Genomic DNA, 72,089 nt, shown 5'->3' on the forward strand with positions numbered 1-72,089 from the left:
TCCTTTTGGTACAGAGCTCTATATGGTAACGTTTGCAAATTTGGTGACACAGTTTACACTCACACATTTCGTTTGATTCATGATACGACGTGTTGTTGGAAATAAGGTGGTGGAAACCATAGACTGCCAATCTGGTGATCATGCGTCTCAATTCAAAGTTTTCCTTTGTCCATGTTCGGGCGATCATGGCACCTGTGCTGTAAAATTCTGGAGGTATGTCTTCCCTTTTTTCCTTCAATGTTTTAAGTAGTCTTTCCAAGCCCCTGCTATTGGGTAGCGTCAGGGTTGTCCGTAGGTCTTCAATGAGGAAGGGTTCCCTCGCTAGCAGGTATACAAGTTTAGATCGTGTTGTTTTGGACACTCCTATTGCTTTCTTTATATAGGTCGCCTTCACTCTTTGTAGTGTTGTTAGGTTGTTCACTGTAAGATGTGGTCCAATAATTTCTATGCCGTACGTCAGTATTGGGAAGATTCTGGCTCTCAATAGTGCCATTGCTGTCTCTAGGCTAAGGGATCTGATGTATTGAATTTCATGTATTGCCATTATAGCTTGCTTTGCTTTCTCTGTTACATATTTTGTGAAACATTTTGCAGTTGTTTGTATCGTGACCCCTAGGTACTTGTAGTCCGGTACAGTCTTCAGTTTTCTCTCTCGTATGAAGATCTCAGCTGATGCAGGTTTTCTTCCTCCATTTATTTTGTTAATAAGGTATTGCACAAACCCAATGGATGTACTATAAGAAGTCTTTGTAGCAAACTCCGTGATATTCCAAACTTTTGTTCAAGTGTTTAAATTTCCATAACTTCCTACTTCTAGGAATTTTTTTCACAAATATTTAATTAAATAAGAAATACTATAGCACGTATTTCGTCTCTGGATTAAAAACCGGGACTATTATGAGTCCCGAATGATTTTCTTGGGACACCTGGACATTTATGTGAAAACCGGGGCTATCCCCGCAAAACGGGACGTTTGGTCAGCCTGTTGTTGTTGTTGTGGTCTTCAGTCCTGAAACTGGTTTGATGCAGCTCTCCATGCTACTCTATCCTGTGCAAGCTTCTTCATCTCCCAGTACCTACTGCAGCCTACATCCTTCTGAATATGCTTAGTGTATTTATCTCATGGTCTCCCTCTACGCTTTTTACCCTCCACGCTGCCCTCCAATACTAAATTGGTGATCCGTTGATGCCTCAGAACATGTCCTACCAACCGATCCCTTCTTCTAGTCAAGTTGTGCCACAAACTCCTCTACTCCCCAATTCTATTCAATACTGCTCAAATCGCTCTGAGCACTATGGGACTCAACTGCTGTGGTTATCAGTCCCCTAGAACTTAGAACTACTTAAACCTAACTAACCTAAGGACATCACACACACCCATGCCCGAGGCAGGATTCGAACCTGCGACCGTAACAGCAGCGCGGCTCCGGACTGGAGCGCCTAGAACCGCACGGCCACCGCGGCCGGCTTCAATACTGCCTCATTAGTTATGTGATCTACCCATCTAATCTTCAGCATTCTTCTGTAGCACCACATTTCGAAAGCTTCTATTCTCTTCTTGTCTAAACTATTTATCGACCATGTTTCACTTCCATACATGGCTACGCTCCATACAAATACTTTCTATAACGACTTCCTGACACTGACATCAGTACTCGATGTTAACAAATTTCTCTTCTTCAGGAACGCTTTCCTTGCCATTGCCAGTCTACATTTTATGTCCTCTGTACTTCGACCATCGTCAGTTATTTTGCTCCCCAAATAGCAAAACTCCTTTACTACTTTAAGTGTCTCATTTCTAGGTTTCTTCAAAACGCTAGCTAGCTCTCATTGCGTTGTGGCGAGCACCTGGGGATGGTTCACGTAGGTCTCCCGCTTAGCAGCAACACGAGCGCTTCAGACATTGAGGGGAAGTGCGACAGCACAGCTGGTGAGGCTGGAGTGGGGAGCAGGAGGGGCCGGAGGGGTGGACCGGTGACAGGCCGTGAGGAGGGGGGGAAGGGGAGGGGAGGGGAAGTCGGCGCAGGCGTGGGAGGACGTGCCGCGGGGGGTGGGGGCGGGGAGGGGGGGGGGAGGGAGAGCAGAGTTTGGTCGCAGTGGCGGCCCGCCGGCGGGGGCGGCGGTTGCAAAATACGGCGGCTGCCGCCGGCCAGACGTCGGAAACCGTTGTCCGGGAAATGACGCGCCGTGTCGAAACGTAGCGGCGGACGGAGGCGCGACTCGCTCCCGCAAAAAGGGGGGCAGCGCCGCCTGCTGTTAACAGTACGGCGGGTCCGGCACAGGCGCAACAGCCCGGCCTTCTCTCTGTCTCTCTTCCCTCCTCCTACGTCCCGAGAGCTACGGGTCCACTCAGCAAGTAGCGGCGGCCGAGCGCGTGGCGAAAAGCGGGACTCGCGACGGCCGGTGGCAAGGGCGGCGCGGTGTGGTAGGTGGGCGGGAGGAGAGGGAGGGGGGGGGTGTAGAGAGGAAGAAGGAGGGTAGGAGAAAAGGAGTAAAAAGGCAGAGAGAGACGCGGAAAGAAACGGACGGTCGACGGCCCGAGTGGCGCGCCTGGAAGAAACTGCGGAAGGTAACGAGCCGGCTGTTGGGGTCACGCCGTCTGGGTGCGGCGAAATGGGCCGGCAGACGTCGGCGTGCGTTGCGTGGCCTGGGGTCCGCGCCGCACTGAGCGCCGCCCGCTCTGGTCCCGTCTGGGCCTAATTAGAGGGCCGGGGGCGCGGCCCGCCAAGTGGGACTCGCAGGGCCTCGCCTCGGATCCAGGGCGCCGGCGCCGGCGCCACCCAGCGGCCGCTCGCCACATCGCCTTTAAGTGGCGGCCGCGCAGCCCGACTCATCACTGGCGACTACCTGCTCGCGAGTCGCGCCACTTGCGTTGTACACTGACAGAACAGCCTCTGCAGAACAATAAAAAAATGGTTCAAATGGCTCTGAGCACTATGGGACAACTGCTGTGGTCATCAGTCCACTAGAACTTTTAACTACTTAAACCTAACTAACCTAAGGACAACACACACACCCATGCCCGAGGCAGGATTCGAATCTGCGACCGTAGCGGTCGCGCGGCTCCAGACTGTAGCGCCTAGAACCGCTCGGTCACTCTGGCCGGCGAACAATAAAAGATAGCCCGGTGTATATGTACCTTCGGGCGTATGCTAGCGAAGAGTTACTGGTCGGACTGTCCACACTAAACCTCCCTGATTTCCATATGCAATGAAAAAATTGTCTTGTGAGACACACATACTTCCGGTTGAGGCATCATGTAAAGAAACTCAAAATTATTTGTACAAAACATTAGTATACAGGGTGGTCCACTGCTCGTGAGCGGGCCAAATATCTTACGAAATAAGCATGAAACGAAAAAACTACAAAGAACGAAACTCGTCTAGCTTGAAGGGGGAAACCAGATGGCGCTATGGTTGGCCCACTAGATGGTGCTCCAATACGTCAAACGGATATAAACTGTGTTTTTTTTTAATAGGAACCCCCATTTTTATTACATATTCGTGTAGTACGTAAAGAAATATGAATGTTTTAGTTTGACCACTTTTTTCGCTTTGTGATAGATGGCGCCGTAATAGTCACAAACGTATGAGTACGTGGTACCACGTAACATTCATCCTAGTGTCCGCACCGTTTGCCGGATAGTTACGTTATTTAAGGAAACATGAAGTGTCCAGCCACATGTGAAACGTCAACCACGACCTGCAACAAATGATGATGCCCAAGTAGGTGTTTTAGCTGCTGTCGCGGCTAATCCGTATATCAGTAGCAGACAAATTGCGCGAAAATTGGGAATCTCAAAAACGTCGGTGTTGAGATTGCTACATCAACATCGACTGCACCCGTACCATATTTATATCCACCAGGAATTGCATAGCGACGACTTTGAACGTCGTGTACAGTTCTGCCGCTGGGCACAAGAGAAATTACGGGATGATGACAGATTTTTTGCACGCGTTCTATTTAGCAACGAAGCGTCATTCACCATAGCGGCAACGTAAACCGGCATAATGTGCACTATTGGGCAACGGAAAATCCACGATGGCTGCGACAACTACAACATCATCGACCTTGGCGGGTTAATGTGTGGTGCGGTTTAATGGGAGGAAGGATAATTGGCCTCCATTTTATCGATGGCAATCTAAATGGTGCAATGTATGCTGATTTCCTACGTAATGTTCTACCGATGATACTACAAGATGTTTCACTGCATGACATTATGGCGATGTACTTCCAACATGATGGATGTCCGGCAAATAGCTCGCGTACGGTTGAATCTGTATTGAATAGCATATTTCATGACAGGTGGATTGGTCGTCGAAGCAACATACCATGGCCCGCACGTTCACTGGATCTGACGTCTCTGGATTTCTTTCTGTGGGGAAAGTTGAAGGATATTTCCTATCGTGATCCACCGACAACGCCTGACAACATGCGTCAGCGCATTGTCAATGCATTTGCGAACATTACGGAAGGCGAACTACTCGCTGTTGAGAGGAATGTCGTTCACGTATTGCCAAATGCATTGAGGTTGACGGACATCATTTTCAGCATTTATTGCATTGATGTGGTACTGAAACGTCCCCTTAGAAAAACTAGAGAATTATTGTGCTGGTAAACCCATTACGTTATTTGATTTTCAAACAGCTGAGCAAACCAATTTTCTCTCTTTACTTATTCTGATCGTCACTAAACTGACACACAATATTTTTAGCGCAACGCAATCTGACTTTCAATAATCCCTACAAAAGAATGGCCCTGACTAACAATAACCTATACCTTTCATGAATCACTTACCTCACAAAAATCTTCGTTACTCGAACTACTACAATACAGCGAGCGCCAATACTGCCAGCTAAATAAAGGATTCTAACTACTGAAGGCACTGACTACTGATAGGCATAGTTAGCAAATGAGAGATTTTGATAGAGAACAAGCAATGTACTTACCTTAATAGTCTTCAAAAGTCATAATATATATAATCAGTTCATGACATCCAATCTTACAAATTTACTCTCTCTGATGGACACACGTCCAGATTATCCGCTCTCAGAACTCCGTCATCCTCTCCCCTCATCCACCACTGCTGGCGGCTCACCTCCAACTGCGCAACGCTACGCTCTGTTAACATCCAACTACCCAACACTACAATAACAAATTCCAACAATGCAAACCAGCCACAGACTACACACAGCACAGTGAGTGATTTTCTTACAGAGCGCTACATGACGTTACCAACATAAAAACCTAAACAGCCTACTTATAGTACTTACAGGTAATCACACTGTAACAGCATGCGTTCTCAGAAATGAGAAGTTCACAAAGGTACATGTATCATATTGGAACAACCGAAATAAAATGTAGAAACGTACCTACGTTCTGTATTTTAATTTAAAAAACCTACCTGTTACCAACTGTTCGTCTAAAATTGTGATCCATATGTTTGTGACTATTACAGCTCCATTCAACACAAAGCGAAAAACGTGGTCCAACTAAAACATTCATATTTCTTTACGTACTACACGAATATGTAATAAGAAATTGGGGTTCCTATTTTAAAAAAACGCACTTGATATCCGTTTGACGTATGGCAGCGCCATCTAGCGGGCCATTCATAGCGCCATCTGTTTTTCCCCTTCAAGCTAAACAAGTTTCGTTCTTTGTAGTTTTTTCGTTTGACGCTTATTTCGTGAGATATTTGGCCCGGTCACGATCAATGGAGTATCCTGTATTTCTACATGGGCCGCTTACACTGAGGTGACAAAATGCCATGCGCTAGCGACATGCACATATAAGACGGCAGTAGTATCGCATACACAAGGTATGAAGGCAGTGCATTGGCGTGGCCGTCATTGGCACAGAGGTGACCCACGTGAAAAGGTTTCCGACGTGATTACGACCGCCTGACGGAAATTAACAGACCTTGAGCGTGGAATGGTCGTTGGAGCTACACTCACGGAGCATTCCATTTCGGAAATTGTTAGGGAATGCAATATTCCGAGATCCACAGTGTCAATAGAATGCCGAGAATATTACATTTCAGGTGCTACTTCTCACCAGAAACAACGCAGTGGCCGGCGGCGTCTGCGTAGAGTTATTGTGGTGTCACCGCCAGACACCACACTTGCTAGGTGGTAGCTTTAAATCGGCCGCGGTCCATTAGTACATGTCGGATCCGCGTGTCGCCACTGTCAAGATCGCAGACCGAGCGCCACCACACGGCAGGTCTCGAGAGACGTAGTAGCACTCGCCCCAGTTGTACGACGACGTTGCTAGCGACTACACTGACGAAGCCTTTCTCTCATTTGCCGAGAGACAGAATAGCCTTCAGCTAAGTCAATGGCTACGACCTAGCAAGGCGCCATTAACCATTTCAAGAGAGAGTCTCACTTGTATCATCAAGAATGCTGTATACAAATGATGGAATAAAGTTAAGTATTCTAGCAGCTACGTACTTTTCTTTATAGCATTCATTACGAATCCTGTTTCAGACCTAAACAAGCCTGCATGAGTTGACCCGTGCCCTTTCGGCTTCCTCGCCTTGTGTCTCGACTGTCTTGTCTAGACACAACATATTTGGCGACGAGGATGGGATCAGGATCTTGTTCTTTCTACTTGCTTTGCCCCAATTTACTTGTGTCATGGCTTCACCACATTCTCCAGATGTACTGTCCGAATTTTATCGCTTGCAGAATCAGCAGACGCAGGCGTTATTGGATGCCCTTGGACAGCTCGTCCAGGGTCAACGTGCACAGCAAAACGATGCGGCCGCCGCCGCTTCACCGCTACCGCACCCACAACACGCAGTTGCACCACCATTCCGTAATTTTCAGCCAGACCTGGAAACATGGACGGAGTGGTCACGACAATTTGGATTCCATCTCGCCGCCTACAGAATTCAAGGTAATGAGCGGCAGCCGTTTTTGCTTTCGTGTGTAGGTGTGTCCACCTACCGTGTGATAGTGAAATTGTTTCCCCGACGCGACGTAGCAACTCTGTCCTACGACGAAATTTTGTCTGCATTGGATGCCTATTTCAAGGAAACAGTCAATGTAGTTGCAAAAAGGTATACGTTCTTTCGTACAAAACGTACGGCCGGTCTGACTAATAGGGAGTGGGTTACAACAGTTATCAGGGCCAACAGACAAGCAACACTGCGTGAAATAACCGCAGAAATCGATGTGGACTGTACGATTAACGTATTCGTTAGGACAGATCGTCAAAATCAGGCGTTAATGGGCCACGGCAGCAGACGACAGACGCGAGTGTCTTTGCTAACAGCACGACATCGCCTGCAGCGCCTCTCCTGGGGTCCTGACCATGTCGGTTGGACCGCAGACGACTGGAAAACCGTGGCCTGATCAAATGAGTCCAGGTTTCAGTTGCTAAGATCTAACGGTAGAGTTCGACTGTGGCACAGGCTCGTGAAGCCATGAACCCCAGTTGTCAACAAGACACTGTGCAAGCTGTTGGTGCCCCATAACGGTGTGGGCTGTCTTTACATGGAATAGGCTGGCTCCGATCCAACTGAACCTATCGTTGACAGGAAATGGTTATACTCGGCTACTTGAAGACCATTTGCAGCCTTTCATGGACTTCATTTCCTCAAACAACGATGGAATTTTTATGAAAGACATGCGCTATGTCACCGGGGCACAATTGTTTTCGATTGGTTTGAAGAACATTCGAGAATTATGGACGGCTATAGAGGCTCCAAGATTCTACTCCAGGCGGGTGTAAAATGAATGTGCGCAACGAAAAACAATGAAGGCTAAAATGAAGACTTGGCTCTATCTGACTACATCCATGAAGCAGATCGATCTCTTAATTCTGTAAATTACAATCTAAACATAAATGGATGATGAAGGCAACTAATACTACTAAATGATAAACGTTGTTCCTGCTTATGTATTTATTGTAGATTAAAAAACCATTACAAAGTTTACATTTCTTAAGTGAAATTACTAATCAATTGCCCAACTCTGCCCCTTATTATGACTGCGCAGTCCAATATCAATAAGGCGAAGTGACTGGCATCATCTACGTACCAGTCGCTAGAAGACATTACTTCCAAAGGTGATCTACGGTGGTGTGGAACATCAGTGGAAATAAACTAACGTGATCACAGCTGTTTAGTTTTGATAGCCTTAATAAGCCGAAGTAATTTGCCATATCACCATAAGTACAGCGTCCGGTACGTCGAAGTGATGGTTCTGGTACTCATCTGCAACGATGGAAGAACTCCAGCCTGAAATCTTTCAAACAATAGGCCGCAGAGGGCAGCCCTCTGACTAATATACTCTAATACTCCTACAGACGGGAAACGAGAACTCCCAGCCACAAGGGCGGAGTTCAGATAACGTCTCAAAGTTAGGCAGAGGAAGTGCTCTCAATTACTGAACACTGCGTACTCAACGACGACTTCCAACCCGGAGGTGAAGTCCAGAATCGTATAGGTTCGCAACAGTACAGTGCGTAACTGTTCTAACTATAAACTCTCCTGAGAGCAAAGACAGCAAGTGCGTCTGTACTAACAAAGCTGATATCGAGCCACCGTCACACAAGGGCGCTCACAACGAAAGATCTCTTCTCTCCCCCGCTGGCCTCCCAGCAAGGCTCTGCTCCCCACCATCGTAATTCAGAAAACGAATCATATTCCCGAAACCACAGAATATTCTCCCTCTCTGCAGATTCTTCCGAACGCCGACAAACCATATACCTATACTCGTACAATGGTACGCTTCTGAGTAAAAATCCTTGGAAGTAAACCAGCCTGCGTGGTTCTCGCGGTGCCTATTCTTCGTTTCTCTCACCTGCGTCCAAGGTTTTCGTAGTTTCCGAAGTATAATTCTTACGGTTCGGCTACAATATAGGCCGGTCGTGACTCTATTGTGCTCCAGCGCTTATGTGCAACGGCGTCCGTCTTGCTATTCCCTGTGTTTAAGCAGGACCAACACACCTGTGTGGGCCTTCCACTTGAGTTCCGTCTGCCGTTTCATTTCCACTGTCGTTCCAACTTCTACTAGTATGATAATAAAGACACTCCATCACCTTTCATGCTATAGGCGTTAACGTTTATTTACAAGGCGTACGTGACAGTCTCCTTTAAATATTCATATATACGATGTACTACCTATCAAATAATACCTAATGTGGTTGTAGATCGCGGCAAAGTATGTGGATGAGTGCGTGTAAGGTGCGAAATTATAGCCACCTTACATAGCAGCTTGGCTCGTTATTTCTGCACGGTACTTCCAACGACTTGCCGAATTACCACTCTATGCCGGTCAAACGAAGATCCGACACCATATTAGGAGGTATCCCATGACTTTTGTCAGCTCTGTACATATAACACATAAAATGTCTAGACGGTATTCTATCTCGACACAACGTGCGCACAATCTTGTCTGAGGTGTTAAGGCTGCTGCATCCATACTTCTTCTGCGGGATCCGCCAAAGTCATATACAGTCAAGGCATACACAATTTCTTTCACATAACCCGATACGAAGAAATCCGGAGGGGCTATGTCCGGCGATTGTGGTGACAAATTACTCCTATCGATTGCAGTGGAAATGTTCGATGCAAGACGTCTCGAAGTTATAATATGCTGGGTGAACAATACGGCGATTGTCCCTTGCTGTGATCAAACGTGTTATACCAGAACCTTGATGATGAGTATGCTTACCCTCAGGGTCTCATGCAGTCCAGCGCCGAGCAAGACTCAAATGGCCCACAGAGTTGAATATTGCACGATTCGACCAGTTGACCATATGGAAACCAACAGCCAGATAACTTTGAAACTCTGACTTGTTCTGAGAACGCTGTGCCACGTGAGTACGCGGCATCTCTACATAGTTCACAGTTATTACTCAACGTCTGACTCTGTTCACACCCCTTAGATACCCTACCAAACCTGGCAACAATACGAACACCAGCAACTCTTAATGCACTAAGGTGGCGGTTCTACCTGTCATAGAGATGTGCAACTCTAATAATGTAAACAGTTTTTGATGCTGCTGAGCAACAGTCATACAATACTTTTTAAATGAACACACCGCCATTTGACTCTATTGTTATTTATTTAATGCCCAGGTTTCAGCCTTTTATGCCTGAAACGCCCTGTTAAAACACTCAGGACAGGACTGTGAGAAGGGACCGAAATAAGCGGCTGTCAGTTACACTCCAACACATATAACTTTATTGTTTGACCAAACATTATAGCACAAGTTTTGAACTTAGTTATCGGCTAACAGGCCACAGTATCGTATGCCTTTAGGGCACAACCGCTTACATTTAAAAACGGCTAAAAGCCGTTAACTTAAGATTCAGGCCCAAAACAGAATATTTAGAAGGCAGAAAGCCTCACGTAAGTAAGTTCTATAACTTGGCTGAAGGCCCAACAAATCTAACACTTGAAAAGCAAACAAGTTTAATTTAAAGACGGCTGAATGCCTATGATTTAAGACTCAAGGTAAAATTAAATTTAAAAGAAAAACACAGCAGAAAGCCTTATTTTCAATTAGGCTGAAGGCCCAAACAGTCTGTGGCTCTAAAGACAAGAAGTTGAATTTTGCCCGCATCTCGTGGTCGTGCGGTAGCGTTCTCGCTTCCCACGCCCGGGTTCCCGGGTTCGATTCCCGGCGGGGTCAGGGATTTTCTCTGCCTCGTGATGGCTGGGTGTTGTGTGCTGTCCTTAGGTTAGTTAGGTTTAAGTAGTTCTAAGTTCTAGGGGACTTATGACCACAGCAGTTGAGTCCCATAGTGCTCAGAGCCAGTTGAATTTAAAAACGGCTGAAAGCCCCATGACTTAAATCTCAAAGTAAAATAAATTTAAACAACAAAGCCTTATCTTAAATTAAGCTGAGGGCCCCAAACAATCTATCACTTCACAAACAAGGAACTTTAATTTTAAAGCGGCTGAAGGCTCATGACTTAAAACACTACTAAAAACAATTCAACTTTAATTCAAAAGCGTCAGCTATGAGCCATACAAATACACTCAACAGAAAATAAGAAAAGGCAGTGCAGCTAACGGCGCTCAGAAGTTTGGGGGTCGGCCAGCACTTGAAATACTAACGATCGCTTAGGTGAGACAGGCAGTCGGCCCAATCATTCTAGATCCGACGACAACCCAACCAACAGACAGTCAACGGACCCACCGACAAGGCTACTCGAGCTCGACTCAACCAGCACACAACCAGGAGTTGAACGCAAAACGTAAAAGGCATGGACGCCCACAACCAAGCATACATTAAGCTGTCAAACTACACACCGTGCTGGACAGCGACAACACGGCGAGGAAAGGACACTGCCTGAATTTACGTCAACGGCCAGGGCCGGTACCGGAATGTTAACGGCCACAAGGCAGAAAATTCCGCTGGTGCACTTCAATTGCAAATAACCAAATATAGTTAGACTCCACCGGGCAGTGGGTAAACCTTCGCCAACTCGAACACACACGTTGTTGCTCGCAGGAATGTCCCAACAGCCAACAATGAGAACCAGACGGCACAATGTGAACAGTCTTGACTTGTTCATAAATTAAATCCATACTCAACTTTCATGTCCAGGGTCGGTGAGCCATGGACCTCGTAGCAATGGGAACAGCCCCACAATCTCCGAGACTGCGTAGAGACTGCCAGAGGGCCCGGTCAAACTACGCCCCGTGGAAATTTCCTCGCTGCGCCACGCCAGGACATCAAGCTTGATGGAACATTGGGAAAAATTAATTGATGTCCTGCAATATATGTTCATGACGTAAATTCAGTCACTTGAAAATGGCATAAAGGCCGAAACCTGGGTAGTAATTAAATAAACAACAATACAGTCAAATGGTGGTGTGTTCATCTAGTCATTTAGATAGGCGTCGATGGTGCGTAAGTGTATAATGTTACATTGAGAGGCGACCATGTCCTCCAGGTGCTTTACTCTTTCCGTCGGGCGGCTTATTATGCTCGGCTCTGTTCGATAATATTTTTGAGAGAATAGCAGAAAAGCCCCAAACGAGTCGAAACATTCCTGATAAACTGGTTATAGAACTGCAACGCGTTTAAGGTAATTTAGTGAGCGGTGCTAGAGGTAACGCACTTATCACAGTGTTTTGTTGTTTACCTCTCATTTGGGAGCGCAGTTCCGCTATCCTCGACTGAGAAGTCAAGCGATGCTTTCGTTCCGGACAGCCTCGTTTTGAAGCTTAGCACAATAGCGGGGGCCGCTAAGCAGCGGATTCGAACTGATCTAGAACTGAGAGTAAGCCCTTCTGATGACGATGGCTGAAGCCGTTTTCATGAACGCTGTATGGCCGTCAGAGCGGACGAGTCGGCAGCGCAAAGCTGCCAGTCGCCATATTATGTGCCGATACTTCGGTTTAAATCGCCACGCCTGCCGCCGTAACGTTTTACGAGTGCCTGGCACAATACGCCGACAACGATGCTTTGTTGGAGAATGAAATATTCCACTCGGCAGCGAAATGTCACCAGAAAAGAACTTATGCGGAATATTAAAACAGTATGCCACGGTGATATTCGATTTCGGATCTCTTCTTTCGACGACGACTGCTATGGTGCGGAATTACCCATAATGCTCCAGATCACGAAATGATCTCCTCAAACCACTAACTGCAAAAAAAAAAAAAAAAAAAAAAAAAAATCAAGTCATGTATTAAAGTACCCCTAGTCGTTAATTTGATCGCTATTTTTATATTTTCAATAACCGGTTTCAGGCAAGCTGCCCATCTTCAGATCTGTTGGATAAAGTTAAAAATATAATTAACAATAGAGATTATATAGTTAGTGATAGAACTATCTTAGTTTAAAAAATTTTTTGGAATGAATTAAAATGCAAACAGACCATATATGTAACTACAGAGTAACCTGTCAGTACAGAACTATTGGTTTGCTGTCATAACTTAAGTAATTTTTTACCTGTTAAAACCTTATGTCACAGTTCGGAGGAACCTGACTGCTAAAAGTAATAAGCGCCCTCTATCTGTAAAAATTGTGCATATGTACTAAGATGTTATTTTATCACCATACATATTAATGGCGAATATAATTTTTAATAATAAGACAATTTTTAAAGAAATAACATTTACATTATCTTTTTTGACTGGACCATGAACTGAAATAATTTGCAATAATTAAAATTTTTTAAAGAAAGTTAAAAATATAATTAAAGCATATGTATAATCTTTCGAAAACGTGCATTTGCTCTTCTTTGTATTGTTTGGTGGTGGAGAAGATTTCCCTACGTCAGAACGTATACAGCGCCGCGCCAAGTCCTCTTCCGCCGCGCCCAATTCACCTCGCCGCCAGTACGCTGAGGGCCGTTCCGCTGCAGCTGGCTCCTACTCGAGTGAGCTGTTGCATTCAAGAGTAAGCCTAAAACATGTCTTTAAAAATCTCATAGTAACTCCTGTGCATAAAATCACTTTGCTCATTAAATAGTAGGTCCGTGTTTTTCATTTGGTGAGTGTATATTTCAATCTCTTCAAGCACGTTGAGATACAGACTTTTTGGAGCTTTATGCAGCACCTCTATTTTTTCATTTATATTGCTCTCTTTTGTTAACAATTGGTATCAGCGTTTACCGATCCGCATTATTCCAACTACAGAGAAGAATAATAATCGAAAGCAGTGATCGCGTTCATTGTAAAAATCTTTTTAAAGAGACGGGGATCCTAACTGCTCTGTCTTCCAGTCCGTTATGTAAATGAATCATTATTTCATGAACTCTTTTGTTCATGGTGGAAAAAGAACCACACATGATTTACACGTACAGTGAAAAATCGCACAATGAACTCAAAAAACAGTATTTGTACGAGTGAATAAAACTGTGCAACAAATTGCCGAAGACAATGAAACTAATAACTAAAAGCAAAATGTTTAAAACAATAATTAATTATACCTCTTAAAATTACACAATATGCAGAAAAGAACTTCTTAAGTAACGCGATGCAGGAAAAAGAGACAGTCAGAGCGATACTCAACAAATGCAAGAGAGAAATAGTAGCGCAACATCAACACAAGGAAGACTGAGTCGAAAAAAAGAAAAAAAAATGGATTTTAAGACAAGAAAATACTGAAAAATAATACCGAAAGTAGGCAGCAATTGTATCCGACCATCCAGTGACTGGATGGCGCTTCTTACGTATGCTTGCCTCTCAGAGCATCCTTTCTTCCGACCATGGTCCTCTCTCACAGCCAGTGGATGCTTGGTGGCAATCAGCATTCACCTCCAGTAGAGATGTGAAACAGCACTCTACTCATGTAGACTTATTTAACCGCAAATGCTGGCCGTAGTGGCCGTGCGGTTCTAGGCGCTGCAGTCTGGAACCGAGCGACCGTTGCGGTCGCAGGTTCGAATCCTGCCTCGGGCATGGATGTGTGTGCTGTCCTTAGGTTAGTTAGGTTTAATTAGTTCTAAGTTCTAGGCGACTGATGACCTCCGAAGTTAAGTCGCATAGTGCTCAGAGCCATTTGAACCATTTTTTTAACCGCTAATGAGATGAGTAGACAAAGTGGTACGTCGTCTCAAATAACTTTGAGTGGTATTGAAACTCATTTCAGCTAGTAAAATATAACCCAGATTTATATTTCTCTTAAATCTGTGTGATTTTTATGCATAGTGTAATACTTCACCACCAGATATTCATGACAAGAAGGAACTCTGAAACCACTTTCTGCACATGTGAGACTTTCCTAAAAGCCAGACAGGTACAGATTAACTGAAGTGTTTCGTTTGCTCTGAAAGGGCTGTTCTGTTTAAATCTCGTCCGCTCACGGTAGCTGAGTGGTCAGCGCGACAGAATGTTAATGCTAAGGGCCTGGGTTGATTCCCGGCTGGGTCGGAGATTTTTCTCTGCTGAGGGACTGGGTGCTGTGTTGTTTTAATCATCATCATTTTATCACCATCAACGCACAAGTCACCGAAGTGGCGTCAACTCGAAAGACTTGCACCCGACGAACGGTCTACCCGACCGGAGGCCCTGGTCACACGACATTTCCATTTTTTGTTTAAATCTAACAGGGAGCAAGTGGGACACTTGAGTGTAGCATATGCATTTCCTTTACAAACATGTGGGTGTGCCGTTACATCTCTGCGTTAATGAGAACTCAGGAATGCAGACAAACACTTGAAGCAAATCCTAGCGGTGTACAACTTCCTAGGGCTCTGAGCACTATGGGACTTAACATCTGTGGTCATCAGTCCCCTAGAACTTAGAACTACTTAAACCTAACTAACCTAAGGACATCACACACAGCCATGCCCGAGGCAGGATTCGAACCTGCGACCGTAGCAGTCACGCGGTTCCGGACTGAGCGCCTAGAACCGCGAGACCACCGCGGCCGGCCAACTTCCTAGGGACTCAGCAGCCAGCGATGAGGAGTTTCATAATGCAGAACATCTGAGAACTCTGTTGGAGGTCCCAGGATAGACGCCAACTGTCGCAAGATTAGAAATTTTCGGACCCTGCAGTAAGTAAGCTGTCCAGATACATTAATGTAATCACCTGTCAAACGCCTGAATATCAATGTTAATGCAATTGTATTTTCAGCCAGTTCCCTCTCGTTGAGTGTTGGCTGTTGTTTATAGGAGTCATCGCAGATATGAAAATATGAACCGTAACCAGTACTTTGAACATTTTTGGAATGCACAGACAGTGTGATGTAGAAGCAAAGGTGTCGTCGTGGTCCTCACAGTAGCCGAAAGGATGCGTGTGTACTATGTGAAGTGACTGCAATATCTGCAGTGACTTGTGATGGAATAGTGTAACATCAGTTTTAGAATTAACTAGAGCTGTAAATACGAATTACTGTGTATTTTCCTGTTTGTTAACTTTGAACTAAACTTTATTTTTGCATTAACAAGGGGAGGCCGGCAATTGTGAAATTCAGATTCGATTCATACTGCGCATAATAAAAGCTCATGGCCAGAGGTGTAATGTGGCAAAGCACCAAGATGCACTTCTCAGCCGTTGTCGAGAAAATCGACGGTTAAAAGAAACCGCTGCGGTGAAACACTCTCTACGATTTATAATTTTTTACAGCGTCGTGGCGCAGCGGTAAGCGCTCGAGTTCGTAATCCGAAGGTCGCCGGATCGAATCTCGCGCCATGCAACCTTTTTTTTAGTATTTGTTTTTTGTAATTCAAATGTGTGTATACACACACACACACACACACACACACACACACACACACACATATATATATATATATATATATATATATATATATACTTACTTATCGCGAATGGACCCAGAAGGATCACGCAAAGCTTTCTGACGTCGTTTCTTCCATACTTCTTTCATTCGTTCTCCATGTTTTCTTTTTCTTTTTTCTGTCCATTTTGTTCCTGGTCTCTTTAGTGCTTCCTTCTCCGACAATACATTCCACTTTTCCACCTTATTTCTAAAAGTTTTTCTATCTTTGACATCTTTAAGTTCAATATTTGCTTTTTGTAAACCTAATTTTACTTGGCTAATCCATGGTGTTGTTGATTTGACTTTTTCTATGTAAGTGAGAATTCTGTTGGTGAGTCGTGTGGGGGGAAGTCTAGTGACATGTCCATAAAATTTTAATCTTCGCCTTCTTATGTCTGCTGCCAGGTCTGATATAGTTTCTGTGGTTCTTCTTGATTGTATCCGGTATCCTTCTTCTGTTAATTTTGGACCTAAAATCTTTCTCATAATTTTTCGTTCTTCTTTTAGTATTTTTTCTAAATCACATTTTGTGTGGAGTGTGAGCGTTTCACTAGCATATAGTGCTGCTGGCTTAATTACTGCGCAGTAGTGTCTGATTTTTGTGTTCGAGGAGATGCATTTTTTATTGTATATTTCATGTGTCATACCATATGCTCTCTTCATTTTCTGTTGTCTGATCTTCTGGAAAGACAAATAACATCATAGGCTTTTCCGGAGTTGACGTACACAAATTTGGATTCATTCAGTTGGAGTCAGTCCACGTGCATCCATTGTTGGTTCTGAAACTTGCCCTCTGGCCCTGAACGATGACACCTTGTTTCATCTTCCGCGAAATACGGGGCAAGAAACGATATTCCTTTTCATAATACCGTTCCAGGTGCTGGAAGGATGACATTCTGTTAAACTTCTGCTTCATCACGCTGTGGGGAACCCACTGCTCACAGATTTTCCGGAACTTGAGATGCTCTGGTCATGATCGTATGAGTGGTAGCGTAACTGATACTCAACATGACCCGAATGTCTTACACGGTCCACCGTCGGTGATTTCTGACAGCCGCAGAGATAACACAAGGAGTAATCACGATACAGTACTGGCCAATTGTAGTCTTTCAATGACCCCCGACCATCTCGAAATCGTTTATTGCAAGCATGCGCCATAATGTAACGGCCTTGCCGCAGTGGATACACCGGTTCCCGTGAGATCACCGAGGTGGTCGGCACTTGGGTGGGTGACCGCCATGCGCTGTTGCCATTTTTCGGGGTGCACTCAGCCTCGTGATGCCAGTTGAGGAGCTACTCGACTGAATAGTAGCGGCTTCGGTCAAGAATACCATCATAACGACTGGGAGAGCGGTGTGCTGACCCCACGCCCCTCCTATCCGCATCCTCCACTGAGGATGACACGGTGGTCGGCTGGTCCCGGCAGGTCACTCGTGGCCTGAGGACGGAGTGCTTATGCGCCATAATGTGGTCTCTATATAAAGCAGACATTCGAGGATGAGTTACACTGCCTGACACGCCTTCCACAGTCAAAAAGCGCACAGCATCTCGCTCTTCTTCTTTGGTGGCTTCCATGGTGAAGTCGGGCGAACACACGACTCGTTGACCCAGACCGGGCACGTCTAGCAGACGAACGGCACAGCGGGAAATGCTCGCGCTGTTCCTTCCTGATTCCCACTTCTGAACACACGTCTACCTGCCTTACCAACGTAGGGGCCATGCTAGTTAAATGTGATCCATTTTCGTGTGACTGCTTCTTATTCGTCAGGAAGCGTCATCCAACGTCGCTACAGACCCTCGAATTTGAAGAGCCAGCGCCTGCTGCTAGGCCACCACCTCAGCCGGAAACGTGAGTACTCAAACGGAACTCCTCCCAAAGGGCCCGACGCCTGACAGAATTCAGAACGCTTCCATTCCTGTCACAACACAGTGAACCGTACAAACTCACGTGTGCTGTTGAAAGCGTCAGGTTGTTGTAGACATTTGCTCCGAGGATTTAGACGCTGTGTAGCGTCGCTGGATGATGTTTTCTGGGATGAATTCATAGCCTAAAGTTATTACGCAAGGTACCTTCTACAAAATCTCGAAGTCTTGTGAGCTCCTCTGCGGTGTAGACTTGTGTGAGGTGTTGCGTCGTCATGTAGAAGGAGCAGCTCGTTTACATTTTTGTGGAACCGCAGACGCTGAAGACCTTTCTTCAATTTCCCGATGGTAGCTGTGTGCAGCAGGCCGGCATGCGGGAGATCGGTTAGCTTCGCGCGACCTTATGCGATGACGACAGACGCCTCGCCCAACGACTCATCGTGCTTTTGTTCACTGCCAGATCTCCGTAGACATTCTGCAAGAGCCTATGAATAACTGCGATGCTATGGGTTGCCGCCGAAAGAAACTCACAAGGGAATGGTCCAATAAGACACGTCGATACCTATTCTAAAACTTTTTACACGGGAAGAAGACAAGAAAAGAAATGCACTGTCAAAATTTTAGCTGCAGAGAGGCACTGGAAATGAAATGGAAATGAGCGTTAGGCGTCACTGGCCGGGAGGCCATTGCGGGGCAGGTCCGGCCGCCTTGGTGCAGGTCTTACTACATTCGACGCCACGTTGAGCGACCCGCGCGCCGGATGGGGATGAAATGATGGTGAAAACAACACAACACCCAGTCCAGTCGGGAATCGAACCCGGGTCCGGACGACGGCAATCCGTCAGGCTGACCAATCAGCTATCGGGGCGGACAAGAGGCACTGATAGTGCTAAAAAAAAGCTGAAAATTGCCAAATTCGTAGCGCCACGCGGCGGCAGAAATGTACACCCCTACTGGTGCTGTAGCAACTGCGCATGCACAAATAGACACACACACACACACACACACACACACACACACACACACACACTCACACACACAAGGCCGAGGTCGGCGGTACGTTTGTAAACAGGTAACACGACACAACCCGTTCGTAATTTGTAAAGGACGTTTCAGTCTAGTTTCTCTGCCACTACAGCACACAGTTGCTGTTATTCGAATTAGCTACTCAAGTAACATCTATTACAAATTATCAGTTGCTTTTTGCATTATTGGTAAGTATGGACAATACAGATAAAGCTGAATTAACATTTATTGTACTTTCGTAAGATATACCTGCAAATAGTACCTTTTTTCCCTTCCAGTTTCACAGTAATGTGGAATCCAATTAACATGAAATATGAAGAACGTGGTTACCAGTTGAAATAACCTACTTCTCCTAAAGACGTACATTTGTGTCATTTGTCAGTTGATTTCCTTGACATTCATTTCGCCTGAAATTGTGGATACGTTAGAAGAAATAGGAAATAACTGTGACGATTCCATAATTGGGGTCAGTTGTGCCAGTAACAGTTCTGAAGAATACCCTCCAAGTCTAAAAAAAAAGAAAACGTACTGCAAGAGCTTTCAGCGAGAAAGAAAAGGAAGTGAAATATTGGTTAAACGGAGGGAAAAAACCCTTGAAGTTACGCAGTGTGCAAAGGCGTTTTCGTCTCGTAAAATCGGTGCGTGAACTGTACAAATGTAAAAATGAATTACATGAAGTAAGAAATATGCTCCAAACGGTCACCCGAAATTATCTGAATGAAAAACTGTTCGAAAGATTTAGAACTACTCATGAGACGCTATGCGCCGTTACCAGTGGAGATCTACGAGACTGGGCCCTCCGAATCGCATCTGACGTGAACATTACTAATTTCCAGACTTCGTCGACGTCGCTACGTACGTTCAAGAAATTGTACAGAATAGGAAGTCGCAAAATTACCAACTTTACATCACATAAACGAGTAGAGCAGTTGAGAGTGATAGATAATGCTATAGAGAAATTCATAGCTGACGTAAAGACGAGACTCGCTGTTATCCCCGTAACTGCTGTTTATAACGCTGATCAGTCAGGTTTCGTGAAAGAACCGCGTGCGCACCGCACATTGTTATTTCGGGGTGAAAAAGAGACGGAGTCGGTTGTCCAATTAATGAATGCAATGACACATTCATAAACGATAATGCCAGTGACAAGCATGAGTGGCCGGCCGTTGCGGCAGAGCGGTTCTAGGCGCTTCAGTCCGGAACCGCGCGACTGCTACGGTCGCAGGTTCGAATCCCGCCTCGGGCATGGATGTGTGTGCTGTCCTTAGGTTAGTTAGGTTTAAGTAGTTCTAAGCGTAGGGGACTGATGACCTCAGATGTTAAGTCCCATAATGCTCAAAGCTATTTGAACTATATGCATGAATGGTTTACTTTTTGCGCAAGTGAACATCTGTCTTCAAGAACTGCAAAGCAAATTTGGACCAAAAATATAAAAATGGACTGTTTAGCTTCAAAAATCTTGTAATCGGTGTATCAAAATCTGGAAAAATTGAAAAGAATCATTTTCAACATTTCGTTCGAAATGTATTCCTACCAGCTGCAGAAACTAATTCATTGCTTTTGTTGCATTCATGGTCTGAACATAACGACGCCTCTGTTTTTGTGGAGGACGACGAAAAATCTGTAGATGTAATGTGTATTCCACCTAGGCCTTCTACTAGTGCGATTCAACCTCTCGATAAAGAAAGTTTTCGACAGTGGAAAGCATTTTTCAGGAAATTATCAGGCAACATAATTTCCGATATCTCTCTCTCATTTCTGGTTTATCAGCGGAATAGTGTTCTTAAACTTGAGTCATCTGTTCATTACCAGTTTTCTTCGTCACGCTTTACGAATTTGATCAAGTATGCCCGGTATCCAGCACAATATGCAGAACAACGGCCGGGACCATTTCCGACTCCATCCCAGTCCTGTCTAAATAAAGCTAGCGGTACCTGCGAATTGCCTGACTGGATCAGTTTTTCCTTTGTGCGGTGAGCTTTGTGTAAGAAAAATGTTTGTTTTTGTCATTCAGTAGCACTTACCATTTTTGTAACGACTACAGGGAATAAACAAAGAACTGTTTCACTCACAGTCAAATGTACAACTTTCCAACATTTTATAAGGGATGGCCTACAGGAATTGTTATAAAGTGTAGTACTGCCAGACACATTTCATTTCAACAAATCACAAGTGCTCATTGATGGAAGTCGTCTATGACATCAAACACTGCCATGATTTTATTTTCTCTGCTAGCCACTTTTATCAGAATTATGAACTGTCGATACGAAGTTATTCAAAAAATGTTTGTATAGTTTAAGCCAGGTTTCCACCGGAGCAAACAAGCACGAGCAAAAGAGAATTCTGTCTGGTGTACCCGGTTGGCCTCTTGCAGGTCTTTCAACTGGACGCCACTGCAGCTACGTAAGTATCCCTAACTTACCGAGTTACCTAATCGGAAAATGGAGTTTAACGTGGAATCCGAACCAAACGTCTTTCGTGATCACTCCAACATTTGTGAGAAGTGAATTTTCGGCTAGAAATAATAGTGAAAACGTTCTGATCTGAACTGGGGTTGATCCCATGCTCTCTGGATCACAAAGTGCGTGCTTTTCCACTAGACAATTTTTGTTTTAGAAAAAACAAAAAATAATATGCTCATTAGACGTTACACGCGTAGTGGAAACGCCAGCTGTCTCACCTCTTGAGATGATGCTCCACGTCGGTTCTGTTTATAAATTTCCCCTCAATGGTAATGAGAAACCAGGGAAAAGTGGCAGCCGACATGCAAGGAAAAGTTTGGACCAGTGCTAACGAGAGATGGAGATGCAATTCCGTGTAAAGTGCACCATCTCCACTCATGTCACGCTTCCATACAAATTGAGACACTTAAATTACTCGTTGCCTGCGCCGTTTTGCATACTCCGTCAAGAACAGCGCGCTCGCCATGCAAAATGATCCTCACGGAATAGTAAAGTTTCGCATTGTGAAGATAAATTTGTATACTGTATGCCAAATATTAGCCCCAATAACTACAAACTAATAACACAGCGTTCATAGGCAATGTTCTCTTCCGTTCTCTCTAGTATAAACGATTCCACCCACATACAAGTGAATGGTAGTGAATTTTCAGCAGATGCTCATTCGCACATGTTCGCTTCTCTTCGCTCCATTGCAAACAGGCTTTAGGTGCTTAAAATTGGTGTCTGTGAACTCCGAATAATTCCGCTACGCGGCGCTGCGTGAGTGATTCACCGAGTCGCGTGTTAGGCGGGCAGAGCTGTACAAACGGCTGTTAGAAGCTGTTCTTCGCGCGGCAAAAAGTGAAAATTCAACATTTTTTTACAAAATACTTGCAGTACCTCTTAGCAGGTAAAATTCTGGCAGTGAATGTCTTTCGTTGTCTTCTTTCTGTGAAGAAAATTTCAGGCTACGTTTCGACATGTCTTATTGGACCATTCCCTTGTCAGTGACAACACTCTGCTTGAACGCACCTCTGTTACAGACGCCATTTTGAAGGCTACATGTAGTGTCGCCACCTATCGGAACTTCATAAAACTGTAGAGGCTGAACCGGTAATAATCCACTATGTGACGTAACAAATTCCGCATTTTTCAACCGAAACTGGCCAATAAAACAATGAATTACTTATTGAACGCCCCTCGTTGGTGACAGTTCATTCACAGCTTTGTAATGGTCCAGCTGCATGCCATTCTTTGTTCCGCCCTAAAATGTTAATTTGAAATATAAAGCTAGGAAAATGCTAATTTCAAAGTACTGTGTGGTGGTAGAATGGCGACAAGTGGAGAAAGAACCTCTTATCAGTAATTTTGGAAAACATCTATGTCATGCTAAGAACGTCGGAACGTCCAACCTCCACCCAGCTTCGAGTTCCAATTGCAATAACCTGAAGAGTGCTGTGGATGCAGCGGAGATAGTGTCGTCACTCTTTTTATTCATTCTAGATTGGCGTGTTTATAGTTGTGACAGCCTAGGTTTATTGCAGTTATTATTAATGTTTTCTTAAAACTGCTAAGAAGATTTTACTGCAGTATGTACGGTGTCTTCGTCGACCGCGAGCCGCGCGCCACACACAAACCTACAAGGGAGACGGCACTTCTAAACCTCTCGCTGTCTCCGATGGGGGAGGACGGATGGGCAGAAGACGTACCAGTGGACGCTAAATTCACTTGACTCACTGCCTGTGAGTATGGTTGGCTGGTGTGTCTTCTTAAACAGCAGCAGTCAGAGCTTCGCCCAAGATTCAGTCATCAACAGTTCAGAATTGTATTAACCTTAATATGGAAGTTGCAGTGAAAAAATACATCGATGTAGCGTGAGGCTACAGAGCATTACCGCTAGTTAGGGACTATAAGACTGTATCAGCGATCAAAACTGTTGGTTTCTACCAGGAACATTAAGCCCATTGTATTCCACTGAAGACCACAGAAGAAGGTACACTGAAGAGCCAAAGAAACTGACACACCTGCCTGATACCGTGTAGGGATCCCGCGAGCACGCGTACGTGCCGTAACAAGACGTGGCAAAGACTCTATTAATGTCTCAAGTAGTGCTGCAGAGAACTGACACCACGAATCCTGGAGAACTGTCCATAAATCCGTAAGAGTACAAGAGGAAGGAGGCAAGGCATCCCAGATAAGCGCAATAATGTTCGTGTCTGGAGAGTTTCGTGACCAGCGGAAGTTTTTAACACTGAAGAGTGTTCCTGGAGCCACTCTGTATCAATTTTGGGCGTGTCGGGTGCCGCGTTGTCCTGCTGGAATTGTCCAAGTCCGTCGGAATGCACAATGCACATGAATGCATGTAGGTGTTCAGACAGGAGGCTTACTCGTAAGTACGTCTCACCTGTCGGAGTCGTATCTAAACGTCCGATATCATTCCAACTGCACACGCCCCACTCGATAACAGAGCCTCCACCAGTTTGGTTCAAATGGCTCTGAGCACTATGGGACTCAACTGCTGAGGTCATTAGTCCCCTACAACTTAGAACTAGTTAAACCTAACTAACCTAAGGACATCACAAACATCCATGCCCGAGGCAGGATTCGAACCTGCGACCGTAGCGGTCTTGCGGTTCCAGACTGCAGCGCCTTTAACCGCACGGCCACTTCGGCCGGCTCTCCACCAGTTTGAACAGGCCCCTGTTCACATGCAGGGTCCATGTATTCATGAGGTTGTCTCCATACCCGTACACGTCCATCCGCTGGAAACAATTTGAAACGAGACTCGTCCGACCAGGCAATATGTTTTCAGTCATCAACAGTTCAATGTCGGAGTTAACGGGCCCAGGTCAGGCGTAAAGCTTTGTGTCGTGCAGTCATCAAGTGTACACGAGTGGGCCTTCGGCTCCCAAAGTCCATAATGATGATGTTTCGTCGAACAGTTCGCATGCTGACACTTGTTGATGGCCCAGCATTGAGATGTGCAGCAATTTGCGGAAGGGTTGCACTTCTGTCACTTTCTTCAGTCGATGGTCCTGTTCTTGCAGGATCTTTTTCCGATCACGGTTCATACGTGAAGTGGTCGTACGAGAAAATCCCGACTGCATCTCTATCTCGGAGATGCTGTGTCCCATCCCTCATGCGCTGACTATAACATCGCGTTCAGACTCACTTAAGCCATGATAATCTGCCATTGAAGGAGCAGTAACCGATCTAACAACTGTGACAGACACTTGTTGTCTTATACACGCGTTGCCTACCACAGTGCCGTATTCTGCCTGTTTACATACCTCTGAATTTAAATACGCATGGCTATACCAGTTTCTTTGGCGCTTCAGTGTAAATCAATTGCGAGATATGTATATTTCAATTATGAAGTGTACTTATTGTAAATAATCTTACTAATGTGTTACCTATTTGTAGATTTCTTTCTGCCTTTCTTGGTCACCTCAATTACCAACACATCATTTACCACGAGATGCAAGATGCAGTGACTGCAATTTTACCTGAAGTACATTCACGGTCCAGTCACATTAATGTAATCATCACCTATGTTCGTCGTCAGTGAACAATAACCACTCATAGACGGCAGGTGCAGCACTAGCAGTGGAGTATATATAAAGCGTGTCAATGGGACGCGGAAATAGGGCATGATGGGGTAATTTTTGATGTGTCCTTTGTTTATGACATCATATCTCTTTAACTAAACGTCGTACAATGATGTAATTTGTCTGGCACATCCAGTGGCATATGTGAATACTGTTTACAATATATCACGAATGCAGTTATTAGTAAAGAACTAATAATGCGTCATGTGGCAGTTCACTGTATAAGCAGTGAAAATGTAGTAAACGACAAACATTTTTCCTTTCACCCTTTTTATGGAGGTCGTCAGCCAGAAAAAGTTTCGTAAGGCTTTGAAATTCATTGTTTGTTTTTATTCTCTCACTGCACTACTTTTTCGGTTCCTCCCTTCGTCACTGATAAGAAACTGAAAATCGAATCTAAGATCAGTCTTGCTTTATATACCCCTACCAATAGGTAGCCCTACCAGTGGCGAATTCCAGAACATACTAAACAGGCTTCGAATGATCCACAATTTTTAAGAACAATCCACAACATTAGTGTTCTGGAATTTTCCACAATGATATGGGATGTTCCGGAATGTTTCCAAACATTCTGGAATCTTCCCGAACATTCCACATCACTGTGGAACATTTCGGAACATTCTGGGATGCTCTAGAATACTCTAGAATGTGCTGGGATGTTCTCGAATATTCCGGAATATTCTAGAATGTTCTAGAAATTTCTAGAGGGCGAAGCTTCCCAGCCCTTATAGCTTCAAAAACATGCCCTTCAGGTGAAAACGGGAACCTTCTTCATAGATGGGGGATAGAGGGCTTTCATTCACATCATGTAACTCCCATGATCGCACCGGGACTCGTTTCTGCGTTTCAGTGGCACGAGCATTGTAGACTTATTTTTATAATATGTATTGATTAAAGCGAGTGACGGCTGGCAGCCTCTCTAATAGTCAACTGCAGCTGTGAGTGACGTCGGAGACAGCTATGCCCTATTCGCATTTGGCAATAAAGTGGCTGGCTGTCACAGTGTTAATGTGACATTTCTCGCCCTCGCTGTCGCTAGCAGTGACGGTCACATTATGAAAAGAAGAGGCGATGAAGTGAGCTGAATTTATCTGGCTGACAGTAAGAGATATTAAGCTTAAATGATGAACGTGTGATGTTGTGCAATGTTTATTTTTACGCATTGTAACAAACGTAAGTGTGAACGGAAGTTTACAGACATCAAATGAAATTTCAATCTATCTTCTGTCTAATGAAAATCATGTTGTATGTTTCAGGAAGACATTTTAATATTTATTATTAGAAATCAAGTTCTACTTGCCTCACGCTCATCGGCGTCACGTCTCCTATATCTTATCGATATCGTTCTTCATAATTGTCAGCCGGCCGGTGTGGCCGAGATGTTCTAGGCGCTTCAGTCTGCAACCGCGCGACCGCTACGGTCGCAGGTTCGAGTCCTGCCTCGGGCATGGATGTGTGTGATGTTCTTAGGTTGGTTAGGTTTAAGTAGTTCTAAGTTCTATGGGACTGATGACCAAAGATGTTAAGTCCCATAGTGTTCAGAGCCATTTGCACCATTTGCATAATTGTCAACCGAAAACAATAGGGAAATCCGCAGTTGGAAAAATGATTACATCTTCTTATACAGTATTGTACTGGTGGTAAGTGACGCGGCTACATACAAATTTGTTTGTGTGCAACTAGTGTTCTTATTTGTGTGCGCAACTTTTTGTATTCATGTATAAAATATGAAGTAGCGAACTGAAACACGAAGAAAAAAGTCATAAAGGTGTAGATTATCCAAAACTCACTGCACCCTCTGCAGTCTGATGAGTGACACAAAACGTTCAACTGTATATATGGTGTTCAAAAAGTCTCTCCGCAGCGCCATTTGATTGTTAGCCGCGCGTGCCGTATGCCGAAGTGAATATACCGAAATGAAACTCAGTGAAAAACAAGTTATTAATGTACTGAATATTCATTTTTACTTACAAATTTTCACGTTAAATGTTGAAAGTGTCCCTCCTGTTGTTGAATACACAGCTCAATTCGTCTAATCGTGTTTCCAAACACAAGCTGTAACATTTCTTCTGTAACAGAAGCAGTGAAATTGGATATTGCAGTTTTCAATTCATCGATGGATTTTGGACGGTTTTTATATACAGTCGCTTTCGCAGCACCCCAGAAGAAAAAGTCAGGTGGTGTTCGGTCATGCGATCGTGGAGGCCAAAGTAGCTGTGAAATTATGCGATCACCAAAAACATCAGCGAGCAGTGACATTGAAACGCGAGCTGTACGCGCGATTGCACCGTCTTGTTGAAAATAACCGTTCAGTATTTCGCTTAACACAAGTTCTCCAATGAGTGGGCACAGAATATCACTGCAGTATCGTTGTGCGTTTATTGTTTCGTTGAAAAATATGTGACCCACAATCGACGTCTAGAAATTGCAATGCAAACTCCTATTTTCACAGAATGAAGTGGTTCCTCATGAATACACAATGGATTTGCAGTACTCCACATCCGAGAATTTTGCGAGTTCATGTACCCGGATAAATGAAACCACGCCTCATCAGTGAAAAACGTTTCATTAAGAATGTCCCTACCATTTGGTTGAACGAAATTTTTGAACCATTGACAATAATGCAGTCTCTTGCCATGATCGGTATTTATTTATTGCACGACTTTCACTTTGTATGAGAAAAGTTCTAATCTTTTACTTGCAGCTCTGTGGCCCGTTCCGACACTAACATCGATTTCCTGGGCGAGTTTTCTTACTGACTTGTTCGGAGTCATGGACATTTTATCGGAAACATCGAGTAGTTTATCCTCAGACAAAACGCTAGGACGACCACTTCTCGGTGCATCTGTCACTGAACCCGTACTTCGAAATTTGTTAATCAAATCTCGCACAGTATCGCGATGTGGGAGTGTTGTCTCCGGGAAAACTGAATTAAATGTTTGACGAACTGAAACTGTGTATTTACCGCCAGTTTTGAACACTTGTTCGACTAAAAACACACGTTCTTTAATGGTTAGCATTTTAACAGTGACAAAAACGAAACAAAGGAACGAAACTTAAACGTTCACGTCAACACGTAACGACACACCAATGATACTACTAACGCTGGCTGAGATAAACGAAACAGTGGAATGTTGGGAGAGTCCACTTGAAAGGAAGTATCCCAGGCAGGCGAACAATCATACGGCACGCGCGTCAAACAATCATACGGCACTGCGGAGAGACTTTTGAAACACCCCGTATATATATATATATATATATATATATATATATATATATATATATATATATATATATATATACGGGGTGTTCAAGTATACACTCCTGGAAATTGAAATAAGAACACCGTGAATTCATTGTCCCAGGAAGGGGAAACTTTATTGACACATTCCTGGGGTCAGATACATCACATGATCACACTGACAGAACCACAGGCACATAGACACAGGCAACAGAGCATGCACAATGTCGGCACTAGTACAGTGTATATCCACCTTTCGCAGCAATGCAGGCTGCTATTCTCCCATGGAGACGATCGTAGAGATGCTGGATGTAGTCCTGTGGAAAGGCTTACCATGCCATTTCCACCTGGCGCCTCAGTTGGACCAGCGTTCGTGCTGGACGTGCAGACCGCGTGAGACGACGCTTCATCCAGTCCCAAACATGCTCAATGGGGGACAGATCCGGAGATCTTGCTGGCCAGGGTAGTTGACTTACACCTTCTAGAGCACGTTGGGTGGCACGGGATACATGCGGACGCGCATTGTCCTGTTGGAACAGCAAGTTCCCTTGCCCGTCTAGGAATGGTAGAACGATGGGTTCTATGACGGTTTGGATGTACCGTGCACTATTCAGTGTCCCCTCGACGATCACCAGTGGTGTACGGCCAGTGTAGGAGATCGCTCCCCACACCATGATGCCGGGTGTTGGCCCTGTGTGCCTCGGTCGTATGCAGTCCTGATTGTGGCGCTCACCTGCACGGCGCCAAACACGCATACGACCATCATTGGCACCAAGGCAGAAGCGACTCTCATCTCTGAAGACGACACGTCTCCATTCGTCCCTCCATTCACGCCTGTCGCGATGTTGGGGCGTGAGCGGAAGACGGCCTAACGGTGTGCGGGACCGTAGCCCAGCTTCATGGAGACGTTTGCGAATGGTCCTCGCCGATACCCCAGGAGCAACAGTGTCCCTAATTTGCTGGGAAGTGGCGGTGCGGTCCCCTACGGCACTGCGTAGGATCCTACGGTCTTGGCGTGCATCCGTGCGTCGCTGCGGTCCGGTCCCAGGTCGACGGGCACGTGCACCTTCCGCCGACCACTGGCGACAACATCGATGTACTGTGGAGACCTCACGCCCCACGTGTTGAGCAATTCGGCGGTACGTCCACCCGGCCTCCCGCATGCCCACTATACGCCCTCGCTCAAAGTCCGTCAACTGCACATACGGTTCACGTCCACGCTGTCGCGGCATGCTACCAGTGTTAAAGACTGCGATGGAGCTCCGTATGCCACGGCAAACTGGCTGACACTGACGGCGGCGGTGCACAAATGCTGCGCAGCTAGCGCCATTCGACGGCCAACACCGCGGTTCCTGGTGTGTCCGCTGTGCCGTGCGTGTGATCATTGCTTGTACAGCCCTCTCGCAGTGTCCGGAGCAAGTATGGTGGGTCTGACACACCGGTGTCAATGTGTTTTCTGTTTTCCATTTCCAGGAGTGTATATTGACTTCCTGTCGTCCAGAGACGCTATGTTGTCAGCACACTGGAATCCCATTCGGGAAGATGCCAGTTCATATCCCCCTCCGGCCAACCAGTTTCAGGTTTTCTGTGATTTCCCTAAATTGCGTAAGGGAATTGGTGGGATGGTTCCTTTCTAAGGGTACGCCCTATTTCCTTCCTCATTCTTAACAAAATAAATCCGAACTTGTGCTTCATCTTTAACGATCTCGTTATCGACGGGACGTTAAATATGACCTACTAAGTTGCCTGCACACCAAACCATTATACGAGGAGTGTGAGAAAAGTAATGAGACTGATTTCTTATCTAACAAGATTTTTATTTTTTTATAACAACAATGTTTGTCCCCTTCGGCAGCTATACGCAGACGGATTCGTTGTTCCCAGCCTTGGTATCAGCACTGATAGACTTCAGCTGGTAAGGCTTTTAACATGTCGGTTACACTCTTTTGAGTGTTTTCCAGAGGCCGAAAATGATGTCCTTTTAAAATAATTTGCAATTTCGGGAAAAGAAGAAAGTCACAAGGATGAAGTGAACAGGAGAGCTATGGACCAACAGGAATGCCTTTTGGGGTCAAAAATTCCACGATTGTAGTGGCCGTGTGACATGGAGTGAGATGGGACGTTGTCACGATGTAGCATCCATTTGGAATGTCCGGTGTCACTCGATTCACCTTTTTCTTGAGCTTCTCAAGGACATCTTTGTAAAACACTTGACTGACAGTTTGTCCTGGAGGAACATATTGTTTGTGCAAGATACCTTTATTGTTAAAAATCCGGTCAGCATTTTCTTTTTTTATTTCTCATTTGAACTTTTTTCGGTCGAATAGATGTCTCATTGTGTTACTCCTTACTTCGCCGATTTGTCTCAGGATCGCACTGAAAATTCCAGCAGCCTGTGATCACACGAGTGAATGATTAGTGATCATTAGCAATCCTGTCAAGAAGATCAACGCACACGTTTCTTCGATTGTACTGCTCAGTTGTGAGGTTTCTCTGCACCATTTTGGCACAAACATTTCCCGTGCGCAAAACTTCGGTCAAAATTTGGTGTACGGTGAAAGTGTTCAACAAGTCATCCAGCACCCTTATTGTTAAGCGTCGGTCTGACGCAAGAGCACAAGAGCAGGCACACGTTCGACATTTTCGTCGGTTTTTGGAGTTAAAGGTCTCCCTGAACGAGGTTCATCTTCAACGTGTTCTCGGCCTTCCACAAATGATTTGTGCCAGCGAAAAACTTGTGCTCTTGATAAGAAATGTTCCCCAAAGACCTGTTTCAATTTTTCATATGTCACACACGAGGATTCCTCAGTTTAACACAAAACCTCACTGCACAACGTTGCTCTAAATTCTGCCTTTCCACTTTCGTGACACACAACAAAAATACAACTTCACTGATGGCGCTCTCAAAAATTACGTCATACTATACGGAGCGGAAACTCGGACTGAGCATTTGGAAGCGATCAACACAGCAGTCTACACAACGAGTTAAAATTTCATAGAGTGGCTATAGGTCCGCCATGTTTGAAGCAAACTGAAGTTCTGGCCGCCATGTTTTCTTTAGTCAAGGCATTCGTCTGCTGTGTCCCGACCCCTTGTAACTGCGTTTGACTTACTTGAAATAGCCCATACTAGCTTTATTTTTTCTAAAGAAGCAATAGACAGCAGTGATTTCAGTGTACACTGACAGCAAAAAGGGATGTTTTTGTCGAAATATGGCTAAACTTTTCGATGTAGATAACACTACAAGACAACTCAAATAAGTCTGTCCATCCACGGCCGGCCGCGGTGGTCTAGCGGTTCTGGCGCTGCAGTCCGGAACCGCGGGACTGCTACGGTCGCAGGTTCGAATCCTGCCTCGGGCATGGGTGGGTGTGATGTCCTTAGGTTAGTTAGGTTTAAGTAGTTCTAAGTTCTAGGGGACTTATGACCTAAGATGTTGAGTCCCATAGTGCTCAGAGCCATTTGAACCATTTTTTGTCCATCCACTATAACGTTACTTGTTGCCCATAAATTAATGCAATTAGAGTAGGTACCACCAGAATATTACGGTGAAACTTCTAAACATGCTGTGGTTAACTATTAGAAACAGTAACGGGCTCAGAAATGCGATATTTTTGTCGCTATGCCTTGGCAGAATAAAAGTGTAGGGTCAGGGCAAATTTCCTTATTTGCTGAGAATAATGGCATACTTTAGCACTGCACTGAAGTTCCAATAGCTCCTTCAACAAACCAACTACATGTTCACTGTTTAACATATCAGAAACTGAACTACATAGCCTTCTTCTCAAACCAGCAACTAAAGTCTGTAACTGCACTATTCTTCTTTTGTGTCGTACACTAAGTTGCTTCATTTGCTTTATCCGCTTCTTTAGTCGCACATTCTCTGCTTGTACTCTGTTATATTGTGTTTTCAACTTCTTAGGGCTTGGTAGACAGTAACTGTGGTCATCAGAAACAGATGTGGGTCCGACAGGCACTATAAGAATGCAGTTACATCGTAAGTTTATAACAGAGTTACACCATAAGATTATAATAGAAAGTATGTAATTCAAAGTAATAAGAACACGGAGTAAAATTAAATTATTGACTTACTTTGTGCTAATGATGTCACTGTAACAGCACTATCTTGCAAATTGTCGAAAGATCGCTTTCTGGGTTGTGGTCGTAATACTTTATCTTGCTTTTGTAAATGTGGTGGAAAGTTAAAGATAGTAGGTCCTGCTTTTGACAAAAGGCGCCTCTGGACATTTGTGTGGTACATATATTTCTCTTCAAAATGAGCTGAACAGAGGTAACTGGCTGTAGTAGGAAACCAGTTTTCTCGCTTCATATTTATAACCCATCTTTTCGTAATTTCCTTATCTTTTAAAGGAAATCTGTAATCAACGATAAATAAATTACTTTCCTGCATTTGTCTTAAGCATAATTACAGTTCCAATGCAAATGACCCTTTAATAAACATTAAAAAACGTGTGTCGTATTTCGGTACTAATATACTTACTTATAATATGAAATATTTGTTGTTTTATCGCTGCGATTTGTGCAGTTGAACGCTGAACACACTGCAGGCATGTTGACTTTATATTTTGTAACAAAAAAGTCAACTAGAAAAGTTAAATATTGCAGTAATATCACAACAGCTGACACACTTCCAACACAAACAACAGTAACGCTTTCCTAATGTTTTGACTAAGGAGAACATGGCGGCCGAGTTAGCGTTGGTTGCCGCTAGGAGCGCTGTAACTAGTATCTCAGCCACTCTATGAAATTTTAACTCGTGTCTACACAAGTAGAACAACACAGCGCTGCCAGATCGCTCGCACTATTGTCTGTGTCATTACTTTACTCACACACTTAATACGTTATTGTCAAAAACTTCGCTGACGACAGCCTATGACCGAGCTGAGTGTGAAATAGTGCACATGTACTTGGCAAATCGGATTCGACTTCGAGGGTTTATGACATGACGCGTTCCTTTTATATACAAGTGGTGGACAATCACATTTCGTCTCAACTCATAAAGTTCGATTCACTTTCGTCCTCCTGGGTGGCTCACTTTTTTTGTGAGGCACTGTACAAGGGGTGGGTCAAAATGTGGAGAAATCGCAAAAACAACACATTATCATACCTAATACAGTGTAGGAAACTCGTTGGCATTCAAAACACCCCGCAGTTGTCACGGAATGGATATTTATAGGTCCTGTACAGTACTCAAGGGTATTTTATACCACTCTTACTGCAAAATAGTGGAAATTTCAGATAACAGTGATGGAGGCAGTTAGCGACCAAGCACCTTTCTTCCAAAGTGGACGACAAAGTCTCAATAATAATGAGATCTGGTGACTGTAGTGGCCAGAGTAGATGCGAAAATACATCCTTGTGATCAAAAAACTAATCCTGGATGAAGCGAGCTGTGCGGGCAGCGGCCTTTCGTCTTGGAACAGAGCATCATCATTAGGGAACAAACATTGTACAATGGAACGTACCTGATCAGCCAAAATGGTCACATAATCCTTGACAGTCACCAGGATTTATGAGTTCGGCACCCTGTTCCGCTGTTACGTGTAACTGGATCAGCGGTGTGTCTTTTGGAATTCCAGCTTGCCCTGAATCCCCTGCTTATGGAGCCACTTCGGGTTGTTTTGGTGCTGACAGGGTTCGCGTGTGCGACATTCATTTCTGCTGTGACTTCTGCAGCTGTCGTCCTCTTATTTTCCGTCACTGTCCTCTGCAGTGATCGTGTGTCACAATCACTCAACACCCACATTAGTTCGCGTTGTGTTTTAGCTGACGATGTTTCTCCGCTTTCCCCATATGCGGTATAAATCTTCGAGGCGGTGCCTCATGAACCACTTGGGTTATCTTGGTTACGGAAGCACCCACTATACGAGGGCCACTAATTTTCCAACGTTCGATTTCATTTAGTTCCGACATAACGCACTCACAACTATACAAAACGACTGACGCTTGCAACGTATTGAGGACACTGAACAAGTGCTGTTCGGGGACAAATACCACAGCAAGACTTTGGCATGCAGTTCTCGCGTCGTTTCCGTATTTTTACTCAATCTCTGCATGTGTTGTTGGACACCAAAGCCTTTAAAGTGGCTAATGGTAACAAAGATTACGACTTCAGAACAAGCGGTCTTTGAAACAGGTGGTAACGTAGTTTGGTGCCTCACATCAGCTAACATCTGAGTAAGTTACTTTCAGTGGTAACTGTGAGAGAAACGTTTCTCGTAAATTTGGAGTTGGTCTTTTGTTTATGTTCTTAAGTCTTTTTTCACGTCTTTCATTAATTTTTTCTGCAGCTACATTACGCTGCAACCCTACTCTACGCCCTTATTACCAAGAACTTGTTTTTATTTTGTTTTATCACCCGTTCTCTAATCTTAACTCGTCACAAAGTTCCACCCTTCACCGTGCAGATTACGTTGCTCCACGTAATACGAACTCCTCGGACCACGTTGCTTAAAGGGCGTCCGGTGGCAGCAAGCGCGCGTTTGTGTGTGTGTGTGTGTCCCGGAGTACGTGACCTTTCCGGAACTACCTGTTGGCTGTCCGCTCTCCTCCCACGACACCGCCGAATCTCCGGTCGACTTGCACGAGCCAGGATGCACACGGATCTCGCGAAGAATTTTAAACTCGATCTTGCTTGCGGCGCCTTTTATTCAGTGCATTTTCTCACGTTGGTTCCTGTAGTGCCGTTTCTGTGTCGAGTCTTCCGGGGTGACGTATTTAACAGATTTATATGTTTTCCTGTTTCGTTTCAAACAATTTCTTACCGTAAGATGTCTATTTATAACATTCCTGTACCCGATGACCATGGAATGTCAGAGTGCTTGCACTGATGCTGCATGTGGATGATTTAATCAGAGAAGTAGGAGAGATTTTCATTGCCATTACTTGGCTGCAAGGGGTGGGGAGGAAGGGGCTCAATATTCCCAAGACACACATTTCCAAATTTGCAGGTGTATTCCACAAAAATACCATTATCATCATCAGCATCATCTTCATCATCATCATAATCATCATCATATCTAGTTTTGGTTTAACAGGATGTATACGACCCGGGACAACCGAGAAATCCGGGAAGAACCCGGGAATTTTTTCATCCGCGAAAAACCCGGGAATTTTTCGTAATTCCGGGAATTTTTCATTGTTTTAGCCTTCAGTTAAATTTTTGTAATTTTGACTGGTAGGAATTAATTCTCTAGCAAAGAATGTTACTGTATCCTGCGACTGGAGAATGATACTGCAGCAATAAAATATAAAAGAGAGGGGGAAAAAAATAAAACTTTAGTGGCAAAGGAAATGCGCAGTTTACAACAACAAAACAAAGTGCACGCACAAGCGTCTGCAAATAGCAAAAATATGTCAAAGGCCGTAGGGCGAAGGTTATGTAATTCTTCATCGAATGAAAACAAAACGGATTTCTGTGGCTGGGAGATATTAAGTGAATTAAAATACATTCACATAATTACGGAGGGCGAAAACATATTATTAGTTTCAGTTTTCTGGTTTAATTTTACTTCCAAGTTACTAGCAGTCAAGCATTAATCGCCTTGCATAACAGTAAAGTTATTTTTGCAAGTTTACTAAAGAAATTAGGCTTTATTAATCTTTCCGCTGAGTGTTTCATTCTGCAGTATTGGCTAGTTCCAACTATTCGCTGAATTTCAAGTGCACGTTATCATCTTCTCCCATGTATGGCATTATGCCATAATAAAGAACCAAAAATGAGATCGTAGAGTATCAGATGGGACATACTTCATTGTGAATATAGAAAAAACCAATGTGCACTTCAAGCCGAATCATGCATTTTAGTATGGTTTACGAAATTACGATGCCCTTGGGAGTATCCTCTGATGACCTGGTGTAATGTAAGCTCTCTTAGTGCTTTAGACATACGAACATGCTGGTTTCCTACAACACTGCAGCTGCGCACGCGCAATAATGCCTGTTTTCTGGCGCTCTCTGGCAACTGGTAAATCGAACCTATTTCTAACAGTCTCCGGATAGTATTGCGAACGGTGGTTCGAAAAGCGTTACCTTCCAAGTAAATTTCTTTTTGCGCAAGATGAATTATGTTACGTGTGAGAAAGTGGGGTGAATTTCTAAATCACAGAGCGTTGAAAACTGAACACTTTCAGGACCAGCCACTTAGAAGAATTTCGAGCCCATACATTTATGTCATAATTTTAAATTTACTGGCACGTTTGTGTGACGTATCTTAAAGTATAACACACGGAAAAAAGATCAGTATTACATGTGAAAGCTTAGCTTATGTTGTAGCTTGTTAATAGTAGAGACCAATATTATATGTGAAAGCTTAGCTTATCTTGCAGCTATACTATGTATATTAATATAAACCTTTAACTCTTCCAGTTTGTGTGTTCGCGCTACGTAACCAGTGAGTTTGCTATTGGCTAACTATAACACGTGTCCTATGCTCTGAATATCTGCTGTCATCGGCTGGCAAGATCGCGTGGCGTAAGATATGATTGGCTTACAAAAGGACATCGCAACCTCGGTTTCAACGCTCCGGAAACTAGCGCGCTGTGTTTGGCGCAATTCGAATTTATACTTTCGTAACACGAAAATATGCAGTGTATATGTTGCTGCAAATCAAAGGTCTTTCCAAAACTTCTCTCCTTTTTTTTTCATTAAAAGTCTTTCCAAAACTTCTCTCCCCCGTCATTTTTTTTCCGGGAAGTTATACGTGAGTGTGTATAACGTTAACCATTCGAAGTACTGAAAGTTTTACAATTCCGAGGGAAAATCTACGGAAAACCTACTGTCACTTAGCACAGAAAAGTTGTATTTGCGCCCGGGAAAAAGCATATTTTTTAAACGGGATATCCGGGAAAAATCCGTGAATAATCCGGGAATTTTTTTTCCTTGTCCCCGTATACACCCTGTTTAAGCACCCTTATCTGTTCTAATTTCATTTCTTCTACCAAGGAACTCCTTGAGGTCGAGGTCATAAGCTTAGTCTTTAGTAAGGCTTATTTGAAAGTGAAGTGTGAACAGTTATGAGAGGAAAAAATATTTACTAATGACTCACCATGTGCATCAGCACTGCGACAGAAAATGATTGTCCGGAAGGAGTAGAGATCGGCCTTCTATAGGATGTATATATTACAGTTCATAAAATGGACACTGTACACAATAATAAATGCTCAAAGCAAACCATTAACTTGTACCATGAACTTCGAATGAAAAATGGTGTGTCACAGTGATGACACAGATTCACACCATCAAGACCGAAGGAGAAAACCTTGAAAGTTAAAAACCGTGCAGGATGTTCAGCTAGGTAACCGCTCTTACAGTATGCATATGGAATCGTATTGGTATAACAGGGTGATGAGAACTGACGCATTTTGAATGCATGACACCAAATGCGGAACATTCTACCGTGGAGCTTATCTTGAAAGTGACTATCCTTTAAGACGTAGCTGCAGATAGTGTAACATTATGTTCTATAGGCACGTAAAAAACAAACATCGAGAGGCTGAATTTGTGGAGTGGTTCCGTGTGGTGTGGATTGCAATGTCACACCTTTTCAGGGGAGGTAATTCGCTCTAAGTGAATATGATTTTTATACGAAGACAAGAAATGAAGCAAAAGAAAGTTATTTTGACCAGCTATTGGCTAAAATCAGTGCTCGTACCACAGCTGTAGTTCTTTTACGCCCACTTTCCTACTCTTGCTTGCTGTGACGTAAATATTCCCGACTGCCCTTGCAAGATCATGCACACAAGAAATAATCATAGGGGCAGAGCACCTCCAACTTCTCGTAGCACAATAAATAACTTTCCAACCAGTTTACTATCCAGGGTAACAGTCAGCATAACTGTATACGAATGCTTTAAGGCATTGATGTTGGCTGATCTTGATACAGCTCTCTTTGCACCTCTAACTTCAGGGTTCCTTTCATATGCATTTCCGTTTGGTTGGAATTGATTCCTTACTGGACGATGGGATAAGTTTGTTTATCTCATCTACAAATTTTTGGGGCCGATTCCGTAGTTTCCTGTACGTCGTCAAGTTGATGCTTTGCTTGAAATTTCGTTTTCTTAAGCCTTCCAGTTCTGTAGCATTGTTTGAAGTTTTGCAACCACCCATTGCATCCCCCGAAAACACTGCAGTTCATGTCGCTCGCAATTTGACGTGCGTAGCGTAGTAGTCACTCTTATGTACCTTCTGTAAATTGTATCTGGCATACTTGAAACACCAGTTTCTCTAACAAGTGCACCTTGTCCTGACTTCAATGTCCGTGGTTTTCCTCATGCTCTGCATGGTCATACTGCTCCGGATTTATTCGAAATCATTTCATAACTGTTTTTTTTTACTATACTGTGGATGATTTTCCATGTACGTAATTCTGTTATGCACCCCTCCTTGGATAATGACTCTCCGATATTACGTTTCATTGGTGAAGGGATTTGTGGCTCTCCGTCCTACAAGGATGTTGAACTAGATAGCTTTATACCTGTTTCAGTATCACTTGCACTTGTTAAGCACGTATCATCATCATCATTGTACTCTCATTTACATTGTCCGCACGCTCGAGTGAATACATTCCACTGACACATCTTGTAGAAACACCAGTATTTCCTCTGCCGCTTCTTTTCAACCTGTGAAATTCCTTGGGTTCCTTCCTGACGAAATGTCAGCCTCGGAAATTGTTGTTGTAAATATAATGTAATGTTTGCTTTGTTTATCGTTGCCATTGTATCAACACCACTAGCACTGCAGTACTGTTGTGAGTTACTCTTCGACTAAGCAGTTCAGCTACGCTCCTTAGCCTCCTGCTGTGCTCACCACTGGGTACCTCGAGTCCCTCCCCCGGTTGCCATTAGCAGCCAGTATTTTGGTTGTATGATAGACAATATGTGGGGCATCGAATTCCGTAAACATTATTGGACTTTTGCGACCTCGCTATCGAGGGGTTACTTGTTAGATGGTACAACATTTCTTTTACCTTGAGGTGTATTGATTGATTGGTTTGGGGAAGGAGACCAGACAGCGAGGTCATCGGTCTCATCGGATTAGGGAAGGACGGGGAAGGAAGACGGCCGTGCCCGTTGAAGGGAACCATCCCGGCATTTGCCTGGAGCGATTTAGGGAAATCACGGAAAACCTAAATCAGGATGGCCGGACGCGGGATGAACCGTCGTCCTCCCGAATGCGAGTCCAGTGTCTACCTTGAGGTGTATATTTGTCTATCAGTTTAGGTATTCGTTCATCTGACATCACTTGAATATGTTCGTGTCATTTCCTCTTGCACTCATTTTTTGCCGATTTACGAGTCTGTAACCAGGTGCTGGTCTTAGGAGTCTCATCTACGCTGCTTCAGTCCTCCTCCGTTGTCTAGCGGTTAGAGTCCAAGATATTTAACTGACACTGCCAGGGCAGTAATAACAAACTTTTAATACTGCCTCTTTCCTAACATCTTTGAGGAGAGTCAGTTTATATCTACCAACTGCTGAAATTTTTGCAAAATATCTGAAGTGGTAATTACCGCTTACCATTGTCAAAAATTTCATTTATTACGATTGGAATTCCGGTTTTCCTCAGTGACAAGTAAAAATCACGAATTCCTTGATTTATTTTGTTTAATAGTTAATTACATTCTCCCTATGGGAGGTAGGGCTGATAGCAGCCAATTGCTGCTCTTCATCCATTTAATTATAAGAGGGTAGGACAAAAAGTATCCGCAATTTCGACATAACCCCTCTTAAAATTTTCCTACTGCCATCTGTCCTCGATTATTTTGTTTTTATATTGTTGCAGTCCTGCTATGAAAGTTTGATCCTTAATTTTCCATTTGTCTTTTTCTTGTTGCAGATAGACCATGGCCGCTCCATTACAAGTTTGCATGTAATAGGAACAACGAGTAGTGATACGGTTTTTGTGGTAGGAAGGTTTATCTAGGGCTGCAGTCCAGCAAAGACTTTTATAGATGGATGCTGGATGAGGATGGGCTGTCAGAATGCGCCGTATTAAAACTCGTCCGAGTTTCCCAAGTGATTTATTATTTCCAGCTACCCATTCCTCTTGGTCTGTGTCACCGGGTCCCACAGTGCTAAGGACACCACTTCGCTGTCTGCGAGTTGTGACGACGTCAGAATGCGCTGGCAGGTCGACTCAGCGGTCTCTGTCCCTGCTGCCTCAGCGCCACCCGCTGGGAGCCAAAAGGCGGCCTGCTACGTGCTTCCTCGCTGGCGTGGCCAAGATCGCGGCGACAACAAGATCCCATGATCCGGCGTCCGAATCTGTGACCCTCGTCTCGGGAGTCCCCCAGCATGTGTTGGGAGCCAACAAGACTGCCCGCAGTAGTTAGCTGTGGCATGGTCCGCCACTGGCTGGCTGCAGACCCCATGTTGGCCTCAGAGGGTCGAAGCAGTGACCTTCCGTGGACTGAACGCTGGCACTCCATCTGCTGCTGCATGTAGCCGGTGGTGTGAGACGCCCCACTGTCCAGGAGAACTATCACACTTGAATGCCTTGTTAGTGAACCGGCGCCCTTTTATAAGCGGCTGTGCGCCTCTAAAAATGGTTCAAATGGCTCTGAGCACTATGGGACTTAACTTCTAAGGTCATCAGTCCCCTAGAACTTAGAACCACTTAAACATAACTAACCTAAGGACATCACACACATCCATGCCCGAGGCAGGATGCGAACCTGCGACCGTAGCGGTCGCGCGGTTCCAGACTGTAGCGCCTTTAACCGCTTGGCGACCACGGCCGGCCTGTGCGCCTCTGTTTTGCTAATGTGCCACTCCCAGTCACGTACTCATAACACCTGGGTTGGGGCAGTGGGCCCCTTCTGCCTGTAACTTGCGCCATGCAAACCTCTGCGTTTACTCTTTTCAGCGGCTCAACAGCCCTGTGGCCTCCATTGTACATCACAACCACTGGTAGGGTAACTTACTGTCAACAGGCCCACACCTGGCTCTAGATTGTGCACTCAGAAATATTGCAACGAAGCTAACCTTTTCCCATTTTAAACGGTGGTGCCACTGCACTTTCGACACAGTGGGAACAATGTCTTGCTGCAACACAGTGTCTATGAATGGACTACAAAATTTAAAAATGATCACTCGAGTGTTACGTACGAGGCAGGTGCCGGTCAACCATCCGAGGCCAAAAACGATGACAACAGTGTGTGTGCACGTGGTGCGTTTCTAGTAGATAGATGAGTGACTGCTGATGAAATGGCACATCATATGCGTATTAGTCACTCTTCTGCCTACGAAATCGTCTGCAAGAGGATTAGGTTTCATAAAGTCTGTACAAGATGGATGCTGACACACCTCATAGTGACAAACTGCCTATTGGCTTCTGTCTCGGGTTCTTCGGCCGACGTTCATCTAATGATTTTTCTGACGTTTCGCCAGCACGAGTGGCTGGCATTGTCAAAGCTTCACCCTCCATTGCCGGTGGTTCACCACCGGCAATGGAGGGTGAAGCTTTGACAATGCCAGCCACTCGTGCTGGCGAAACGTCAGAAAAATCATTAGATGAACGTCGGCCGAAGAACCCGAGACAGAAGCCAATAGGCAGTTTGTCAACAAGTGGCCACGAAAGCCTCAACAATTTTGTACACCTCATAGTGTTGCATACCAAGCACTTTTGGATTTCTGCCAAAAACATTTGGATCGCTAAGGTAACAAATGTGATGACCGCTTAGACGGAAACTTCTCTGGTAATGAAACATGGCGCCAGGGCGGAACATTGAGCAAGAGAGTAACACAACAGTCCGTAGCTCGTGGTCGTGCGGTAGCGTTCTCGCTTCCCGCGCCCGGGTTCGATTCCCGGCGGGGTCAGGCATTTTCTCTGCCTCGTGATGATTGGGTGTTGTGTGATGTCCTTAGGTTAGTTAGGTTTAAGTAGTTCTAAGTTCTAGGGGACTGATGACCATAGATGTTAAGTCCCATAGTGCTCAGAGCCATTTGAACCATTTGAAGTAACACAACAGTTAACTGTGTGTGTTACAATGAGATGCTTACCGATAGGTATTCGAAACCAGCAATTCGAAGCGACCGCCGAGGACTACTGTTGCGTTGTGGTGCAATAATATCCGTCCACATACCGTTGTCCACACTGCTGAAACGCTCTGTAGACTCAAGTTCGAAGTAATGGCTCATCCTCCATATAGTCCTGATCTTGCCCTGGGCGACTATCACTTGGTTGGTCCATTAAAAGAGGCGTTAAGGGACCATAAGTTCATCTCAGACAAACATGATAAGGACGCTGAGCATGTGTGTGGCTCGCTGCTCAGCTAAAAACCTTTCTCTAGGGCATCAGGAAGCAAGGAGACTATACTGAAAAATAATGCCGGCCCGAGTGGCCGAGCGGTTCTAGGCGCTACAGTCTGGAACCGCGCGACCGCTACGGTCGCAAGTTCGAATCCTGCCTCGGGCATGGATGTGTGTGATATCCTTAGGTTAGTTAGGTTTAAGTAGTTCTAAGTTCTAGGGGAGTGATGACCTCAGAAGTTAAGTCCTATATTGCTCAGAGCCATTTTTTTGAAAAATAATGTTACCGTACATGCATTATTTGTATTACAATATGAAAGACACAGATATAAAAAAGCTAACTGCTGAGAAACCATGAGTAACAGAAGAAATACTTCAGTTGATAGATGATAGGAGAAAGTACAAAAACGTTCAGACAAATTCAGCAATACAGAAATACAAGTCCCAGAAGAAAGAAATAAGTAGGAAGTGCAGGGAAGCTAAGACGAAGTGGCTGCATGAAAAATGTAAAGAAATCGAAAAAGAAATGATTGTCTGAAGGACTGACTCAGCATATAGGAAAGTCAAAACAACCTACGGTGAAATCAGAAGCAAGGGTGGTAACATTAAGACCGCAACGGGAGTTCCACTGCTAAATGCAAAGGAGAGAGCGGATATGTGGGAAGAGTATATTGAAGGCCACTGTGAGGGGAAAGATTTATCTGATGTGATAGAAGAAGAAACAGGAGTCGGTTTAGAAGAGACAGGGCATCCAGAATTAGAATCAGAATTTAACAGAGCTTTGGAGGACTTTAGATCAAATAAGGCAGAAGGGATAGATAACATTCCCTCGGAATTTCTAAAATTAGTGGTGTAAGTGGCAACAAAATGACTATTCATGTTGGTGTGTAGAATGTGTGACTGTGGCAACGTAACATTTGACTTTCGGAAAATATCATCCACACATTTCCAAAGACTGCAAGAGATGACAAGTGCGAGAATTATCGCACTGTCAGCTTAACTGTTCGTGCAGCCAAGTTGCGTACAGGAATAATATACAGAAAGATGGAACAGAAAACTGAGGATGTGTTAGATGGCGATCAGTTTGGCTTTAGGAAAGGTAAAGGTACCTGAGAGGCAATTCTGACGTTGCGGTTGATAATGGAAGCTAGACTAGAGAAAAATCAAGACACGTTCATAGGATCTGTAGACCTGGAAAAAGCGTTCGACAATGTAAAATGATGCAAGACGTTCGAAATTCTGAGAAAAATAGGGGTAAGCTATAAGGAGAGATGGGTAATATACAATATGTACAAGAGTGAGGTTGGTTGGTTGGTTGGTTTGGGGAAGGAGACCAGACAGCGTGGTCATCGGTCTCATCAGCTTAGGGAAGGATTGGGAAGGAAGTCGGCCGTGCCCTTTCAGAGGAACCATCCCGGCATTTGCCTAGAGTGATTTAGGGAAATCACGGAAAACCTAAATCAGGATGGCCGGACGCGGGATTGAACCGTCGTCCTTCCGAATACAAGAGTGAGGAGGGAATAACAATAGTGCTCGACCAAGAAAGGAGTGCTCAGAGTAAAAAGGGTGTAAGACGGGCATGTAGTCTTTCAACGCTACTGCTCAATCTGAACATCAAAGATGCAGTGATGGAAATAAAAGAAAGGTTCAGGACTGGAATTAAAATTCAAGGTGAAATGATATCAATGATACAATGTGCTGATGACATTGCTATCTTGATTGAAAACGAAGAAGAATTACAGGGTCTCCTGTGTGAAATAAACGGTATAATGAGTAGAGAATATGGACTGACAGTAAATCTAAGAAAGACGAAAGTAATGAGAAGTAGCATAAATGAAATCAGCGAGAAGCTTAACATCAGGATTGGTGGTCACGATGTAGATTAAGTTAAGGAATTCTACTACCTAGGCATTAAAATAACCAATGGCGGACGGAGCAAGAAGGACATCATAAGCAGACTACCATGGCAGAGAGGGCGTTCCTGGCCAAGAGAAGTCTGCTAGTATCAGGCATTGGCCTTAATTTGAAGCGTAAGTTTGGAGCACAGCATTGTAAAGTAGTGAAACATGGACTGTGGGAAAACCGGAAAAGAAGAGAGTCGAAGCATTTGAGAGGTGGACCGATAAGTTAAGGAATGAGGAGGTTCTGCACAGAATGGGAGAAGAATTGAATATGCGGGAAACACTGACAAGAAGAAGGGACAGGATGATAGGACATTTGTTAAGACACGAGGGAAGGACTTCCATGCTACTAGAGGCAGCTGTAGAGGGCAGAAACTGTAGAGGAAGACAGGGATTGGAATACATTCACCAAATAATTGAGAACGTAGGTTAGAAGTGCTACTGTGAGAGGTTGGCACACGAGGGGAATTCGTGGGGGACCGCATCAAACCAGTCAGAAGACTGGTGACTCAAAAACAAAAACAAAACAAAAATTAGCTACATTGCGGATAATTTTTGATTTATTCTCGTATAATTTACAGTATTTTAACGTAACATAATTAAAGAAAGTAAAATAAGTGGCGATATTTACAAGCCGATGATGGTACGCTGTACCTTTCCTTCTTCATGATACGAGGGGGCTTCTCGTAACTTTGGGTAAGCATTAGGATGCGCAAACTGTTGGGGAGATAGATAGAAAATATTGCTGAATGTCGCTGTCAGAAGGAACCGACATTGGGGTATGGGTGTTGGGCGATGAGTGGGATGCCATCTGGGTTACAATGCGGTGGGTTGGAGCCTTCATCTGGGATGGAATTTGGGGGGGAGGGGGTTGACAATAGTTACAATAGCTGGAAAGAAGGGTAGATTTCAGGGATGATTTCATGGTCTGGGAGGAGTGGAGATTTAAACTACTATGGGAGGGAATATACATTGTTAGAGAGAAAGTGGAATGCGATGTAGGCGTGGTAGCAAGGATGGGAGAGAATCATAAGGTGTTGGTTTCAAATTTACGAGAGGTTTTAAGCTGCCCATAGCCTCTGTATTTTAAAAACTTGGGTATTCATACTACACTCCTGGAAATGGAAATAAGAACACCGTGAATTCATTGTCCCAGGAAGGGGAAACTTTATTGACACATTCCTGGGGTCAGATACATCACATGATCACACTGACAGAACCACAGGCACATAGACACAGGCAACAGAGCATGCACAATGTCGGAACTAGTACACTGTATATCCACCTTTCGCAGCAATGCAGGCTGCTATTCTCCCATGGAGACGATCGTAGAGATGCTGGATGTAGTCCTGTGGAACGGCTTGCCATGCCATTTCCACCTGGCGCCTCAGTTGGACCAGCGTTCGAGCCAGACGTGCAGACCGCGTGAGACGACGCTTCATCCAGTCCCAAACATGCTCAATGGGGGACAGATCCGGAGATCTTGCTGGCCAGGGTAGTTGACTTACACCTTCTAGAGCACGTTGGGTGGCACGGGATACATGCGGACGTGCATTGTCCTGTTGGAACAGCAAGTTCCCTTGCCCGTCTAGGAATGGTAGAACGATGGGTTCGATGACGGTTTGGATGTACCGTGCACTATTCAGTGTCCCCTCGACGATCACCAGTGGTGTACGGCCAGTGTAGGAGATCGCTCCCCACACCATGATGCCGGGTGTTGGCCCTGTGTGCCTCGGTCGTATGCAGTCCTGATTGTGGCGCTCACCTGCACGGCGCCAAACACGCATACGACCATCATTGGCACCAAGGCAGAAGCGACTCTCATCGCTGAAGACGACACGTCTCCATTCGTCCCTCCATTCACGCCTGTCACGACACCACTGGAGGCGGGCTGCACGATGTTGGGGCGTGAGCGGAAGACGGCCTAACGGTGTGCGGGACCGTAGCCCAGCTTCATGGAGACGGTTGCGAATGGTCCTCGCCGATACCCCAGGAGCAACAGTGTCCCTAATTTGCTGGGAAGTGGCGGTGCGGTCCCCTACGGCACTGCGTAGGATCCTACGGTCTTGGCGTGCATCCGTGCGTCGCTGCGGTCCGGTCCCAGGTCGACGGGCACGTGCACCTTCCGCCGACCACTGGCGACAACATCGATGTACTGTGGAGACCTCACGCCCCACGTGTTGAGCAATTCGGCGGTACTTCCACCCGGCCTCCCGCATGCCCACTATACGCCCTCGCTCAAAGTCCGTCAACTGCACATACGGTTCACGTCCACGCTGTCGCGGCATGCTACCAGTGTTAAAGACTGCGATGGAGCTCCGTATGCCACGGCAAACTGGCTGACACTGACGGCGGCGGTGCACAAATGCTGCGCAGCTAGCGCCATTCGACGGCCAACACCGCGGTTCCTGGTGTGTCCGCTGTGCCGTGCGTGTGATCATTGCTTGTACAGCCCTCTCGCAGTGTCCGGAGCAAGTATGGTGGGTCTGACACACCGGTGTCAATGTGTTCTTTTTTCCATTTCCAGGAGTGTAGTTTAAAACAATTATGCCCTGAAATATGCCGCCAAATATAAGAAACAGTTTAAGGATAATGGGATCTGATTTGAATGGTGATAGAGGAACAAGTTTATATAAAAGGACGAGAGTGGGAAAATCGTTTAGTAGTACGCCTTCAGTATATTAAACATGAACTGCGAGCTCCTAGTTTCACTATTTCAGAGGGTATTGGATAGTACGTGAATGGATTCCGTAAACATGAAGAACATAACATCTGGTGCCGGATGTCAGTTTGTGGGATACAGTTCCATGGCTGTTGCACTTGGTCTGTCAATACTGCGACAGTTAATGCTGTTTGTGGATGACGTTGTAGTCCGATGATGTCCCGTATACGTTCGATTGGAGACAGATCTAGTCATCGAGCAGGTCAAAGCAACATGTCGACAATCTGTACAGCATGTTGGGTTGCAACAGCAGCATGTATGGGAGCGTTATACTGTTGGAAAACACCCCCTGGAATGATGTTCATGGATTGCAGCACTACTGGTCGGATCACGCCTCTGACATACAGATTTGCAATCAGGTTCTTGGGTAACCACGGGAGTGCTCCTCCTGTCATACTTGTCGCACCCCAGACCATAAGTCCTGGTGGGGGTCCGTGTTTATAGCACGCAGACAGATTGGTTGCAGGCCCTCAATTGGCCTCCTAATCAATACATGGCCATCAGTGGCACCGCGGGAGAACTAGCTTTCATCAGAAAACACACCCGTCCTCCACTCTGTCCACCAATGAGCTCTCGCTTGACACCACTGAAGTCGGAATTGGTGGTGGTTTCGGTTCAGTGGAATGCACGCTGCAGGGTGTCTGGCTCGGAGCTGCCTTCTTGCTGTCATACATTCTCGTGACAATCGCTGCGAGCAGTCATGTACAGTGAATACATTCTTGTTGCAGTATCGCAGAAGGAACATGCAAATTCTCGTAGCCCTATCACTCGAGCTCGTTCAAACTCAGTGAGGTGCTGATAATGGCGTTTTTATCACCTTAAATGCATTCTTGACTAACATCAACTCAGCACGTTCAGTCTCGAAGGTAACAAAAGCTTACGACCGCTAAAGCGTAAATTTCAAGTAAACCTGATTTGCATCTTCACAGTGGCACTACTAGCGTCGCTCTTATGCGACTGGCGCAAAATTTTAATAGACAACGTCTTTAAGATGTAGAAACGCGCCTACCAACTTTCATTTATGTTCCACAACTCGTTCTTGGCGTAGGAAATTTTTTTTCGTCAGTGTATAAAACTAATCGCTGACGTGCCTCCGACTGAGTGAATCATCTTCGGAAGTAAAAGGGCGACTGCAGCAAGGGCTCAAGGGTCTCCGGAAACATATGTACTATTCGATCAAAAGTATGCGGCCACCTGGCTGAAAATGACTTACAAGTTCGTGACGACCTCCATCGGTAATGCTGGATTTCAATATGGTGTTGGCCTTGATGACAGGTTCCACTCTCGCAGGCATACGTTCAATCAGGTGCTGGAAGGTTTCTGGGGAAGGGCTGCCCATTCTTCACGGAGCCCTGTACTGAGGAGAGGTATCGATGTCGGTCGGTGAGGGTGGCACGATGTCGGCCTTCCATAACACCCCAAAGGTGTTCTATAGGATTCAGGTGAATACTCTGTGCAGGCCAGTCCATTACAGGGATGTTATTGTCGTGTACCCACTCCTCCACGGGTGCAGTCGCCATCCCTGAATTGCTCTTCAACAGTGGGAAGCAAGAAGGTACTCAAAACCTCAATGTAGGCCTGTGCTGTGATAATGCCACGCAAAACAACAGTAGGTGCAAGACCCCTCCATGAAAAACATGACCACACCATAACACCACCGCCTCCGAATTTTACTGTTGGCACTACATCTGCTGGTAGATGAAGTTCACCGGGCATTCGCCACAGCCACACCGTGCCACATTGTGTACCGTGATTCGTCACTCCACACAACGTTTTTCCACTGTTCAATGTTCCAACGTATACGCTTCTTACACCAAGCGAGGAGTCGTCTGGCGTTTACCAGCGTGATGTGTGGCTTATGAGCAGGTGCTCTACCATGGAAACCAAGTTTCTCATCTCCCGCATAACTGTCATAGTACTTACAGTGGATCCTGATGCAGTTTGGAATTCCTTTGTGATGGTCTGGATACACGTCTGCCTATTACACATTACGACCCTCTTCAACTGTCGGCGGTCTCTGTCAGTCAACTTTTGCGCTTTTGTGCTGTACGCGTCGCTTCACGTTTCCACTTCACTATCACATCGGTAACAGTGGACATAGGGATGTTTTGGAGTGTGGAAATCTCGCGTACAGCCGCATGACTCAAGTGTCGGCCGCTGTGGCCGAGCGATTCTAGGTGCTTCAGTCGAGAACCGCGCTGCTGCTACGGTCGCAGATTCGAATACTGCCTCGGGCATGGATGTGTGTGATGTCCTTAGGTTCAGTTAATTCTAAGTCTAGGGGACTGATGACCTCAGATGTTAAGTCCCATAGTGCTTAGAGCCATTTGAACCATGACTCAAGTGACACCCAGTCACCTGACAACGTTCGAAGTCAGTGAGTTCCGCGGAGCGCCTCATTCTATTCTCTCACGATGTCTGGTAACTGCTGAGGTCGCTGATATGGAGTACCTGGCAGTAGATGGCAACAGAATGCATGTAATATGAAAAACGTAAGTTTTTGGGGGTGTCCGGATACTTTTGATCACACAGCGTAGCTTAGAGTGCATAACTGGGCGTCACATGATGCCGACTGCGTGATTGTCTCTGGGTGCCTGATTAAACGTAATCCATTGTTATCCTGTTGGGGCGAAATCCGCATCCATATTTTATTCTTATTTTTCTTACATTCTTCTTTTCTGTTAAAGTTATTCCGGTGTTTGTGAATCTCTACGGCCTTTCTACACATACGCGCATGTTAATGTGTTGACTTTGCTACAACCCTCATCTCACTTCATTTTATCCTGCGTTTTTCACCTGGCAGGACATGCACTGCTACGCCCGATTTCTCATCACGTTCAAGGCGGCACTCGGCGCTAATATTTATTTTTATGGTAATACCGCTACAAGAGGTTTAGGAAGATTACAGCGTGAATCCTAATGTAATTCACAGCTGCAACTCACATGGAGAAACCAGGAAGCCAGAGTTCGGTGAACGTTGCCTTGAGAGGCAGCTATTTGCGTCTGGCGGCGATTACAGAGAAGGATACAGTGGGACAGCGACCGTCTCCGTTCTGGGAACGCGGCTGGCTGACAAAACCAAAGGATGACTGCAGTGTTAGGTGGGCGGGTTGGCGGTGGGGGGAGGGGAGGGAGGCAGGGCGAGAGGTACGTCACGACGGTACAACACGGCGTAGCGTCTGGCCGTGTTCCGCGCTTCGTCATCGCCGGCGCGCCATGCAAGGTCGCCTTGCCTTATCTTGGGCTGCGCCAGTGGCAGCGAATTTAGTGCACCGCGGCGCCCTCTTTATAACCTACTTCACTGACAAGTGGTCTGGATGGGCTGTCCCTGACTGAGTAGTGCTTCAAGACAGGTTAGTGAACGAAATACGAGACTAAAGAGCATCGGCCCAGATTTGTGATTAAATTCAGGACTTCGTTGCAGATACAGCTCGTCGTTCTTAACGGAATGGAACTCAGAGATGTAAAGATAATTTTGGGAGTATCCTAGGCAGTCTTAGATGGCCGGTCCCCTTTACAGCGAATTCAGGGAGTTTGTTATAACTAAAGCGCATCTACTCAAAGAGATCCAGTTGTTGTTGTTGTGGTCTTCAGTCCTGAGACTGGTTTGATGCAGCTCTCCATGCTACTCTATCCTGTGCAAGCCTCTTCATCTCCCAGTACCTACTGCAGCCTACATCCTTCTGAATATGCTTAGTGTATTCATCTCTTGGTCTCCCTCTACGATTTTTACCCTCCACGCTGCCCTCCAGTACTAAATTGGTGATCCCTTGATGCCTCAGAATATGTCCTACCAACCGATCCCTTCTTCTAGTCAAGTTGTGCCACAAACTCCTCCCCAATTCTATTCAATACCTCCTCATTAGTTATGTAATCTACCCATCTAATCTTCAGCATTCTTCTGTAGCACCACATTTCGAAAGCTTCTATTCTCTTCTTGTCTAAACTATTTATCGTCCATGTTTCACTTCCATACATGGCTACACTCCATACAAATACTTTAAGAAACGACTTCATGACACTTAAATCAATTCTCGATGTTAACAGATTTCTCTTCTTCAGAAACGCTTTCCTTGCCATTGCCAGTCTACGTTTTATATCTTCTCTACTTCGACCATCATCAGTTATTTTGCTCCCCAAATAGCAAAACTCCTTTATTACTTTAAGTGTCTCATTTCCTAATCTAATTTCCTGAATATACAGATTGAATAACATCGGGGAGAGGCTACAACGCTGTCTCACTCCCTTCCCAACCACCGCTTCCCTTTCATGCCCCTCGACTCTTATAACTGCCATCTGGTTTCTGTACAAATTGTAAATAGCCTTTCGCTTCCTGTATTTTAACCCTGCCACCTTCAGAATTTGAAGGAGAGTATTCCAGTCAATATTGTCAAAAGATTTCTCTAAGTCTATAAATGCTAGAAACGTAGGTTTGCCTTTCTGTGGGCTGTAATTATCGTATGGCAGCGAAACTTGCTAGATATCCTATTACGTTAATGCGGAGTCGATTTACACAAGAAAAAAATAGTTCCAGTTTATGCCACTAGATGCAAATCTGGCGCTGTGAATGTAAGAAATACTTGTACAATATTTCCGTACGCAATGAATTCGGAACGGGACGCGGTCAGGAAACGTCAAAGATGCGAGAAAGGCATAATGATGATATAATTAACCGCTGCTTCCACAATTTGTTCATTATAAGCACCGGAGATGTCGATGAGATGGTGTACAGCGACAGAATTGCACCTGGTGGCAAAAATTGGAACTATTTTTTCCCCAGCGTAAGTCGGTTGCGCATTAACACATTAGAATATCTACAAAGTTCCGCTGCCATACGACAGTTACAGCCCTTTCTGCACTTCCGCGAGTACTTGCACTTTAATTATGACCACCTGGTACAAACGAAGTGGGGTGAGTTGAGGACAATGAAAAGCTGCAATTAACTAAATATTATTTTCAGTGTTATGTTAATGTGTTCTCTTATTTTTGCTCTTCAAATTGTGCTTTTCTGTGTTATCGTGTGAAATATTGTGACAATAATGGCGTGTGAAAAACATAACACTAGGCTCCAAAGTAAACTGAGAACTAATAGTGACGGCGAGCGTAGCTTATCAGCACTACTGTGTAATGAATTAACAGACATTCAAAGTAGTAATTTGGTAACCGTGCATAGGGAAATGGAGCGGGCGTCAAATAATGGTGTAGACAGTGAAACAGGTAGTGAACAGGGAAGCATTATCGATCGATCGGTCGGCAACAGCTCGCCTCAGGAATCCGAAATGACAGAACATAATATTGCAACTACTGTAGACTCAGGTTTTGGGTCCTCACCGTTTTCTGAAATAAGTCAAGACACACTTTCTGATCGTCAAAATGTAAATGTTGCCGGTGCAAATGCACTGCCGAAAAGCATAGAGGAACAGATTCCAGACACTAATACATTACTATTGCAATTAATGCAGCAAATGAAACAAAATCAGAGACAAACACAGCAACAGTTAGACACAATGGAACAAAATCAGAGACAAACACAGCAACAGTTAGACACAATGGAACAAAATCAGAGACAAACACAGCAACAGTTAGACACAATGGAACAAAATCAGAGACAAACACAGCAAAAGCTTCAAAAGATAGACACCACACTTGAACAAACACGTGAAGATTTAACTACTGAGTTACATAACATTGAATCGAAATGTCAAAAAGTCTGTAATGACGTAAAAGCTCAAATTTGTGAGCATTTTCAACCTATTTTTTCGCGGCATGAAAATGCATTACAGAATCACGAAGCAGCCATAAAAGAACTGCAAACTATTGTTCATGAAAATCATGAGACCTTGCAAGCTAAAACTGACTCAGTTGCATCTACCGATTCGGTTACGCAACTTGCAAAAACTCAGGAAAACTTAAAGGACACAGTAGATATTCTGAAAATTGGTTCAGAAAGACACATGGAGGAAATTAGTTCACTATCAGAGAAAGTAGTCGAACTTTCGGATCAGCTAAATAATTTATCTACGAAGGTAGATGATAATCTGAATTACACAAAACCGGTAGTCTTTAATGACACAGAAGGGTGCGAACAAATTAGGAAATTCAAACAAAATCAGAATCAAATTAATACACAACACCAAAGAGAAATCCGGGAAGTACAAGATCAGCTGACACAGGTAATACAAGAATTACGTATTTCAGAGGACACTCGCGCTCCAACACGGGAAGAGGGACTTAGAAATACAGAAAAGCCGCAAAATAATAACACAGGGCATTTCGGAAATTATGAAAGAAATTGGCAAGGTGCACCGAATTTTGAAATGGAACCGCCGAAACGACGCAACAATGACCGACATGCGACTCGCCGACACGATGATTTTTACTATAAGCTGTTCATTACTACACGCAAATTTAAAACATTTAAGAATTTTGACAACGACATTCATCCACAAGCATGGCTCCATCAATTCTCTCATTGTTTTCCTCCCAACTGGTCGTTAGAACACAGATTAGAATTTATGTGTGGCTACTTAGAGAATGAACCAGCTGTAAGAATGCGATCGGTCATTCACGACTGTCACAGTGAAGGAGAATTTTATCATGCCTTCCTCTCAGCATATTGGTCTCAAGCTACAGAAGACCGAGTAAAACATAGCATCATAATGATGAAACATTTCGAACAATCTGAATTCTCCAGTCTTGTGAAATATTTTGAAGACATGTTGCACAAGAATCAGTACCTGTCAAACCCATACAGCCCCTCAGAACTCATCCGCATTTGCTTAATCAAATTACCTGAGCATTTACGACACATTATTTTGGCAGGACGTTGCAAAGACGACATTGAAGCTTTTCAGGGACTCTTACAAGAATTAGAAATTGACACTGACAATCGCGGAACGCGAAAACAGGAACACAACAATTACAGGTCACATCTGTCGCAATTCCGCAATGAAAGAAATAATAACTGGACACGACAAGGCTATTCTCACAACACAAATCGTGACCAAAACAGACACCACCCGTATGACAACCGTTGGCAGAGTAGTAATAATTACAGGGAAAGATCACCTCTCCGCGGTAATGTCTATCAGAGAGACAATCAGAGAAACAGACAATTTGGGAACCAAAATAAATATTATCAGGGGAGACAGAATAACTTTAGACGCAACGGTCCAGTGCGCAGTTACGATTCAGTGAGAAATTCTCCACCACGTGACCGACAAGAAAGAAACTATGGAATCTACCGACATGACGACACACGATACGATCGTAACGACAGACCTGAATTGCATCAGAACTGGCGGGATTCAAACAGAGCAGGGCCCTCTCGACAAGGTGAATTTGTAGAAGTTAGGTCTCCAAATCCCAATAACGACGCGCGCCAACAAAGAGACAATAGGCAATGACTCATACCGCTGGCAGCCACAAAACGTACGTATGAAACTGACGACGCAGCTGCCGTAGCTAGTAATTACGTAAAAATGGAAGACAAGCAAATGCAACAAATCGAACGATTGTCCCACACTTCCGTTATGTAAGATTAAATTACAAGGTGCAATCTTTGGAAAAAGTGTAGATGTACGCCAACAAACCAACTTAGAATTCTGTTGTCAAAGCCACAGCTTCTCTATGAGCTTTCTTATCGTTTCCTTATTGTCAACGGAAATTATATTGGGAGTAGACTTTTTGAATGAATACAAAGCAATCTTAAACTTTCACAATGCTGAAATAAGTTTAGAGAAAGAAGGTAAGTCAATAGCTTTGAAATTTGAAGATTGGCTCTCAAGTCATCACGAGGAAATTAATCGGCTTTACCTTCTGTTAGACAACAGTTCGGAATTTTCTACGGAACTAGAAACTAACAATCACTCTGCAAGTACTGACAGGGATGATATCGACAACACATTTGATACTAATGAGTTAATTCAGAATAAAATTCGAACAATTGAGAATTGTAATGACACTGATAGGCAGGACCTTTTTGAGATTTTACAAGCACATTCCACAGTTTTTACTCACAAAACAGGAACAATCAAGGGATTTCAATACCAATTTCGTGTTCGTGAGCATATTAAATTTTGTGTTAGACCATACGTAATTCCAGCACATTATAGGGACTGTGTTAGAACAGAAATACAATCTATGCCTGAGCCTGCAGTAAGTTCATACAACAATCCATTACATGTTGTTGAGAAAAAAAAGGATCGATCAGGCTTGTCTTAGATTCGAGACAAATCAATACTATCATTATTCCTGAAACAGACAGGCCGCAAACGTTGGAAGAACTTCTTCAAAATTTTAATGGTGTAAAAGTGTTGTCTTCTATTGATCTCAGATCCAGCTTTTATCAGATCGAACTTCATCCAGAATGTAGAAAATACACAGCTTTTCTTTGTTTCGGCGTTTGTTATCAATTTCGGAAACTTCCTTTTGGTTTGAACATTTCTTCGGCAGCGTTCATTCGTGGGCTAAATTCCATATTACCTGAGTTCTTAAAACGTCACATCACCTTATATGTGGATGATATTCTAATAGCAGAAGCTTCATGGGAACAACATAATCGCATCCTCAACAGTTTGTTACGTATTTTTGCAGAATCTGGAATTACAGTTAACTTGGAAAATTTTGAATTCGGTAGGTCAAAAGTGAGGTTTTTGGGACATATTATTTCTTCTGAAGGCATTCAGCCGGATCCTGAAAAGTTAGAAGCAATCAGAGCCATTCCAGTTCCATCCACAAAAAGACAAGTCCGCAGTTTTCTAGGTCTCGTAAATTTTTACCGTCGTTTTCTGAATATGCAAATTCTAGTTACACCAAAACTTTGTTCTCTCACTGGAAAAAATACTATTTGGAACTGGGACGAACAATCACAGTTGGAATTCAATTCTTTGAAAGAAGCGTTACTTAACGCGCCAATACTAGCTCATCCAGATCTGTCACAAGATTTCTGCCTTAGCACGGATTCTTCTAAAGTCGGGCTTGGTGCCCATTTATTTCAAGAAGCCATAGAAAATGACACTACCGTTCAGAAAACCATTGCTTTTGCTAGCCGAGTGCTAACAAAATCTGAAAAAAAATTATTCCGTTACTGAATTAGAAGCTTTAGCTATCGTTTGGGCATTTAACAAATTCCGTTTCTTTCTTTCTGGTAAGCACGTAAAAGTATACAGTGATCATCGTGCATTACAATTTCTTATGTCTTCAAAATTAAATCATGACAGGTTAAAACGTTGGGCATTGTTTCTGCAAGAATTCCACTTCACAATAGTCTACATTCCCGGCAAGGAGAACATTGTTGCGGACGCGCTGTCACGCGCACTGGCTGGGCTTGAGAAAAGTAACACAGAAGGCAACCTCGAGAAAAATTTCAGTATTCTTTACATTCAGAAAGTCGCCTTTGAAAACTTCATCACCACATCATTAAAGGACATTGCTGATGATCAAGATAAAGATCCGATTTGGAAAGACATCAAGAGCAAATGGCATGAAAAGACACACACACAGATTCGGCATTATTATCTGGATAGAAACAACATACTGTTCAAACGCTGCACTGTTGATGACAAGCTATGGGTACTTTGCATTCCTGACGATTTTGTTAATAAGCTAATTTGGTACATTCATTTCAGCTACGCACATTTTGGTCCACGAAAATGTTATCATATTCTTCGAACGACTTGTTATTTTAACAATATGGAAAAGAGAATTCGAAGAGCCTTGTCTATTTGTAAACTTTGTCGAAAGGCGAAACCATCTACTGTCTCACATCGTGCTCCGTTGTTTCCTATTATTCCTTCTAAATTAAAAGAATTTGCTGCTGTTGATCTCTTGGGACCGCTTGTCAGAACATCTAATGGATTTTCGTACGTTCTAGTCGCTGTTGAACTTACTTCAAAATTTGTTTCTTTCACTCCGTTACGTAAAGCCACTGGACGGTCTGTATCCAACGCCTTTGTTAAAAATTTCTTACGTGAAGTTGGACACGTCAATAAAGTCATTTCAGATAACGGACCGCAATTCAGGTCTGCTGTTTGGTCACGCATGGTTCGGAATCATAAAATCAAACCTGTTTTTATTTCATTGCACTCACCACATTGTAACCCGTCTGAACGGATTATGATAGAAATCAATAAGCTTTGCAGACTTTACTGTCACAGAAAGCATCAGGATTGGGACAGATATTTACACTTATTTCAAAACGTTCTGAATTAAATGCCTCATGACTCCACTGCTTTACCACCTACTCTTGTACTGAAGAATGAAGAACCACCGAACAGAATCAGAGAGCTTGTACCTTTCCCGAATACACGTAAACTTCGACACAAAGACATAATTTACTTGGCTCTTAAAAATATAAAATCTGCAGCAGACAAAAGGGGTAAACTACACGGTAAAGCAAATGCAAAGAAATTATATATTGGTCAGAAAATGCTCATTAAAGCTCGTTCATTGTCACTTAAGAAGAAACACTTGAGTCACAAATTCTTTCTAGTTTACAATGGACCTTACAGAATCCGACGTATACCACATGATAATTGCGTTGAAGTTGAAACTCTGCGTACTAGGAAGAGTAAAGGATTGCACCACATTTCACATGTATTGAAAGATAATATGCTTTTTAACTTTGTCTTTGCCATAAAACTTTTTACTTCACATTTCTAGTATGCTTTGTCAGACTTAGAATCTGTTAATATGCAACAATGTTTGAAGTTAAATATCCAGTCAAGATCCAAGAGAACTTATTTAAACATAAATTACGAATACATTGTTATTGTGGACAGACGACACAGTGTTATTGTGTGTGTACATTCTTGCTTTTTAGTTGCACGATTACGTAACGAATATAAGGCTCACATACTTAGAACATTTACCAGTACTGCTAATGAGATTTTAATGCAACATTTTGGTTTACTTGAAAATACATTCTGGATTTAAAGTACTTTCTGTGAGATACCAGATGACACAGTGGTTAGTTTATGTGACAGCTACACGATTTTATCACGACGCTACTAATGAGTGACAATTTACAATGTTGCTTTTGCGGTGTACCTGTTTTATATCTGCTCAGTTTTTCTGAATTATTCTGGAAAGTAAAACATGTTTTAGTAGGACCTTTTGTGGTTTAGCTACAATGAGACAGCCTTTTCTTGTATCACAACAATACGTCACATTGTAGTAGCTTCTTGATCACGGTATGGTACATAATAACTACGATATCTATACGCAAAGCATTTCACTTTCGTTTATGATGAGGTAAATACATTGACTTCAGCAGAACTTTGTTTACAGAGGACGATAACTATGACAGTTCCACAGAATTATCTTACAGCAAGATGCACATTTAGCGCTACAGGAGACACATTTGAGTGATTAATTTTGTACCTAAACCATCTATTTTTCAAGATTTTTGAATTACAATGAAAGTTTTCCGTGATACATTTCATTCCATTTCTGTAATCTATAACACCTGAGGGTATAATTACATTAATCCTCAGGGGGGGTACACGCTTACTTTGTGTACCATGTGTGTGGCAAGCACTAGGAGCCCTAGCTAATATGGTATTTGCTTATACAATTTTACACATCGGTACCATATTTCTCTAACACATAAATTACACAGCTATCTGGTCATTTAACAGAGATAGACAAATATTTATTTTACTAAATCGGTGACAGATGTTTACGTAATTACACAGTTGGATAACTTCACACTCATGAAATTGTATTTTGTCTGTACTTTGTGAATTGTTCATATTTTTTCGGAACCACTGTGATACTATGAAAGCTTTGAATGCTGTATTTGGTATGAGATCATGATTTTTAAAGTACGCTTGAGGTAGATGACACTATTGAAATGAGCAGAGAATTTTTTTAGGTTTTGAAATTATTGGAGGAAGCTACGACGATTTTGAGAGTTGACTGAGGTGTTATGATGTTATTATTACGATGACTATGTGTATTATGCTGTTGCGGTATGTTTATGATCAATAAGCTGATGCTATATGAGTTATTTGAGTATGCTACGTATCTGTTATGATGAAATATTGAAGAAGTGTCGACGAATAAGGTAAGGAATAATGAGTAGTGGTTAGGAACTCTGGTTTGTGAAAAAGGTTGTTGGAAACCAAGAATCGTACTTTAAGAGTTATGAAATGTATGTAAATGCGTGAATGTATTACAATGCCGATGATAATTTTTTGGACACTGTTATATCAATAGGATTTTGTTTCTACACATTTGTAACACAAATTCTCAACCTGTGAATTTTATTTATATGAGACTGCCACTGTAGCGGAAACTGCTGTCGTAAATATTTCAGTAAGAAAGGTAAGTGACCTTGACGTAATGCGTTTTGGGCGCCCAGCTGAGAGGTAGTCGTCTGACAAAAGAAAGCCATTAGGTGCAAAAAAAAAAGAGGCCATTATCCTCGCTATTGACATTTCTTTGTCGAAAGCATCGCAAATACGACACGCTCAAACTTGAAAACATATGATAACACTGTGGCGCTCTTAATTTATTATATTTACTGAAATGTCTAATGAAATGATGAGAAATACTTTATGTCTATACACCTGATTATGCCTACTGTCTTTGTAGCTGAGAGATTTTTTTTACTACCTTATGAAATGCCATATGGCTAATGAATGATGTTTCATGCCTTCCTTTGTACATATTTGCTCATTTTCTTTAATATCTAGTTTCTAGCTGCACTGCAGCATTGGTTATTATAAAATTTAATAGATGTACTAATATCACTATTTTCTGTCTACAGACCCAGTAAAGAATACGTTTCTCATATACTTTCTTAGAAAAGAGAGCACAAATAGACATTTCCCTTCACAGGAATTGCATAAATAATTTTTTTAATGACTGGGTAACTTCCTTGCAGAATAAGTTTTTGTGATGCATCACTCTAGTGTTAAGATGTGACATAGATATTAGACATGGCCATTTTTAGTGTAATATTTTTTCTGCTTGAGCTATGTCATGTTTAGATATAAGTCACTGCATGTGCTGCTGGTGTTTGCCAGGCATAGTGTTACTAAATTTCACTTTACATTACTCTGTTAAGCCAGTTTTACTACGAATTTATTTTTCTTGTTTGCTGTGCATTGCCTTATATTAGTTGTAATATTGAATTTGCTTTGCTAATTTATGCTGCTTGCTTTGCCATTTGTATTTTTTATCATTGCTGTTTGTGTTAATTGTTTTATGCTGCTGCATGGCCTCATCCCTTAGTTTAGCATCTGAGCTCAGTAGATTTAAGTTAGTTTAAGATGGGGTAGCCTATATGAGAGAACGAGTTGTGATGAATTGGAAGAAATGCATTGAGAAGTTATGCGAAAAAAGTATAGAAAGCAGGTATAGAAAGGACATTTTGGGAATAATGATGAACGAAGGGAGGACTCCAAGAAAAAGAATTGTTTGCAAAATACTGCAATACAACAAACCCTGTCCTTTCCTTGTGTTATCCAACTATGTGTTTGTGTACCCTTGTGTATTTATATTCTTCCTGTCTTTATATGTTTATCTGATGAGAGTTACATTGTAGAAATTTTCTGATAATATGTTATTTTCTTTGTAAAGATGTTTGGACATTATTTATTCTGTTCTGTTTTAATGCTCATGGGTGAAGTTGATGTTTCGAAAGTTACTCTGATCTTTTATGTATGTACTCATGTCATAATTCCTGTAACACTGATGTATATGTTATTTCGATTCTTTTGCAAAGCCTGTACTACAAATGTTATCTGTATTGTTATGTTCTTTAATGATGTATTTTGTACCTTTGTAATTGTATTCTTATGTTATAAAATTGTAATTTACACCAGTTCATCATATTATTAACTTGTAAGTTCCATTTCACTGCACACGTTTCTGTTGGTCATAGTATATGGACAATATGAGAGAAGTAGGGACTGTTAGTGTTTGCATGTGTGTTAATAATTCAGCAAGGGACTGGATAACAGCATTGCTGGTTCTAAGGACAATTAAAAAAAAAAATTTCTGAGTGCACAAGTGGTTGTTTATGGACTTGCTATATTCTCTGCAAGACTCTTCAATGGTGATTGTGCACCTGCACAGTCACAACAGATGGCTGCTGGCCATCTCTACAAGGACTACAGTGGGTCTGCATCTTTGATGACCCACCAATACCATTATTTCTACAAGGACTGCAGTGGGTCTGCACCTCTGGTGGCCCACCAATACCACAATCTCTACCAGGATTACAGTGGGTCTGCACCTCTGGTGGCCCACCAATACCGTAATCTCTACCAGGACTACAGTGGGTCTACTCTGTGATGACCTACCTACCAATATTCTTCAAAATGTCGAATGACTCTGCTGTGGGTTTGCTCTGTTGTGGCCCATTACCTGTCTGCATGTCGAGAGTCAGCACTGTCTTTCCGTTGGAAGGACAACACTACTTCTTCCAGACTGCATGGAAATCCACTACTTCCGTGTGCATTTTCTTTTACTGCTCAGCCTTTGAGAAAAACACTGCAATTTTACTGTGATGAATAATCAGGAGTGTCTTTATTGACTGTGAGAAAATTTTAGCTTTTGACCAACATTGTATCACTAAGTGTGTGCATTTGATTTCTTTGTTATTGTAATTATAATTTTTTTTTTCAAATCTGTATTGGCCACTGCCTAAAACAATTTGTAAAATTTTTTGTGGGGAGCATGGGGGCTATGTAAGTAGGCTGTTTAGGTTTTCTTATTGGTAACGCCACGTAGCGCTCTGTATGAAAATCACTGGCTGTGCTGTGTGCAGTCTGTGGCTAGTTTGCATTGTTGTCTGCCATTGTAGTGTTGGGCAGCTGGATGTTAACAGCGCGTAGCGTTGCGCAGTTGGAGGTGAGCCGCCAGCAGTGGTGGATGTGGGGAGAGAGATGGCGGAGTTTTGAAATTTGTAATACTGGATATCATGAACTGCTATGTATATTATGATTTTTCAACACTATTAAGGTAAATACATTGTTTGTTCTCTATCAAAATCTTTCATTTGCTAACTATGCCTATCAGTAGTTAGTGCATTCAGTAGTTTGAATCTTTTATTTAGCTGGCAGTAGTGGCGCTCGCTGTATTGCAGTAGTTCGAGCAACGAAGATTTTTGTGAGGTAAGTGATTTGTGAAAGGTATGGTTTAATGTTAGTCAGGGCCATTCTTTTGTAGGGATTATTGAAAGTCAGATTGCGTTGCGCTAAAAATATTGTGTGTCAGTTTAAGCACAGTCTTGTATAATTGTTCAAAGGGGACAACGTATGCGTAAGTGCATTCATGCCAATTTCACAAAACCATTAAGTTTTGAGCCTAAATTTATGATGAAACACCACAAATGAGGCGCAAATTACTAAGTGATAAACTGTCCTCGTTTGATCTTATCACCATTCCGGATGCCTAAGTGCTGGTAAACTGCGTTTCGACAACAAGTGTGTCGGTCGTAGCTCGCCAATGCTATGCGCTCCCAAGCCATCCGGCCAGAACCCATTGAACTTTCTTGTGTTGAGATGTTTAAAAGCTTTGGTGTTTCCAGCCCTGTTGACGGTGTCGATGAGCTCCGGGAAAGAACTATGGATGATCGTCGTTTCATTCAGAATAGACCTGACGTTTCTGCACACGAAGAGGTGCATCGATGAAGAGACGTGCTAAAGCCTGCTTTAAGATTAGTAGCGATGTGGAACACTTGTTATGGTGTGTTTGTAATTAAGTGCATATCTGCAGCTTCAATTCGGGGAGGGGTGGAGGGGGGGGGACACTCTGTTATAAGGTGTTCACGTTCTCAGTCCTGTCTAGACCCTTCTGTATTACAAGTAGCTTTTGTTTCATTGTCCTCCATTCGATCATATCGCTTGCATCTATATTACTGAAAGACCGTTTTTGCTGCTCGAATGAACAACATTGGGAGTTCCATGATGTTGGTCGCAGACGACGCTGTTATCTACTCGTATAGGGAGGTTGCAATGTAAGAAGACTACAACGAAATCAAGGGAGATCAGCGGGTGACCGACGATTAGAGCAGGAACTGGCAGTTCAGCCTAAGCGTAAATAAATGTGACGAATTGTGTACAAATAGGCGAAAACAGACGCCAGGCTGAGATTAATGGGCAAAATCTTAGGGAAATACAATTTATCCTCAAATGATGTACACACAATGTATTCGCAGTTGCGAATGTGGATAAGCTGTGTAGTGGAATGACGACACTGAATATTTGTGCCGGATCGGGAATCGAACCCGGATTACCTGCTTGTCGTGATCAGTCGCCTTAACTACTTTGGCTATTCGAGTCCGCTTCAGGCCAGTTACGTCGTCGTTCATGTATCCACAAACTGCACTCATACGTTCATCTACATATATAAAAGGCAATGTCCTTACTGAGTGACATGATGACCCGGGACAAACTGCTAAGGATAGAAAGTAGAAATTTTAAGAAGGTGTTGATTTTATTCTGTAGGCGTCGTTTAAGAAGGGAATTTTCGACGTTTAACCCGTAATGGGGTGAAGTAGGGGATGAAAGGTTTTTTGAAAATATGTCTCTGTTAAGGCTATTTTGAAGCGTCGTATTTGGAGGTGTACGAGGACTGGTATTTCGTTTCTCGGTCAGAAATAAATAAATACGTGTTTTGTAAACTGTACCCCTATGTGGGTGAAATAGAGGGTGAAAGTTTGTTTTAATAAATCATTATTGAAGAACTAATAAAGACATGTTTCAGTGTTTTTGGAAATTCAACCCCCAGGGGCTGAAATAGGGGATGAAGTGTTTCATGAAAATTTGAATGGGGCTTCTCGGTTCGAAATAAAAAAAGCGTATTTCACAGTTTCTGGAAATTCAGTGCATATAGGATGAAATAGGAGATGAAAATTTTTAAGAAATATTCCGTTATATTACAAAATTTTAAATCTAAATCCATGAAAATTGGTTTTTAGTTCTCGGTTAGGTATGAAGAAATATATACTAGGGAATGAAAGTTTCTATGGAAATATCCCCACAAGAAAGCAAAAGGCATGATTAACAAAAGCAGAATAGCTTTGTGGTCAGAAGTACATACGGAAAAGACCCTGCTTCTATGGCCTTAATTAGCGTGACAAGTGTAGAAGGTGTTGAAATTTGTAAACAGAAAAATTTGTTTACAGAAAAAAAAATCTGTACAGGTCGTACAGTCTACGCGAGCGAAGCAGCGAGCAATAAGTTTGTTATGCATATTTGATTCTACGACTGTTTCATAATTTGTAAAGTGCTTTCACGAATGCATGGAAATCAAATTTATTTGATATTACACTACAAACACAGTTCACTTTTTTTTCGTTTCTAATAGAAAATTGGCAATGTATGTCAGCTGTTTATATATACTCCCGTTCGGGGGAGACATTTCAGTTGGAAGTCGCTTGCCCGGTATCGGCGGATAAATACGGTATTGCAGAGCACAGATGTTCGAAAGAACAGCCACTGTGGTGATTACAGCCATTATGAAATACGTGAAATTTATTCGCAGCTGTGAATATGGACAACCTTCAGCTGCGTAATGGAATGAAGAGATGATGACGTACACATAATGAAGAAACGAGTGCAGGTTGTAGACTCTCAGATGACTACGAATGGATTCAAATGGTTCACATGGCTCTGAGCACTATGGGACTTAACATCTACGGTCATCAGTCCCCTAGAACTGAGAACTACTTATACCTAACTAACCTAAGGACAGCACACAACACCCAGTCATCACGAGGCAGAGAAAATCCCTGACCCCGCCGGGAATCGAACCCGGGAACCCGGGCGTGGGAAGCGAGAATTCTACCGCACGACCACGAGCTGCGGACTACGAATGGAAGTTTGCCTCTTATCGTGAAGCGTCCTCAGATACCCGAATATTAAGGTGACTGTTCATAAGATGTGGGAAGCTAGGGTTCGAGTCACAGTCAGGCACAAATTTTCAATGTCTTTCCGTTACATATTTTAAGGTTGTCCATACTCACAACTACAGGTGTAGTCGCCGCAGTGCCTGCTCCTTCAAATGGTTCAAATGGCTCTGAGCACTATGGGACTTAACATCTTAGGTCATCAGTCCCCTAGAACTTAGAACTACTTAAACTTAACTAACCTAAGGACATCACACACATCCATACCCGAGGCAGGATTCGAACCTGCGACCGTAGCAGTACCGCGGTTCCGGACTGAAGCGCCTAGAACCGCACGGCCACCGCGGCCGGCCCTGCTCCTTCGAACATGCGTGTACTGCAATCCGTCTTGAAAGCTACGGCTTAATGGATCACTTGCCCTGCCAGTTTTTGAGTACTGCTCACGTGTCTGAGTCGCTTAGCAAGCTGAGTTAGTAGAAGACGTAGGTAAGATCCAATGAAGAAAGGCTTGTTTGGTCATGGGGGCATTTAATAGGTGCGAGAGCGTTACGGAGATACTCAACTCCGGTGTAGACTCTAGAGAAGAGGTACTATCACCAACAAGTTTACTGTTAAAATGTTCCAAAAAGAGGCGGGGAACATATTACTTCCTCCCACATATGTCTCGTGAAATTACTACAACGAGAAAATCGGAGAAATTTCAACTAATACTGAGGTTTACCGACAATCATTCCCAGATTCACTATTCGCAAATGGAACAGGGAAAGGGGGGGGGGGGAATAATATTGTGGTACCAGACGTACCCTCGGCCGCACATCCTGAGGTCACCCGTGCACTACAGAAGTAGATGTAGGTGTAGATGTGAATGTCTTGCAATATGGAGATCATTAGAGGTGACTCACAAACACGGGACGGGGAAGAAAATAACCTGTGGCTTCATTTAAATATTCACTCTGGCGTCTGCATGAGGTAATTTAGGGTAACAACGTGCTCCTCCACAGCATGATGTCCAGAAAGCACGTTCCTCATTGCACGCACTGTAGGCTTTCTAAAGACGTGCGACTCACTATGCGACATGTTAGAAAGCCACAAATCAGTCATAAATTGATAGGTGCCCTACAGCAATCCGACTGCACTTAGATAAATTCCAAAATCAGATCGCTGCACTGAAAACATACAATGCTAACAATCTACGTTACAGCACCATCATGTTACTGCGACATAACTGACATGTCAGGAAAGAAAAGATGTGAAAGAAAGATACGCCAAAATAAAACATCCAGTTGCCCCGGAAACAGTACGGTTTATTCCAACTTGAAAAATATCATCAAGTCAGTTTCTAGACCAGCGTCTTCTGCAATTAGCTCTTAGACCAATGGTCTGCCCCCGGATGATAATAAAAACTTAGCCTGCCTCATCGCCATTTCACCTTCCAGGATCCACTTTACATGCCTTCTGCCCTCCGGGAAGCGCTCACAACCTACTGCAGAATTTCGCGAGTTCAGAATTATCCACGAATATTTCATACATGTTGTTGCTTCTTGGCCCGTCAGTGCTGTACCCACAAAATGCTTGATCTGTTTCTCGTCCACATGATTTTCTACTGGTTCAACCTCGGCTACTGCTAATGTCCGCCCCGATAGCTGAGTGGTCAGCGTGACGGATTGCCGTCCTACGGGCCCGGGTTCGATTCCCAGCTGGGTCTGCGATTTTCTACGCTCAGGGACTGCGTGTTGTGCTGTCTTAATCATCATTTCATCCCCATCCCGCGCACAGGTCACCCAATGTGGCGTCGAACTTAATAAGTAAGACCTGCACCAAGGCGGCCGGACCTGCCCCGCAAGGGGCCTCCCGGCCAATGACGCCAAACGCTCATTTCCATTTCCATCTACCGCTAATAACCACCGAGTACAGAAGTTCCCGCGACGTGATGGGTAATCCTTTGAATGCAGCACACAGTGGAAGTGGCCGAGCGGTTCTAGCGCTATAGTCCGGAACCACGCGGCTGCTACGGTCGCAGGTTCGAATCCTGCCTCGGGCATGGATGTGTGTGATGTCCTTAGGTTAGTTAGGTTTAAGCAGTTCTAAGTTCTAGGGGACTGATGACCACAGATGTTAAGTCCCATAGTGCTCAGAGCCATTTGAACCATTTGAACTAAGAGCAATACGCTAAATTTCCGTTACAGGATGAAATACACAGATCTAAAGGCCGTAAATTCAACTGAGTGATTATAGTTACGAATAAGTCAAAGTGGAGCGATCATTTGTGGGTAAAGCAAACAAAATACTGCGATCTACTGTCAGAACGCTTAGAAAATGCAACAGGTCTACTAAATAGACTGCTTATACTACACTTCTGTCGTCTTTTGGGGTATTGCTGTGCGGTATGGGATCCTTATCAGAGAGGATTGATAGAGGACATCGTAAAAGTTCAGAGAAGGGCTGCTCGTTTTGTATTATCGTGAAACAGGAGAGAGACTGCCACAGATATTATATGCGTCTTGGGGTGGCAATCCTTAAAACAAAGGCATTTTTTCTCGCAGCCTTATCTTTCCATGAATATATAAAATAAGGAAATCATTATACCTATAAATCTCTAAAAGCAAGACGAGGGTGATGGAATGTAGATGTATGAAGTCGGGTGATGCTGAGGGAATTAAATTAGGAAATGAGACACTTCAAGTGGTTAAGGAGTTTGGCTATTTGGGGAACCAAATAACTGAGGAAGGTCGAAGTAGAGAGGGTATAAATTGTAGACTGGCAATGGCGAGGAAAGCGTTCCCAAAGAAGAGAAATTTGTAACATCGACGATAGATTTAAGTGTCAGGAAGTCGCTTCTGAAAGTATTTGTATGGAGTGTAGCCATGTATGGAAGTGAAACATGAATAGTTTGGACAAGTAGAGAATAGAAGCTTTCGAAATGTGGTGCTACAGAAGAATGCTGAAGATTAGATGGGTAGATCACATAACTAATGAGGAGGTATTGAAGAGAAATGGGGAGAAGAGAAATTTGTGGCACAACTTGACTAGAAGAAGGGATCGGTTGGTAGGACATGTTCTGAGGCGTCAAGGGCTCACCAGTTTAGTATTGGAGGGCAGCGTGTAAAAATCGAAGAGGGAGACCATGAGATCAATACACTAAGCAGATTCAGAAAGATTTAGGTTGCAGTAGGTACTGGAAGCTGAAGAAGCTTGCACAAAATAGAGTAGCATAGAGAGCAGCATCAAACCAGTCTCAGGACTGAAGACCACAACAACAACAGCGCCTACAAAAAGACTTAAGTTTTTGTCTTTCCCGTGCACCGTTCGAGAGTGGAACGGTAGAGAAATAGCTTGAAGGTGGTTGGATGAACCCTCTGCCAGGCACCTATTTGTGAATTGCAGAGTAGTCATGTAGTTGTAGGATTATTTACCGTGTGTGACAGTAAGGTTACATACCGAAATTTAACCAGATATCCGTGGAATAGGCCGGATGCTGCGCCACCATAATGCACGGCCGTATACTACAGATTTTGTTACTGAATATATAGCATCCCTCACGCACCCTGTAAATTGCGTTCAGCCCCGTGTGAGCTTTTTCCATTCCCAGACCTGAAGAACCACCATCGTAGGAGGCATTAGCCATCACCAGAACAAGTAGTGAAGATCTTTGACGAGGACCATTAGACTTATGAGGATGAGCTAAGCTACGTTAACAAAAATTTGGATTCTTTACAGAACAGCTCTTGTATGATCTATACACTGAGGTGACAGATCGTGGGATGGACACGCACATATACAGACGGCGGTAGTATCACGTACACAAGATATAAAAGGGCAGTGGAATGGTGTAGTTTCGTGTGAAAAGATTTCCGACGTGATTATGGCCGCGGGAATTAACAGACACTGAACGCGGAATGGTAGTTGGAGCTAGACACATGGAACATTCCATTTCCGGAATCGTTACAGAATTCAATATTCCGAGGTCCACAGAGTCATGAAAGTGCCATAAATTCTAAATTTCAGACGTTACCTCTAACCACGTACAACACAGTATCCGACGCCCTTTGTTTAACGACCGAGAGCAGCGGCGTTTGTATATAGTTGCCATTGCTAATATACAACCAACACTGCGTGAAATAAACGCCGAAATCAATGGACATACGACGAACGTACCCGTTAAGACAGTGCGGTGAAATTTGGCATTAATGGGGCTATGGCAGCAGGCGACCGACGCGAATGCATTTCTTAATAACACGACATCACCTGCAGCGCCTCTCCTGAGCTCGTGATTACCGGCTGGGTCTTAGACGACTGTACAATCATGGCCAGGTCAGAAAAAATCTCGATTTCAGTTGGCAAGAGCTGATGGTAGAGTTCGAGTGTGGCGCAGACCCCACGAAGGCATGGACCCAAGACATCAACAAGGCACTGTGCTAGCTGGTGATGGCTTCACAATGGTGTGGGCTGTGTTTACATGGAATGGAATGGGTTCTCTGGTCCAACAGAAACAATCATTGACTGGAAAAGGTTATGTTGGGCTACCTGGAGACCATTTGCAGCCATTCATGTTCCCAAAAGACGATGTCATGTGACACGGCCACCACTGTTGGGGATGGTTTGAAGAGCATTCTGGACATTTCGAGTGAATGATTTGACCACCCAGATCGTCCGATATGAATCCCATCCAACATTTATGATAGTCGAGAGGTTAGTTCGTGCACAGTATCCTGCACTGGTAACACTTCAGCAATTATGGACGGCTACAGAGGCAGCTTCGCTCATTTCTGCAGGGGACTTCCAATGGCTTATTGAGTCCATGCCACGTCTGGCTGCTGCATGAAGCCGGGCGAAAAGAGGGCCGATACAAAGAGGTATCGCACGACTTTCGTCATCTCAGTGTACAAAGCCGTATATAAGTTCCAGGATGGATGGATGGATGAAGAGGGCAAGGTCTTCAGCAACCGCTCAGTAACAGATTGAGACGGGTGTCAAGAAAATACTCAGAACAGTACGATAAAACAGAACGTAAAACACAGGTAACAAGGTTGGAAAAATATGTGCCTACCCACACCGAAACGTGGGACGAAGCATGCCGTCAGCAGTAAAACATGGACAACCCAAGAAGAAAGTGGTAGAGGGAGCTAAACCAATGTAGCAGATGGAAGTGGCTGGCTGACCGCAAGGAAAAAAGGGAGGAGCCAGCCACTTTGCAATACACTAAAACCTCCAGCCTAAAAGTTTAGGCCAGAGTCCAGAGACATCACAAAACTTTAAAACCCTAGACACACTCATCATTAGCTAAAACACAGGGTAGATCCCCAGCAACTTGTGCTTCTGCCCTTGCATCACGGTATAAAATGCAGTCTGTTAAAATGTGCCGCACAGAGATGAGCACACCGCAAGCATCACAAAACGGGGAACCTCCCGCCGTATTAGAAAGCTATGTGTGAGAGGTCAGTGCTCAATCCGAAGACGCGTGAGGGTCACTTCTTCCCGCTGAGCAACCGGCAGGAGGAACGCCATGGCCGAGTTGTTGACTTCACCAACCACAATTTAATTGCCGTCACCGCCAGCCATTCTTCCTCCCACAACTCCATGCACTTGTTGTGGAGTGCAGAAATGACACACTGCTAGGGAATAGGACACTGGACCACATCCTGCTCTCTGCAGGCCTCCTTAGCAGGCCGATCGGCCTGTTCATTGCCCCATATACCTACATGACCAGGCACCCAGCAGAAGGACACCTCCTTATCCCGCCGTTGGAGCAAGTACAGTTGGTCATATTGTAAGCTACCGCTTCTGTTTTGCTCTTTGCTGCTGATGGTTAAGCCTGCGAGCCGAAAGTATAAGTGAAAAATTTTGCACAATGGATTTTATAACGCTAATTTGTCGCCCTGACACTTATACGCTCTCCAGAAGGGTAAGCTTATCCTTTGCTCTATATGTGCCATCAACTAGTCGTATGCAAATCTGGTTGGTTTCTAACCATATCCTCAGTATACGCTAGAATGTTCAGATGTGCTGACCTACAAACACTGCCTCCACCAGGTGGTTGCAAACATGAAATACACAAATAAGGAGACAATAAAATGACGAAGGAAGGTACTAGCTATGAAATGATACACTCATTAGTGTTAAATTCTTTACTCTTCTGCAATTCACTCTATTCAAGATTACACAGTACGAGCAACATTATCGTTCTGCCTATTCACATTTGGTAATCGCTGTGTCTGGCACTGTCCTGTGATATATTCGCGGTCGTTAATTCAAGCGCGGAATACTGACATCAGCTATGGCAATAGCAATTATATTTAGAACTACACTCGCGACTAGCAACGTGAAGCGTCAGCATAGAAGGAAAAAGACACGTCATCAGCAATTTACTTTACTTCCCTAAACGCCGTTGCGAATGCACGCAGCTTATCGCTGCGAAGGTTCTCGCCTCAGCGAGATAACATAAATTTACCTCACCAAAAGCTTCCGTGGGCACCTCCACGGCTGCCGTGGAACACCAGACGATCCTCAGGCTCTCGCTACAAGTACTCTGTCCCAGTAACGAGGTCGCACATCTCGCCAGGACCAACTTCTCTCCTCGACGCCCCAGGAACAAGTGTTTCCTAGTCGCTACGCTTTTTCGTAGCCCCTGTTCTTTATTTTTCTTCCCCCCTTTAAAGTGCGTGGCCAGTCATGTTGCTGGAAGGCGTTCGTTTCCGAGCGCCGACCAATCTCAGTTTTGCAACCGACCGAAGCTTCTAAAAGCTTCCAGACTGTTCCAGAAGCTTCCGCTCCGGCCGTTGGGAAAACCACCTACACGCCGCCACGCGTTTTGTGACCGAGCCCCGGTGTCTTCTCCTTGTCCTCGGCCACGTGGCTCCCGCTAAGCCGCCTGGGGTTTCCAGTAGCTTACGGGCGCTGTTGTCTTCAGCTCCCAGGCCTGTCTGCCTCGCTTGTGTCTTTCCCGTTCTCCTGCCA

Source organism: Schistocerca nitens, chromosome 4 (genome assembly GCF_023898315.1).
Source record: "Schistocerca nitens isolate TAMUIC-IGC-003100 chromosome 4, iqSchNite1.1, whole genome shotgun sequence".
Classification (NCBI taxonomy): Eukaryota; Metazoa; Arthropoda; class Insecta; order Orthoptera; family Acrididae; genus Schistocerca; species Schistocerca nitens.